This window comes from Panicum virgatum, chromosome 4N (assembly GCF_016808335.1).
Source record: "Panicum virgatum strain AP13 chromosome 4N, P.virgatum_v5, whole genome shotgun sequence".
In the NCBI taxonomy this organism is placed as follows: Eukaryota; Viridiplantae; Streptophyta; class Magnoliopsida; order Poales; family Poaceae; genus Panicum; species Panicum virgatum.
The window spans coordinates 41,332,895-41,404,129 of record NC_053148.1 but is presented as its reverse complement, the minus strand read 5'-3'; the positions used below and the strand labels follow the sequence as shown (position 1 = coordinate 41,404,129).

Genomic DNA, 71,235 nt, shown 5'->3' with positions numbered 1-71,235 from the left:
GCAGAAAAACATAATATATATTCACTTCTGGACCCTTCATGCCAGCACACATGAACGGCCCCCATGTGTCCTACGCCACACGGGTAACGCATATGCAGTTTCCCACATATTCACACATACATTACCACCCACTATAGAGATGGCACCCAAACATTTGACGCTGAATGGGCAGCGCTGCATACGTCATAAAAACGTATTCACTTCCCGTACATTTCGCCTTACGGGACACCCAAGGGTAAACGTGTCCCAAGGTACACAGTCATGGCCAATCGCATGACAGATCTACATCTCGTAACATTGACTTATGAGATGGCCGTGATCACAATCACACGGTAGGAAATCCACACTCCATATCAGGCGGCAGATAGCGACAGGCTCATTTGAATTGAGCTTGGTCACCTCCTCGTATGCTCATCATATGGGATCCGCGCACGTAAGAAACACGTGGGCTATTCTAAAGGACTACCAAGAATGCTTACCTTGCTTACCTGAGCGTAGGTGCGTCGTTACAGATTTTAAATATTGGTGGTGCCAGAAAGTAAGTTTAACAGAAAGTAAAGTGCTGTAAGTGCTGGAATAAAATAGATATACAGATGCCACCATGACTAATAAAACCTAGATAGGGCATATGATCTATCTATCTTATTCCTTAGTGCAGCTAGCGTCAAATTTTCAAAACCAACAATTTTGCAAACTAAAAATTAGTTTCAAACTTAATTAAGCATGAAAGTAATCATCCCCAGTGCATTTCAGCTCTGATACTAGCTGTAGCAGAACTGGCCAAATTAAACCGGCTTAAGTGCGCTAACTATCATCTTAATGGTTAATCAAGTTATCACGCACTTAAAACGGTGTAATCCGAACGTCTGTCGGGTTAAGGATCGAAAAACACTGGAAGTCTCGCACGAAGACGAGCACAGATGATTACAAGCAGACAAAAGTTCTCAAATTTAATTTACAAAGTGAAGTTTTACAAACAAGTTTACGTAAAATATCAGAGTTCAAAATGCAGCGGAGATTAAATAGAAGTTTAGTTTAGAAAAACAACGATGACTATGATGACGTGAGGACGTCACATCGAGCCCACCGATGTGAATCCTGGTTAGCTCTAGCCAGCAGCAGCTACACCTGAAATAGGGTAACAACAAACTGTGGCAGTCCTGCCTAAATTAATACGTCTTAAGTACGCTAACCATCATTAAAACGACAATCAGGGTTAACACGCACTTAAAACGGAGTAATCCGGCAGTGCTGTCGGGTAAAATCCCGATTAAACCACTTGAACAGGATCGACAAAGCAGTCCAGAGAATGCAACATTCCACAAATTTTACAGTATAGAGTATGAAATTGAATTAATATTACAAACCAAGTTTGAATTTATAAAAAGACAACAAAGTTCAAGTGCAGCAGAAAAATACACGATAGTCTAGCGACGATAGAAGACGTCATGATGAAGCCCGTACATGACATCAATCACACCCTCAAATGTACCACCTAAAAAACAAAGCCACAAGCAAGACTGAGTATACTAATACTCAGCAAGGCTTACCCGACTAAGGGTATACTTAGCCCTTTATCTAGACATGCAAGGCTTTTGGCTTGAGGGGTTTGTTTTGCCGAAAAGCAGTAAGAGAGTAGATCCTTAATTGCAGGTTTTAGCTTTCATGTTCTAGTTCAATTAACCATTCTAGGTGAACATCTATCCAATCGCATACATGGTGAAAAACAATTATCTTTTATCATCCAATCAACCATTTTCATCATCATCATCTTTCACTTCTTACTCTATGCAGCAGAAGGGTTAAGCAGTCCCAAACCGTGAGACGCGGACGATTCGAATCGAATTTGTTAACCTGGCCAGGCAGACCTAACACACACGCATGGGGATCGACATCTCGCTTCGCCCACGCGACTTTTCCCTTCAATTCCCGCTGCACGGAACAGGCTCACCGCCCTCGACTACAAGAATCCATGCCACGGTACGACGCCGGGTCGTGAGCCTCCTTGCACCCGCATGTGGCCGCATGAGAACAACGTTCAAAGACAGTGGGGAGTATATTCCGGCCTCGGTGCAATCCAGTACTTAAGCTTACCGATTACCATATTTCTCGGCATGTGGTTAGTACGTTCAAAAGCTTAACCACCACTACCACACACTGCGGCCTTATCCATTTTCACTAAACAGACGGGGTATCACAAATATCACAACCCCGCCCGTGAGCCTTATAGTTGCAGTATGTAGTAGACATTCAACTCCTATAGTTCTCGCGAGTGACAGGAAATCACTCGACTTCTACCGAACCATTAGCCTAGCCATCTAGCGACCTACACATACTAGTGTTCAAGCATAGGTACCTAGGATCATGCAGCTAAGGTTCCAATCAACTACTGTAAACTTAAATGCGCAAGTAGATAGAAACAATAATAAATTGCATAAATTTAAAATAGATAGGACATGCTCCGGGGCTTGCCTGGGAATAACACTAGGTCAGTGTTAGTTAGAGAACAACTTCTTGGCGAGCATCTTCCTTCGGTCATGCACATCGGGATCCATCCATCCATCTTCTAGATGTGTCCACCATTCACCGTCTTCTGGCTCGGCTCCACGTCACATCCTTCACGTGATTCATCTATCGTATCTAAATGAAATGCAACAATACATATGTATGAATGCACAGTTTCCGAGTTGTTCAGCGATTTAGGTGTTATTATTTTTCCTTCACGATAAAGTTGTAGTCCAACATAAAGTGAGTTGGTATGGGAAACTTGTCAATTAATATTTCCTGGGCAGTCATTTATAGAGTAGAAATTTTATCTATACTAACTCATAAAAGAGCTGGGTGTGTTGTTTTTCTTATATATTAGTAAAGAAAAAGCATTTCTGCACAAAAATAATTCTCTGAGCTAGGAAATGTAAATGCTGGTAATGAAATGGTAATGAAATTTTACCAGTAGGTTAGATTCCTTAAGATGAGCTTGTGGTAAAGTTTTCAGGATTAAAAGAGCTACACAGCAAGCATGAGAATTAAAATTCTTTTTCTAGGCATTTATCTAACTACAAATCTACAGAGTAAACTACTTAGTTTCAGTGGCTAAAATTTTACAGACATGATCATGTTCTGAAATCCAAGCTCTAGTAAAAATATGAGATTTTTCTAATGAAGAAAAGTGGGGTTTTTGATTTACAAAATTTATTCATGAATAAATCAAAAGGACTAGTTATACATTACTAAAAATTCCCAAAAATTTTCTATAGTATCTAGAAACTAAAGTAAGGCTGCTGTAAAACCAAGATCTAATGAAACATATAGCTAGAGTTGTCAAAATGTCATTAAATTTTTACAGTAAGCTACTCATCTAGGGTATAGAACACTGTCCAAAAAACTAGCCTTAGTTCATGACTACAACAGGAGATACATTTGTGTGCTATTTAATCTAATCCTTATCCTAGATTAAAATAGAAGCATAATATGAACATGTTACTGTAACAAAAGTTGTAGGTTTTGATGTAAGTATTACAAAACATTTTAGTTTACATTTTTATGATTTTTCTATGATTTTATATGGAATTTACAAGTTTGCTGTTTTTGAAAACAAAAGAAAAAGGAAACGGACTTTTGCTTCTAGGCCCCTGGAAGTTTGTTTCTTCTCAGGGAAGGTCCCTGGCGGACGGGGCAGAACAGAAGAGAGTTTGTGCGGCGTTTTCCGGCGAGGGGAGGCACCGGAGGTGGGGGCTAGGTTGGGGGAAATGAAGAGGAGTTCGAGCCGCACCTATAGATGGTCTCGGTGGGGGTTGGGGTGGCCCGTAGCGGGCTGTCCGCGGGCGCCAGCGGCCGACGGCGGCCCTGTGCCGCGGCTGCGGTACTCCGGCGAGGGGGAGGCGGCTTGGCTGGGCTTGGGAGCTCCGTTGGGGCGAGGTGAAACCGTTCCCGGGGTTGATTGGAGCTGTGGGAGGGCGGAGGTGGGAGCTCGACGTGGAGCGGGCGGCCGGCGGCGGTCTGAACCGCGGCGGCGCTCTCCGGCGGCCCTGGGCGGAGGCGAGCGGGTCGAGGAGCTACGCCATGGCGAGAGGAAGCTCGCTGCGGGGTCTACTCGGGCGAAAGGTGCCGGAGGTGGGTCTCCGCGGTGAGCCCGTGCTCCGCGGCAACAATGGCGGCGGCCATGGCCGTGGTTCTGGGCGAGCTCGGCTCGGTTTGCTTGGGCTAGAGAGGAAAGGGGGAGAGGGAGGGTGGGAACGCATGCAGCGCGAGCTCAAGGGAGAGGAGAGGGCCGAGGGAGCAGGGAGCTAGAGAAGGGGCACACGGCATGGCTCGGCGTGTCGTCGCCGTGGCGCTTCGGTAGCCGTCCTCGGCGTGCTCGCCGGGAGATGGCGCCGCGTGGCGAAGTCGAGAAGCTTTGGGGAGGAACCAGGGGCACAGCGCGTGGCCGACCAGTGGATGGGACGCCGTCTCCGACGTTCGCCGGCGGCGAACGGCGTCGTCACGGCGAGACTCAGGGATGGGAGATGGAGTTGATGGCAAACTCGTAAATAACTCGAAATTCCAAAGTGCAGTTTGTAAATTCTGTTTTTCTCCTTCTACATGGCCCCAAATGAAAAACTTTTGAATACCAAACTTGTTCAAAATTTCGAGATCTACAACTTTCGTTTTAGGCAAAAGTTCATTTGAGGCTTCGTTTGAAAAATAAAATTTAAAACTTGAGTGTATTTGAAAATATCGTATACACTTCGGAAATCAACTTTTTCCTCCCATTTTTGTGTGGCAAATCGAAAAACTTTGAACACGAAAGTTGTTCGCCAATTAAAACTTTATAACTTTGATTCTAGGAAAAAGTTTATTTGAGCTATATTTTAGAAATTATTTTCAAAGCATATTTGTTTAAAATTTGAAAGATTGTTTTTAAATCTTTAAAAACCATGATTCAAAAGACTTGTCATTTCATGTGTAAAATTTCATTTTCTCATTTTAACTTCAACTAGACTTTGGTTTATCATGACGTTAGTGACATGTCAATTCAATTTCATACGTATACCTTTATTGGTTTGTGAGTTATTGATTGCCAAGGTGCATATACATGGGCACATACATACACACATTCACCTGCATGCACACATAAATGTATTCGATTCTTTTTTTTTTTGGTTGATTATGCATGAAAGCATATTTAAATATTCTATTGAAATACACATGTAAATATGAGGCTATTAAATAAATATTGCATGCTCACGATTTATAAATTAATTAGCACCCACAAAACAAGTTTTAATTGAACTTAAACATATGAGAGCAAGATAAAAACAAACGCAACATTTTCTGTAAGCACATGGCCATGTTAACAGTTTAGAAGGCATACGAATACCATCCAAGGGCAGAGGAAACTCATTATATAAACCTATACAATTCTATTATTTATAAACCATTTATTCAGCATTTACAAGTTAAATCAATAACTCGGTCATACTGCACTCAAGAAATTTGGAATTTTTACCACAGCACACACATCACAACAATAGCCTACCACCAAATTTTTACATCATTTGGAGCACTAAAACTTCAGTTACGAAAAAGACAAGCAACACTAGCATTTAAAACCTTAACAAGCATAATCTATTTTAATAGCAAACATTTTCAACTAACACCCATCATATTATGATTCCACTGCGTAGATCTACTTACAAGGATTCCAAAACATTTTCATTTGCTATTTTATGATTTTCTACAATTTGTAACTGAATTTGTAAACTCACTGTTTTTGAAAAGAAAAGGAACAAGAACTTTGCAAACAGGCCCCGGGAAACTTGCACCGGGGACCCTGGAAATATATGGGGCCCTGCAATTGGGCCCTTGGCCGGCCAAAACAGGGGAGGGGCGCAGGGAGGGCAGTGCCGGCCAGTTTCCGGCGAGAGAGCTTGCCGGCGGCGAGGGGGAAGTAGGGGAATAGCTCGAGGAGGTAGAGAGCGACCTCGTGGTGGGTCGAATCGGGGTTGGGGACGGCCGGACGCGACTTGCCCGCGGCGAGCAGGGGTGGGCGGCGCAAGGCGGCGGCGCCAGGTGAGCTTCGGCAAGGCTAGGCGAACGGCGCCGGGCCGTGGAGCTTCACTAGGGCTAAGGGAAGCTCGCTGCAGGGTTGGTTGGGGCGGAGAGAGACCGCAGGAGGGATCTCGACGGCGGCCTAGGGCGGCGGCGGCCATGGTGTGCGGCGGCAGCGCAATGGCTCCGGCCAGCATAGGGCCAACTGGCGGCGATGTGGAGCGGGGCGAGCACCAGCGACGCCGGCCGATGTCAACGCGCGTGGAGGCTCGGCCCAGGACCGCGCAGGGGCAGCCTGTGGCGTGCAACGGCGGCTAGCGCGGCGGCATGGCTGGGAACGCGCGTGGAAACTCGATGAACACACGAAATGAAGGGGAGCATGAGCTTCACTGGATCACATACAGTCGTTTTGAGTGGTCGCTCGAAGAAAATGGAGACCGCAAGTAGGAGATGAAGGCGGGGCAAACCTCGGGCGGAGCGGTAATGGCGGCCGCGGTGGCGCAGGCCAATTCGGCCGGGGTGGGGGCTCGGCCGAGCTCGTGGAGGGGCGGAGGAGGTTCGGGGCGAGGCGGAGCGGCTCTAGGCGCGTGGAAATCGGGGCGGGATGGCGAGGGACGGCCGGAATCGACACCGACGATGAGCTCTGTTCGACAAGCTCGACCCGAGTTGGAGAAGGGAGAAGGCGAGGGTTAAACGGATGAGGCTCGTGCTCGGATAAGGACGCGCAGCGCAGAGGGCGAGGATCGCCGGCGCAGCGACGCGTGGAGTCGCCAGCGACGACGCGGGGTCGCGGCATGGGCACGCGTGTATGGGCACAGGAAAGAACAGGGTAGCACAGTGCCCACGTTTGAAAAGTTTTGACCCGATTTTGACCATCCATAACTCAAAATTCATATGGGAACTTGGAATTTGGCCAAAATAGAAGTTGTTGAGGAAGAGAAGGTCTACAACTTTGATTTTAGTCGAAACTTGATTTGAGGCTCGGTTCAGGGAGAAAAAATGGATCGAACTCAGCTAAACCGAAGTATACTATGCATGCTTAATTAACACTAATGACCAAAATTAGGATCATAACTAGCAAATTAAGCATAAAATTAACACCGGGGTGTTACAGCTGCCACCCCCAAATTCTACAAGCTGGAGTTCTCCACGTACGATGGCGCCGTTGATCCCTTGAACTAGCTGAATCAGTGCGAACGGTTCTTTCGGGGTCAGCGCACACTCGCCTCCGACCGCACCTGACTCGCCTCCTACCACCTTCGGGGAGCGGCCCAGATGTGGTACTATGCGCTCGGGCAGGACGAGGGCATGTCATCGTGGGAGCGCTTCAAGGAGCTCTGCCATCTACAGTTCGGTCCCCAATTCGCGGCAGCTGTAGGATCAAGAACACCGACTAGAGGGAGAGTGAATAGGCGGTTTAAAAACTAAAACACCAAAACTAGAGAAATTTAATTAGTAACAAAAGAAAGCCCTATGTCATGCAACTACTATCTCTAGATTGGGTTTGCAACCTAGAGTGACAAGATACAATTCAAACTCTAGTAAAGTAAATTGCTCAAAGTAAATACAAGAATTGAAATGAGTAAGAGAAATAACCGAGCTTGACAAAAGAGTTTATGCCGTAGTGTCGATGACTTGCCGGTCACCCCTAATCCACGTTGAGGTGGATTCCAAGAATCAACCGCTCCTCTATCAAGAACCCCTTGATCTTGAGCTGGCTTGAATCAAGGGACCGCTCCACACCTCGATTCCACTAGAGTTGCTCTTCACCACTCCGGTGAGGTCAGCACAAGGCCTCTCACAATCGAAATCAGGGCTCCTCAACAATCTCCTTGGAGGTGCTCCACGAAATCCACTTCTCCAAGCCGTCTAGGGAGCGGCAACTTCCAAGAGTAACAAGTCGATGACGCTTGCTTGAAGATTCCTAAGTGCCACAAAGCTCCAACACTTGATGCAAAGCACTAGGATGCTCTCACACTATCAAATATGAAACTACTAAGCAAGAATGTGTGAGAGAGGGATGGCTTAGCTCTAATATGTCAAGAAAGTGATCCAAATGGCCAAGAGTTCCTCCCAATGGCCGGGCATTAGGTATATATAGCCATCCCCTCAAAAACTAGCCGTTACACTCTTTTCTGCGAAATCGCAGACCGTATGCGGTTCAAAAACCAGACTGTTCGCCGTTGTAAACCAGTGAGTCAGAGTGCAATCATTATGTGTCAGAACTAGCCATTACGGCCCTGGCGTACCGTCCGCGCCCTAGAGGCGGACCGTCCGCGGTTCAAAGTTCCACACCACCAGAGACAAACATCGTCTCTGGTACAATTTGAAAATGATCGGCGGACCGTCCGCACCCTAGGGGCGGATCGTCCGCCATTCAAACCTTCAGCCCAACTAGAGATGCAACGTCTCTAGTACAAAACTTTAAATGAGCGGTGGACCGTCCGCGCCCCAGGGGCGGACCGTCCGCCGTTCAACTCTCTTTTACACCAGAGACAAAACATGTCTCTGGTACATTTTTGATTAGTGTGGCGGACCGTCCGCCGTCCCAGGCCAGACTGTCCACCAGCCGATTCTAACTCCCATCAGAGCCAAACATGCTCTCTGGTACAGGGGCAGACCGTCCGCACCCCAGGGGCTGACTGTCTGCACTTAGGCAGTCAGCTCTCAAACTTGATCTTTTTCAACTTTTTTCAAAACGTTGTTAGTCCTCATGTATGAAACTAGACATTTTTAGCAAAATGGCATTAGAGACCCGTCAAGCACGAGTACACGACCCCTCTTGATAGTACGGCTATCTATCCAACAAATCCGGTCACTTTTCATCCACTAATCGCCTTGTGACCGGTAAAATGCAAAAGCCCTATTATATACCTTTGCCTTGAGCCCGAGCTTTGCACATCATCTCCAAAACTCCATACGATCACCATCACAACCCATTCATCCGTTGATTAACCTATGCTCATAATCTGAAATGAAATCGTTAATCCACAAACCATTGTCATTGTGGCAGAACCGCCAGAATTAATCCAGTTAAAGTGCCCTAACCATCATCTACACACACTTCAATGGAGTAATCTGACAATCTGTCGGGTAAAATCCTGATAACACCACTGTATTTCGGATCGAAACAACATACCTCACTCGAAGGTGAGCCCAAAGATTACAATAACCAAAATTTTACAAACTCCTAAAGTAAATGTTATTATAAACTGAGTTTGAGAATTTAGACGGAGTACCTTAGAAATTTGAATGTAGATAAGTTCTTCAAAGTTTATAAATAGCGGAAAAGAAAGCAATACTAACGTTGATATGTGACATCATGATGAAGCCCGTACATGACGTCAATTTCACTAAGCATTCCCAAGATTACCTGAAAACAATATTAAAAGCAAGACTGAGTATACTAATACTCAGCAAGACTGACCTGTCTTAAGGGTATATAACATCCCTTTAACTAGACATGCAAGGCTTGTGAAGGCTCTGGAGTTTATTTGCTGAAAAGCAATAAAGAGTAGGTCCTTAATTTCAAGTTTTAGCTCTCGGATTCTAGTTGGATTAACCATTCTAGGTTTGTACCAATCTATACAAGCATGGTAGAGAAAATAATTGCATCCAACAAGATTGAATATTATCATTGTTCCACTTCTTACTCCGTGTGGCAAAGCGATTAAGCAGTCTCAATATCCGTGAGAGGCGGAACAGTTTGAACCGAATTTCAATCCTTGCAAGGTAAACCTAACACACACGCTTGGAGCACTATTGAGTCACTCCCAAGCAATCGTTTGCTTCTCATTCCGGTTCATGGATCAGGGCCACTCTCCCCAAGTACAGAGAACCGCTCTTCTCTGCACTCTAGTTGTACGACTATAGGGCACCAACCTCGTCCCTCATAGCCGTGATCGATTGCGCAACCTATCTTTCATCATAATTTTAATTCCCTATCTCTAAGAGAGAGTGGGAGGTATGTCCATTTGCCGGGCCGAGGAGTTACTAGGCTTGCCGCTTACCCATAATTCACGGCATGTGGCTAGTACTTTCAAACGTTTAACCACGATCACCAGCACACTACGGCCTTAACAAAATTTTATCAACACAGACGGATTTCCACCATGAAACTAGTTAAAACTAGTAACCCAATCCGTCCATGGTCCTTATAGTGATTGCAGAAAATAAACAATCAACTCCTATAAAGCTCGTGAGTGACAGGCAATCACTCGACTTTTACCGGTCCTATTAGCATAGCATCTATTTGAACTCTGTTTCTAGTATTCAAACAATAGGTACCTAAGATTATGCATCTAAGGTTTTCATTCAACTCCAATAACATAAATGCACAAATTAAAAAAAATTGCATAAATTAAAATAATAGGATTATGCACCGGGGCTTGCCTTTAATAGAGTCTATAAAGTTAGTAAGCTTCAGTTCTTTCGAATCGGAGTTCGGAACTTCAGTTAATTCCACAATGTTGTTTTGGGCTTCATGCAATTCACTCTTGGACCTCAGGTTCACTTTCAAGTCTTCGTTATCTTCCATAATGTTGATTTGGACTTTAGAAGTATCCTCGTCTGGTTCCTAGATGAATTTGTATGTTCCGTCGACTAGCGATATTATTTCTATATGTAATGCAGTACTCGAAATTAGTGAAGTGCTTAAGTATAGCTTTCCTTCACTAAAAAGTTGCTATCCAATAAAGTAAACACTTAAGACTAGCTTAAAAGTATTACTTTACTGGGCAATCGTTTATAGAGTAAAAGCAAACATAAAAGATTTCATAAAATATCCAAAACTAGCTACACTAAGAAACATGGTTTGAAATCAAGAAAAAGCAAGGATAGTTCTAGGAACATGGGGTGGGTAGAATTCAAATCTATAATTTGAATTCAAAAGAAAAATTTGACAACTAGGGTTTATGTTCATCAAAGTCATGGTTCAAGAACAAGCAAAAAACCTTGAACTAAGAACATGTTTCGATCTTTAAATTTATGCTAAACAAAACAACTCTATCTAGCAAATCAAATCCATTCATACAACACATAAATCAGGGATTAAAACTAGAGCCCAAGGTTAAATTAAAACCTTAATCTAGACAGTACAAAATTTATCCCAAAAATTACCATGAACTATTTATGATCAGAAGATCTCATGAAAAAAGGATGAGCCTAAGAAATTAACAAAAACATGCTTTAACAAAATTAAAAGGTGCATATGCTAGAAATAAACAAACACATGAAATAACGAGAAAAAGTCAAGAATTTGAGCCACAATTTTTATGCAAGACTATACATGGCAAAAGGATGCTAGGTTTCAAAAATCAAGCATAACAAAGCTATGGTTAAAAAGATATAAAAACATTACTCATTTGCAAACAATTAAACTAGAGCACACAAAATAAAGTTTCATACAAACTTTAGTAGCCAAAGTTATAGATCTAATCAAGAGGAACACAACAAAACTGGTTTGGCATTTTTTTTATTTTTCTACTAATTACTACAAATTTTGAAAGTTCACAACAAAAGGAAAAGAAAACTTTGCAGAAAAGACCCTGAAAAGAACTTAAGCATTGCAATCAGGTCCCTATGGCCATGGCCGGCCGTGGGGGCTAAGTTCCGGCCAAATCCCGGGGAGGGATGACCCTGGGGGCAAGGGGAGCTTGGGGGGAAAAGGAGAGGGGGCCAGGGCGCACCAGTGGGTGGCTCGGATTGGGCCTGGGACGATCTGTAGCGGCGGCGCGATGTGAGCCTGCGGCCGATGGCGGGTGGGCTCGTCGGAGGCCATGCTCCAGCAGGGGAAAAGCGGATTGGAGGGGCTGGTGAGCTTCATATGAGCAGGGTCAAGCTTGCCAGGGTGTTTTGGGGTCAGAGCGGCGCCGTGGCGGCGGGTCGACGGTGGCAGGGGTCGTTGGAATTGGAGAAGAGGCGCAGTGGTGGAGGATTGCCGGCAATGGGGTTCGTCCGGGCCTTTTATAGGCCAAAGAGGGAGTGGATGAGTGCTAGGAAAGGTTGTGGATCGAGCTTGACAGCAGGGAAGGACGAAACGGCGATGGCACTAGCCTTTCCGCGGCGGCCGGCGGCGTAGCATGTCGCGGCGGCGTGGCGGGTGCGCGGAACGCCAGCGGGGGCAGCTGGGGTGGCGGCGAGGACTTCAGGGCGACGCGTGGAGGCGGCTGGATGGGGACCCGAGGCGGCACGGCGAGTCTGGGGGCGAAACAGCGGCGGCGCAGCGCCCCAGTTTTGGTCAGAGGAGGAAGAAAGGAGGCAAGGTTGATTTTGTAATTTTCCAAAATTCCAGGGGTTAAACGGAAAAGTAAAATTTCCTGTTGATCTAGGGCTCAAATGAAAAAGTGTTCAACATGAAACTTTTGTAACTTTTTAAGATCTACATTTTTTCTGTTGTGCAAATTTTCACTAGATCATAGGATTTTGAAATATTTTCAAATCCATCAAATATTTTAAAATGCAAAGGAACACAACTTATTTTTAAAATTGCAAGGGTAGCCTTAGGCATAAATAAATCTTTTTATGAGGGTAAAAGTGAAAAACAAAATATACATTTTAACCCTTCATAAATTTTGAAATGTTGCCTTTTGCAAAACTTTTTGTAAAAAGGACTTTGTATTTTTGCAAAATAATAAAAATACCATTGCTCTGGAAATCATGGTTTAAATTTTTAAATCAACACAAAAAATTTATTTTTAACCCCTAAAAATTTGGATTGTCACAGTCATTAATTATCAAAACACGAATTAGGGGCCTAGATGCTTTCAATCTCCCCCTTTTTAGTAATTGATGAAAACTCTAATTTTGGAGTGATAAAAAGAGTTCAAGTCAACTTTATACACAAAGCATAAGGTAGACTTAGAGTTGAACTTTGGAAGAACTTACTCATTTTTCTTGAAAATTTCAGAATTGATATGAATAAATTTACCAAGGTTCGAAGAGTAGAGAGAACTCCCCCTTGATATGTGCTTATAAATTTGAATGAAAACCAAGAGCTCATATATATGACTTTTGAAAATTTTGACGGAGTTTCCCCTACAAGTGGAAATCGAGGCATACAACATACAAGATATATATAGAATATGAACTTAACATGATTAGCTCAACCTCATCAAACTACAAGATGAACATAAACCAAAAGAGTATTACAAGCCAACGTAGTTCATCACATATTACAAACCAAATGTTCAAATCCAAACCACAAATCACAAACCGAGTCCATGCAAGACATAAAGCATAAACACGTAATGCAATATAATTCAACACAAATAAACATGAGTAGCAAGCGGAAGCAAATCAAATAAAATCTCAATGTGAAACCCATGAGCTCCCCCTAGATCTGTGCACTCCAAAGTCCATCTCCCCCTTTGGCATCAATTGCCAAGAAGATCATTCCATCGGCGGCGGAGGTGGTGGCGGTGGGTAGAACGGCTGGTGCGGGTAGAACTCCGGAGGCGGCACTGGAGCCGGGAACACCGAGTAGAAGTGGTCAGAAAACCCAGTGAAGGTAGCACTGAAAGTGTCGAATCTCTGCTCTAGCTGCTGCTGCCTCTGCTCAAGCTGCCCAAACTGCTCAGAAGTAGGCATATCCTCAAAGCGTGAGTGCAAGGCTACTATGTCAGAGTGTAGACTCTCCTGGACCCCCTGCATCTGAGCCATCTTGGGCTGGAACATCTGCTGTTGCATGTTCTAAAAGCTAAGGTTCATTTGACTCTGCATCTGGCTGGCCAAACCCTCAATCTGAGAAGACATGCTCTGCTGCATGGATGCAAAATATGGATCAAAGTAACCAGCTGGAGAAGCACACTGCTGCTGCACTGGAGGCTGTGGAGGTGACATGGCATGCTGTGCTGCAGCTGCACCCATATGAGCATCATCATCACTGTCACCATCATCATCTTGCCCATGTGCTTCCTGATCCATATCATCTCCTAGGAAGGGAGTCAAGGGCCTAGAGAGAAAACCTGTGTCATTCTTGAAAGGCCTAAAGGGTATATGCCTGCACTCACAAATGCCTCTGAAGCTGGTCTTGGCCTTGATGATAGACATGATGTAGGGAGCAAAGTAAAGATTCATCTTAAGGTTTAGCATCAAATCTGCTAGCTGATCCATGATAAGTGCAATGACATTGATTCTATTGCCATTCATCACATGAGAGATCACATTCCAGCACGGACCTCTAATCTTGTCCTTGTAACCACTCTTAGGCATAAATGTGACTCAAGCAATTTTATTGATGACTGCTGGATGATGCCTAAGACCCTGGATGCCCCCAAACACGCTAGGAATACCAATATTAGCAGGCTCATAGTACATGAGGTAATCATTCTCATCAAGTGGGTTTTCCAATACAACATTCACACTTTGCTCACTTGTTATAAAATCATAATCCAACTGATTTGCAGCAACAAACTGGGCAAAGGTAGCATAATAAGTTCTCTTGCCAGTTGTCCACCAAATTCTTTCTTCTACCATGTTTATCTCAAGGGTGGCATAGAACTGACGGATGACAGTTTCATTCCAATCACACCTATGCTGCAGAAAGTTTGCTAACCTCATAGCCTCAAATCTATCAACTAATGCAGACATAATTGGTTGTGACCTCATGTACCCTAGGTTTATGATTTGATGTTTGAAGACGGTTTTCTTAACCAAATGACCAAAGTAAGTATCTTTTTGTACCTCAGTTTTGAAGTAGAGAATGTTGATGTCCCGAGGCACATTGAGTTGATTTACTGATCTAGCATTTGCATATGACTCAGTCGTCCACTGTCTGCTAGGAAGATCTAGCCCCATCAGATCAGTGATATCATCCTCTTCTCCCTCAACATCCTCCTCTGAGGAATCATCTCCTACACCACCCACTGAAGATGCTGCAGCCAAGTCACTTGGATTTGGAGCGTAGTCCACATCATCAGAATCATCACTATCCCTGTTCCTTTTGGATGACACGGCCTTCTTGATTTTAGAAGCAATGGCCTTCTGTATCTTCCGAGGTGGCCTGATATCAATGATTAACCATAAGAATAATTATCCATGCATTAGAATCAAACCACAAAGGAACAAGTCAATTCAGCACCAATTCTGAAAAATCAGACACTAGCGGACCGTCCGCACTCTGAACACGGAAAGTCTGTGGTTCACTGAACCATCATGGCGGACTGTCTGCGGTCAGTAGGCGGACCGTCCGCGACTCATCTGTTCTGCGCAGGAACACAAGAATCGCCCCCAACTTTGATTCATCCATAATTCGAGTTCTAGATCAAATCCACCAACCAAACTTTAACCAAAGTATCTCCTCATCACTAGGAACAAGATCCCCCAACTATTTTCATGAATCCATGGCCCAAAAAAAAATCGGAGCACCTAACCCTAACTCTTTCCAATGATGAAATCCAAGAACAAGAGTTAGGGATTTGACAAAATACCAAGAGGACATGATGGAGATTGTTGCGGAGTGTCCAATGATGCTCTCGAACCGTCCGGGAACCACGCCAAAAAGCCTTGACCTTGACGTCTCCTCCACGTGCTTGAGAGAGAAAGAGAGAAGCTTTTTGAGGGTATGGCTGCGGTTTGGTAGGGGAAGTGAGAGAGACAACTCCATATAAGTCAAGTCTGACCGACTCCACCATTCTGCGCAGGCGCGGACCGTCCGCGGTCCTTGGGCAGACCGTCCGCCAGCGCACTCAGAAGCTCCATGAACTGCAATGCACCTGACCAGGAGCGGACTGTCCGCGGTTCACGGGCGGACCGTCCGCAGGTGTCCTGCTGGCACACAGGTGGACCGCCCGCGGACCTTTGGTGGACAGTCCGCAGTTCATTTCTGCGGCTGAAAACCTCTCTGCAGAGCCTCTATTGAACATTTTTTGTGAACGGCGAACCATCCGCCTCTTACCCACAGACCATTAGCGCCACCAAAATTCAGACTGTCCATAATTCTGTCAACTTTCACAAATCCAAATTTGAATTGGGATCATTGCTCATACAAAAATCCTAAAATCTCGAAACTTGCAGAAAAACTTTCCAAAGACTCATATGAGCGAGTTTCAACAAGAAATCAAAAATAAATCTAGTAAAATCATGAAAATACATAAATGGCTCAAAAATGCCCCAAAAATTCAGAAAAATGAAACAAAGAGTGCATAGAAGAACCACATGTCACATATGCAAGTTTTCAAGCCACATTTGAGAAGTTAATGATGTTTAGCTCATTCCTCAACTTACAAAACCGAGATTCATCCAATGGCTTGGTAAATATATCCGCTAATTGATCATCTGTGCCAATTCCATCAATCTTGATATCACCCTTGTTCACATGATCTCTAAGAAAATGATGACGGATATCAATATGCTTGGTTCTTGAATGTTGCACCGGATTAGTTGCAATTTTCACAGCGCTTTCATTATCACACAATAAGAGAATTTCATCAAAAATCACACCAAAATCAAGAAGAGTTTGGTTCATCCATAACAATTGTGCACAACAACTTCCGGCCAAAATATATTCTGCTTCGGCGGTTGAAAGAGCCACAGAATTTTGCTTCTTTGAAGACCAAGAAACAAGAGACCTTCCAAGAAACTGACAACCACCGGAAGCGCTTTTACTATCAAACTTGCACCCGGCATAATCCAAATCCGAAAATCCAACCAAGTCAAAATGAGCACCCTTGGGATACCACAAGCCAATACTAGGAGTATATTTCAAGTATCTCAAGATCCGTTTGACAGCGGTCAAATGACATTCTCTAGGTGCGGATTGAAATCGTGCACACATGCAAACACTAAACATGATGTCGGGCCTAGATGCGGTCAAATAAAGCAAACTACCAATCATAGAACGGTAAAGCTTTTGGTCAACCAGGACCTCCCTCATCTAGGTCGAGATGCCCATTGGTAGCCATAGGAGTCTTGATTGGTTTTGCATCTTCCATACCAAATTTCTTTAAGATATTCTTCACATATTTAGATTGACACACAAAGGTGCTTTCCTTGAGTTGCATGATTTGAAGTCCAAGAAAAAAATCAATTCACCAATCATGGACATCTCAAACTCCCTAGACATCATTTCACCAAATTCCTCACAAAAACTTGGGTTAGTTGAATCAAAGATTATATCATCAACATAAATTTGACAAACAAATAAATCCTTATCAATAGCTTTAGTGAACAAAGTAGTGTCAATCTTACCAATTTTGAAGCCCTTAGAAATAAGAAAATCCCTCAATCTTTCATACCAAGCCCTTGGAGCTTGCTTAAGACCATAAAGAGCTTTTGAGAGCTTGTATACATGATTTGGCTTCTTAGGATCTTCAAAACCGGGAGGTTGCTCAACAAATACAAGTTCACTAATCTTGCTATTCAAGAAGTCACTTTTGACATTTATTTGAAATAATTTTATGTCGTGAGAGCAAGCATAAACTAATAAAATTCTAATAGCTTCTAATCTAGCAATGGGAGCAAAAGTTTCACCGAAATCCAAACCTTCGACTTGAGTGAACCCTTGAGCCACCAATTTTGCCTTATTTCTCACAACCATTCCGTCTTCATTTTTGCTCATTTCTAAAGACCCATTTAGTGCCAATGACATTGTAATTCTTAGGCCTTTCTACTAAATCCCAAACTTTATTCCGGGTGAAATTATTCAATTCTTCATGCATAGCATTCACCCAATCCGGATCTCTCAAAGCTTCATCCACACGGTTAGGTTCAAGAAAAGATACAAAAGAATAGTGTTCACAAAATGGAGCAATGCGAGATTGAGTTTGGACACCCTTACTAATATCACCCATGATTTGATCCACCGGATGATCCTTTGCGAGAACATGATGAATTCTTTGAGGAGCAATGGGCTCTTGAGTTGATGTAGAAGTTGAAGTAGATGAACCCATTTGATCTTGTACTTGAGAGTCATTGTTACTTGAATCTTGTACAATTGGTTGTGCTTGATTATTTAAGATAAAAGTTGAAGGAGTTACTCTAATAGAGATAGAAGGACCATCTTCATCTTCATCTTCTTCTCTTGGTCTAACATCACCAATTAACATAGTTTTCATTGCATTTCTCAAGCCATCATTCCTCACATCATCAAGATTATCTTGTTCATCATGAGACCCATTGGTTTCATGAAACTCCACATCATATGCTTCTTCAACAATGCCATGGGTTTTGTTGTAGACCCGATAAGGCTTGCTACAAGATGAATACCCAAGAAGAAAACCTTTATCACATTTGCTTTGGAACTTTGATAACCGAGTTCCCTTCTTAAGAATATAGCACTTGCAACCAAACACTCTAAAATATGAGATATTTGGCTTTCCTTCTAATAAGCAATTTATATGGGGTCTTGTTATAAAATCTATGGCAATATAATCTATTTGAAGCATGACAAGCCGTGTTGATTGCTTCGGCCCAAAAACTATCCGAAACATTATACTCGGAGAGCATTGATCTTGCCATATCAATCAAAGTTCTATTTTTCCTCTCAACAGGACCATTTTGTTCTGAAGTGTACTTGGTTGAGAATTCATACTTGATTCCTTTCTCATCACACCACTCCTCAACTCTTGTGTTTCTAAATTCACTTCCATTGTCACTTCTCACTTTCTTCACCTTGAGCTCAAATTCATTCTCAACCCTTGTCATGAATTTCTTGAATATGTCATATGTATCGGCCTTGTCATGAAGAAAGAAAACCTATGTATATCTTGAATAATCATCCACAACCACAAGACAATAGCAATTTCCACCAATGTTTCTATATATTGTAGGACCAAATAAATCCATATGCAACAATTCCAATGGTCTCTCGATTGACATAACACTTTTGGTGGGATGAGTATTTGCAACTTGCTTTCCGGCTTGACATGCACTACATAACTTATCTTTTTCAAATTTCACATTCTTCAAGCCAACTACTAAATCATGCTTTATGAGTCAGTTGAGTTGTTTCATGCCAACATGACCAAGTCTTCTATGCCATAACCAACCCAAAGATGATTGAGTGAACAAGCAAGTAGACAAATTTGCCTCTCTAGTAGCAAAATCCACAAGATATACATCCTCATATCTAAACCCCGTGAAGATATGATCATTTTCATCCAACCTAGTCACTACAACATCATCTTTAGTGAAGCTAATCTTATAACCACAATCACAAAGTTGAGTGACCGACAAGAGATTGAACTTGAGAGAATCAACTAGCAAAACTTTTGAGAGAGAATGATCACTTGAGATAGAAATTGTACCAACTCTTTTGACCTTGCCTCGGCTATTGTCACCAAAGATGATGTCACTATAGCCAACTACATTATTATCAAGAGAGAAAAACATCATTTGATCTCCGGTCATGTGTTGAGTGCAACCACTATTAAGCACCCAATGTCTTCCTCTGACCTTGTAATTCACCTACAAAAGAGAAGTAACTCTTTTAGGTACCCTAATTTTCTTGGGTCCTTGGATGTTAGTGACCAAGGTTTTAGGCACCCAAATATCATTCTTTTCAGCACCATATATAGATAACCCAACATATTTTGCACTAACACAACCCTTAGAATCTTTCATGAGAACATAGCTAGAATCAAAGGATACGGCTTTATTGTTGGTGCAATTCTTCTCATTATGGCCCATCTTTTTGCACTTTTCACAATATGGCCATCCATCTTTCTTCACAAATACGGTCTTGGTTTCATAAAAGGCCTTCTTGCCTTTCTTTGGAATATATCCAAGACCTTGCCTGTTCAAGGTGAATTTTTGGCTTGACCAACAATGATTGAATTTTGCTCTACTATCATAACACTTGCTCAAGTCGTTTGTCAAACAAATCACCTCCTTCTTCAATTTCTCATTCTCCAAGACAAGTGACTCATCACAAGAAGATTTATCACTTGTGCTACATGAGGGATTAGTGAAACTAGATATACAACAAGATTTGCAAGTTTCACTACTAGCCCCCATGCTCAACTTAGCCTTGTCCTTGTGATCAAACAAGGTGTTGTGAGCTTCCTTAAGCTTCTCATGAGTTTCCTTAAGATTCTCATGAGAGGTCTTTAACTCCTCATAGAAAGATTGGAGTGAATCATATTTCAACTCCAAGTCCTTCAACTTTTCTTTTTCCTTGATCACAAGTTCACCAGCATCGGTGAGCATGTCTACAAGATCATCATATAAAAATTCTTCAAGTTTATCATCTTGTAATACCTTTGCACCACCCTTTACCATAAGACAATGTGGTGTATAGAAGAGTGATGGAGACTTCTTGATGGCGATCCCGGCAACTCCCTTGGATGGTTTGTCATCATCATCATCATCATCATCATCATCATCATCATCATCATCATCATCATCATCATCATCATCGGAGCTTGCATCGGAATCCCACTCAATAAAATAGGCTTGGCCATTTTTCTTCTTCTTGATGAACTTCTTCTTCTTCTTCTCATCATTTTTCTTGTCCTTCTTGTTCTTGTTATTTTTCTTGTTTGGACAATTGATGATGATATAACCCACTTCACCACATTGGAAACAAGTCTTGTCAACAAAAGGATTTTCCCTTGATGATTGCCCTCTCTTGCCAAAGTTCTTCTTGACAACCACTTTCTTCTTCATTTTTGCTATCTTGAGCCTTGAAAGCCACACTTTTATTTTTCTCATCAATGTCTCCCCAATGAGGTTCATCTTGAGATTTCTTGAATATGTCATGTGTAAGCACTTCTCCCAATATTTGTTTGGGAGTAGCGGTCTTCCCATTTGACCTCACAAGCAAGGTCACAATTGTGTCATATCTTTCTGGAAGACTTCTAAGAAACTTGTGATTGAAATCCGCATCCGGCACCTCAAATCCAAGCCCCTTGAGCTCATTCACAATATCATTTAGCCGATTGAACATCTCAGCTACACTCTCATCCTTCTTCATGGCAAATTCACTAAATTTGCCCTTGAGCACATATAACTTAGCCTCCTTCACACTTGATGTGCCCTCATGAATTTTCATGAGCTTCTTCCATATGTCATTTGCATTCGTGAGGTTCTTGACTCTATTAAATTCACTCACATCAAGAGCACATTAACCCCTTGATCATTTAGCACTTCATTTTCCTCATCTACTGGGGTCAAGTTCTTTGCATCTAGAATGACATATCCATCATTCACAACTCTCCACAACTTTCTACTCATAGCCTTGAGATGAGCCGACATTCTAGTCTTCCAATAATCATAATTATTCTCATCAAAGAAATGTGGCTTCCCAACATGAATATCATTATCACTAGTCATTGTTCTACTCCAAAATGGTTAAATCCGTAATTAAAGGAGTACTTAGCTCTAGTACCACTTGTAGGATCAAGAACACCGACTAGAGGGGGGTGAATAGGCGGTTTAAAAACTAAAACACCAAAACTAGATAAATTTAATTAGTAACAAAAGAAAGCCCTATGTCATGCAACTACTATCTCTAGATTGGGTTTCCAACCTAAGGTGACAAGATACAATTCAAGCTCTAGTAAAGTAAATTGCTCAAAGTAAATACAAGAATTGAAATGAGCAAGAGAAATAATCGAGCTTGACACAAGAGTTTATGACGTGGTGTCAATGACTTGCCGGTCACCCCTAATCCACATTGAGGTGGATTCCAGGAATCAACCGCTCCTCTATCAAGAACCTCTTGATCTTGAGCAGGCTTGAATCAAGGAATCGCTCCACACCTCGATTCCACTAGAGTTGCTCTTTAACACTCCGGTGAGGTGAGCACAAGACCTCTCACAACCGAAATCGGGGCTCCTCAACAATCTCCTTGGAGGTGCTCCACGAAATCCACTTCTCCAAGCCGTCTAGGGAGCGGCAACTCCCAAGAGTAACAAGTCGATGACGCTTGCTTGAACATTCCTAAGTGCCACAAAGCTCAAACACTTGATGCAAAGCACTAGGATGCTCTCACACTCCCAAATATGCAACTACTAAGCAAGAATGTGTGAGAGAGGGATGGCTCAGCTCTAATGTGTCAAGAAAGTGATCCAAATGGCCAAGAGTTCCTCCCAATGGCCGAGCATTGGGTATATATAGACATCCCCTCAAAAACTAGCCGTTACACTCTTTTCTGCGAAATCGCGGACCGTCCGCGGTTCAAAAACCGGACTGTCCGCCGTTGTAAACCAGTGAGTCAGAGTGCAATCATTGTGTGTCCGAACTAGTAGTTACAGCCCTGGCGGACCGTCCGCGGTTCAAAGTTCCACACCACCAGAGACAAACATCATCTCTGGTACAATTTGAAAATGACCGGCGGACCGTCCGCGGTTCAAAGTTCCACACCACCGGAGACAAACATCATCTCTGGTACAATTTGAAAATGACCAGCAGACCGTCCGCACCCCAGGGGCAGACTGTCCGCACTTAGGCAGTCAGCTCTCAAACTTGATCTTTTTCAACCTTTTTCAAAACGTTGTTAGCCCTCATGCATGCAACTAGACATTTTGAGCAAAATGGCACTAAAGACCCGTCAAGCACGAGTACACAATCCCTCTTGATAGTACGGCTATCTATCCAATAAATCCGGTCACTTTTCATCCACTAATCACCTTGTGACCGATAAAATGCAAAAGCCCTATTATATACCTATGCCTTGAGCCCGAGCTTTGCACATCATCTCCAAAGCTCCATACGATCACCATCACAACCCATTCATCCGTGGATTAACCTATGCTCATAATCTCAAATAAAATCGTTAATCCACAAACCATTGTCATTAATTATCAAAACACGAATTAGGGGCCTAGATGCTTTCAGCAGCAGACTGGCCGAGTTGGGCCGCCTACCGTTCGTCTCTACGGTGCAGGTCTTCGCTGACCTGTTTCAGGCGGTGGCATGCCATGACCAGAACTTATCCTCGCGTAAGCGCGCCGAGCTCTCTGTCGGTGGCCTCCCGGATCATATTCGGGTGGATGTCGAGCTGTGCGACCCCCAGGACCTACATACAGCCATGTACTACACCCGGGCGTTCGAGTGTCGAGCGGCCTCCGTGCAGCTGATACCACAGCCCCGAGCCATTCGACCTCCGCAGCGCCCGGCCCCACTGCCGGCGCGCCCGTCCGGCAGAATCCCTGCGGTGCCCATCACGGGTCTGGCGGCGACCCGCCCGTTTCGCCGTCTTACACCGGCCGAGCAGCTGGAGCGTCACCGCCAAGGGTTGTGCTTCAACTGCGATGAGCCCTACGTTCCAGGGGTACGGCCTTATCGCGGCACCCCTGATGCGTCTCCTGCGCCGAGACGTGTTCGCCTGGGACGAGGAGGCCGAGGCGGCCTTCCAAGCCCTTAAAAGCGCCCTCACCACCGAGCCTGTCCTCAAAATGCCAAACTTCGATGAGCTGTTCATGGTGGATTGCAACTCCTTCGGCGTGGGGTTCGGCGCCATCCTCCACCAAGCTGCTGGCCCCATCGCGTTCTTCAGTCGGCCTTTCGCCAGACGCCACCTCAAGCTGGCGGCCTACGAGCGGGAGCTCATCGGTTTGGTGCAAGAGGTGCGCCATTGGCGCCCATATCTTTGGGGGCGCCACTTTCTTATTCGCACTGACCATTACAGCTTGAAGTTCCTGTTAGACCAGTGCTTGTCGACCGTGCCGCAACACCAGTGGATCAGCAAGCTGTTTGGCTTCGATTTCGCTATCGAGTACCGCTCGGGGCGCCTTAACACCATGGCGGACGCCATGTCCCGCCGCAACGCCGAGGGCGCGGCCGAGCAGGACAACAGCCTGGGGTCGGCGATGTGCGTCCGCTCCGGGCCCTCCTTCGCGTTCATCGACAACATCCGCCGTGCCACGGCAACCTCGAAGGACGCCCAGCTACTACTCCTGCGCCTAGAGGCCGGCGATCTACATGGGCCGTGGCGCTTCAACGACGGCCTTCTCCTGCACGGCAGCCGCCTGTTCGTCCCCGACCATGCTGACCTGCGCCACCAGGCGCTCCTGCTCGCGCACTCCGTGGGGGCATGAGGCCGTGTAGAAGATGCTGCATCGACTACGCTCCGACTTCGACATCCCCGGCGATGGTACCCTGTTCTAGGACTGGGTGCGCTCCTGCAGTACATGCCAACGCAACAAGACGGAGACCCTGCAGCCGGCAGGTCTGCTGCAGCCGTTGGACATCAAGCTTTCTTCACGGATTTCTGACCTCCATCGTCAGTGACAGAGATCCCGTGTTCACTGGCCACGTCTAGCGTGACCTCTTCAAGATGGTCGGCATCAAGCTGCGCATGAGCACGGCTTTCCACCCGCAGACTAACGGCCAGTCTGAGGTGGTCAATAAAGTGATTGCCATGTACTTGCGCTGTGTTACAGGTGATCGACAGCGAGCTTGGGTGGACTGGCTCGCCTAGGCGGAGTACTGCTACAACACATCCTTCCACACCGCCCAACGAGCTACTCCGTTCGAGGTGGTCTATGGCCGCCTCCCGCCGCCTATCCTGCCGTATAAGCCGGGGACGGCCAGGACCGAGGCTGCGGACGCCCTCCTCCGCAGCAGAGACGAGATCCTCGCCGAGGTGTGCCAGCGCCTCCTGCAGGCGCAGCAGCTGTCCAAAAAGTACTACGACGCCAATCATCGGGACGTGGAGTTCGCAATCGGTGATTGGGTCTAGCTGCGGCTGTTACACAGAACAGTGCAGTCCCTAGACCCCAGCCCCCAGCACAAGTTGGGGCCTCATTACGCCGGCCTGTTCCAGCTGTTGGAGCACATCGGCAGCATCGCCTACCGTCTACAGCTTCCGCAGGGTGCACGCATTCACGACGTCCTTGATGTGGGGTTGCTGAAGTGACACCGCTCCATCCACCATGCCACCGGTCCTCGACGGCTGCATCCTTCCTGCGCCGGAGCGTGCTCTGCGGGCGCAACTACGTCGGGGTGCTTGGCGAGTGCTGATCAAGTGGCGCGGCCTGCCTGATGAGGATGCGACATGGAAGCCTCTTGATGAGCTCTGAGGCCATTTTCTCGACTTCCAGCTCGAAGACGAGCTGTTTGAGCAAGCGGGGAGAGATGTTATGACCGGCGTTCAGTACTCCAGGAGGAGGCCCAGTAGTGGCTAGGCGCAGCAGGATTAGATGGGCTTGGCCCAATTATTTGCTTTATTTCTATATAAACAGTTGTAACGTACATGGTTTGGATTAAGCAAGAGCAAACATATTGCTCGGCTTCCCTTAGGGAGCCAGAAGTCTCCAAACCCTAACCGCCCACCTCTCTTCCCCACGCGTGACCACGGCGCCCAAGAGCTGTCAGGCGCGCCTCCAAATTCGGCCACCTCCCTCTCATGCTTACAACCTACGTCCTCGCCACGGTAGGGATCCGATTCCTATCAGAGAGAGGATAACTTGCTCTCATGCAAGCAGCAAGCTGAGCATGAGCTCCTAGGCAGAGGTGGGTCCAAGTAGGAGTAGATGTGATGGTGAAATGGTGAATAGAAAAGAGAGCGTAAAGTATAAATCAAATAATATCTTATAGATTATTATTGTATAACTTAGCTCTTGTATCTTGGCTTATAGTCAAGCAGTTGTCTCTATTATTAACCATACTCTAATTATAAAATAGTACAGCAAAGCGAATATCAGCATATTAGGGATCCACTCCTAAATCTTCAAGCACAATTACTAGATAATCTTGAGGCTCCATGTATACTAGAAAAGTACACTTACTCTGCTGCCTTTTTTGAGGTGTGCCAGTTCTAACACATGTATTTATGGGTGTGCTCCTAGCATATATACATGCTATCTTGACACCCATTCTAATAAGTCAACCATTCTTCTAAAAAAGAGAGAGGATCTAGTTTTTTTCCTGCATGCCCAAAGCACAGCATCATCTGCATCTGCGTCTCCACAGACCTTACAAAAAAAGAGTTGTTAAAAAGAAAATAATAAATTCAAAAGGGAAAATATGAATAAAATGAATAGAACCAGAAAATAATAGAAATAAAAGAACAAACTGAATATAAATAAAAAATAAAATAAAAGAGAGAAAATGAAAAAAAAATGTGGGATCTCATTCATCAATTCAAGCAGTGTGCTCCTCAAACAGTGAACCAACAGCTCTCGTGGCCTAAATATGTTTTCCTCCCATGGGCCAACAGAGTGATAGCAACTGGATTTGTAGCACAGATGATGTATAGCCTCCTCACTCTGGGACTGCCTCGTTTCTTCTACAGTGCAAGCTGCGCGGCTAGCATATATATAAGTCATCATATTCAGTATTCGTGGCCAATGCCCAATTTCCGCGTGAACTATCTTCAAGTAAAATTCGGCTCAGCTTACTCCCTCGAACTATCTCCGAATCACTCTATCCATTTGACCCCGAAACCATTCCCTTTGTAAGTGCCGATCTATCGAGGCAAGGCGAGTGTGGAAGGTAGGCATGTGGGGACTAGATACTGGAGCAAACGAGCGACGACGTTAAATGCGAGGTGGTTCAGTGGTTGGTAGGACTGGCCGGCCGACGGCGAGCGTGACGCGAGCCGCTCAGGCCGGGCGCCGCCGTCCTCAACCGGCCATTTGTTTTCCGGCCGCTCCGCGCGCACGGGCCGCGCGCGCGGAAACCATCCTCCGAAAAATCAGCGGAATGTGCCCCAAGCCCGAGCATTCCCCGCCGCCGCGAACCAACAAAAACCCGGGGTTGAGTCGCCGCTCGCCGGAGGTCGCTGCCTTGCGCCGTTGCGCGGCTGGCTTGCTGCTGGTGGACACGGACAGGTCCAGGCTCGCGCTCCTGACTTGGATCGGAAAACTATCTATCCCCTCGCTCGCCACCAGCGTTTTCGCGCGGGCCGACCTCGCGAGAGCTACGCGCCTGCTGGTACTGCTATTCTGGCCTGCCTGTGCCTGGTGCGGTGGTGAGTACTTGCTGAATGTTCAATTTGCAACTGTAGTTATGCTAAGTGAAACAAGGAAAGATCATAGATCATGCGGGCTAGGAGATATATACGCAAATGATGCTAAGCATATATGCATATATGTAAATATATATTATATATACTAGCATGTGTACAAGTCAAATCAGCTACCTAAATCCACATGATGGGAATCAAGCGCTAGTTATCTCGGCTAATTAGTGCATCATGCTACACAACAACAAACCTGATATTGAAAAATGCACCCACACCCTGCTGCTGCCCTTTCTGGACGTGTGCATATTCTAACACACGGCAGTGCCAGCACAAACCCCTGACCCCTAACTAAACAACACGCCGATGTTGCCATGGCGTCGACCTTCCCCTAAAAGTCTCTGAAAGGGCATCTGCTTTTTGTATGCATCCCCTCCTCTCTCTCTCTCTCTCTCTCTCTCTCTCTCTCTCTCTCTCTCTCTCCATAGCTCCACACCGGCATCAATGGGGCAGAACAACCATGGCGTGAGCACGTCGACGACCGCGCCGACGGCGCGCGGAGCCTCGCAAGCGGCGGCGCCGACCACGACGCGGCCCAAGATAAGGATCATCCACATCATCGCGCCGGAGATCATCAAGACCGACGTCGCCAACTTCCGGGACCTCGTGCAGCGGCTCACCGGCAAGCCCGCGTGTGCCAGCACGGCGGCGCACATGGCGACGACAGCACCGCCGGTACGGAAGGAGGAGGAGGAGAAGAAGGAGGAGGAGGCGACCAAGAAGAGGCCAGCGCCGGCTGCTTTGGTGACGACGGAGAGGAGTGATTTCGCGGCGCAGCAGGAGCCCGCCAAGAAGAGGAAGATCAAGTGCGAGGTGAAGGTGGAAGAAGGTGGCTTCGGCGACTACTACGACCTTGATCGCAGCGACCTGTGGATGGATCTCAACCCGGGAGGCTTCCTGAGCTTCCTGGAGGAGGAGGCCGACGTCTTCCAAGGCCTGGCTGCCGCTGATGACTTCCTTCTCCCCCTCCCCCTCCCCCTCGGCTCGTCGAGGCCGCTGGATTTGGTTGGTGAAATGTACGCGTTTTGATCCATATAGGTCTGGAGAGCTTTGAATTCTTGCGTATTTGTTCCTTTTTTGTGCCGTGAGGATTTTGCACTTTGGTCGAGAATTCGGCCGGTTTCGGTTGAATTTTTTTGTATTTCTTTTTGTTTAGATGAACACGTTAGTGTTGGAAGTTCTTGCACCCCGGTGACGTGAATGTAAGGGGATCGTACAGAGAAGGATTGGTCATTTGCGTGCTCACATTTCTGATGGTGAAGAAAAGCAAATGTAAGCACCCCAAATGACCAATGTAAGTGGATGAACTGATGAAGTCAGAACAGAAGAGTGATGCCAGTAATGATGTGTATGTAAGAGTCACTGATAAATGGGTGAAAACATACAAGGATTGATCAGATTGGGGGGGTCTTCAATTTCTTTCGCAATCTGGATGTGCGTACTAAGTTATGAATGTGACCCGGAAAAATAAGAACAGCGACCCTTGCAACTGGATCATATCAAGATAACTCCTTTTCAAAAAAAAAAAATCAATATAACTGACCTACTAATTGCACATTGTTGTACTCTTGCTTGATCGTCAATCTACCCTGGAGGGGGACTGAAAAGCTGGTCTGTCCTGAATAAGATCGACCGCCATATGGTTCCACAAATTGGATCATCGATCTCGCACCACGGAACACGTAGATGTGTTATCTTCCATGGGCACCGATTTAGTCAAGTGCCCCTTTTCAGTGGACCTGCATCCAAACAATACTATGATTTAACTTATTTAAGTTCGCCTACGGCAAGGGATGTGAACAAACTGGTGGTTATGAATGTAGATGATAATTTCCTTGATGGGGATTTTTATTTTGCACTCTTCTATCCAAAGTCTTTGTTAGTCTGGATGGGTGTTGCAATTAACAATGTGCAGAGATGTGTAAGCTGGCTGGCAGAAAACGACTCTTCCATAAGCTAATGTGCCCCTACGCTCTTAGGTTGCTTATTTTACAAGTACATATGTTCTGCTTTCTTAAACAAGACCTAGTGGTGTTCTTTTATTGAGTATTTGAGTCTGAATTAGGAAATACTCTAGGGGTCTTGAAGGGCACTATATAAATTTATTAAGAAAAAACAAAGTTATGGATCTATTTCGTTCCATTTCGCACCATCTCAGACAGTATAAAGAAACCTTGGTTCTTTTATTATGCATATTATCACTAGAAAAAGAGCCTAGGTAGGGATGTTATGCGCAACGGCTTTCTTAATTTCATTGAAAATTTGCTTTCAGCATTAACTAAAGGAGTGCACAACTTACCTCTCTGAAAGTCATATTCATCGCCTTTGTCTGCAAATATCTTACTTTTTGTCTAGCTGACATATTCATGGTTTATTCAGTGAAGCGTTAGGTTCATGCATCTGATGGAATTTGGGCCAGGCGCATGAACAATTTCAGAAATTCCAAATAAATCTCAAAGGCCCATGGTGCACGAAGGATGTGAGCTAAGGTGCAAACCTTTAATCCCACATTGCTAGGGGAAGTTGAGGAGGTCCTATGGATCTCCTATATATCTAACCCATAGGCTACCATCAGAGTACACATCAACTCAAGCTAAAGTTACAAAACTGAGCTAGGGTTACAAACCTAGAGTTTTGCCCCTTTCTCGCTGCTGCGCCGCCATCATAGTCTAACCCATCCCGAACGACGGCGTGCACCGGCGAACGGGAGAGCAGGTCTCCGGAACCGCTCTCTCTTGTGATCCTGCACCGGGAGAGGGCGAATAAGGTTTTTGGGAAGCGCTAAGCGCGACTGCTCATCTTCTTCGTCACGGCTCGTCCTCCGTCCAAGTCAGGAGCTGCGGCGTACCGTCGTCTGCAACGCCGGTTGCTGCGCTCCGTTCGAAGGACCGTCTTCGTCTCGTCTGCGCCTTTCATCTTCCCGGCGGCTCCTGCATAGTACGTATTTTGTGATCAGATATGTTTCATAATCATGTTTTCTGAGATCATGTTTATGATATACGTATTGTCTAGTATGTTAGAGTCATACATGCTAGGTTTAATTCTCGTCATGATAAATCTAGTTCGGAATTTAAACTTACAGTTGTTTATTTCTCCAACAATCCAAACACCTTATTATAGGCAATCTGTTGACTTAACAATGGCTGGTTTCGCTGAGTCACTGAGGCCAGAAAAGTTTACTGGAGTGAACTTTAAGATCTGGAAGTCCAAGGTTCGCCTCTGGTTTACTGCTATGCACATCTGGGACATGAGACTTGTCAAGGCTGAGGGCATACTTACTGCTGAAGAGCAGAAGAAGTACGATGAGGCCAATAATCTCTTTGTCGGATGTATCATTAGCAATCTGTCAGACGGATTAGTCCGTGTGTACATTGATGAGACAGAGGCGAAGACGCTGTGGGATGCTTTGGTTGCAAAGTATGATGCAATAGATGCGGGCAATGAACTGTACCTCATGGAGAGTTTCCATGACTACAGGATGGTGAATAACCATTCTGTGGTGGAACAGGCGCATGAGGTGCTGTGCATTGTCAAGGATCTTGATCTGCTTAAGTGTCATATTCCTGACAAGTTTGTGGCTGGATGCATTATTGCAAAGTTGCCTTCCCAGTGGAGGAACTTCGCCACAACTCTAAAACACAAGAGACAGGGGATATCAGTTGAAAATCTGATAGCGACTCTTGATGTTGAGGAGAAGGCTCGGAAGAAGGACGTGCCTGAGAAAGAAGATCAAGTTCAGTCCAGCGCCAACTTGGTCCAAAAGTTCCCACGTGGCAAGAACAAAGGGAACAACAAGCCTAACAAGACCACTACCTTAAGAAGAAGAAGAACAAGACTTTGGAAAAGTGCTATGCATGTGGTAAACTTGGACACTTCTCCAAGGAGTGCCCAGATCGGGCAGACCGCAGAGCCAAGAAAGCAAATGAGTCCAAGAATGTCAACATAGTGACCATGAGCAACACTGGAGATGGGTACGGTAATTTACCTACAGTTTTTTCAGTTTTTCAATCCACGAGTTGGTGGCTTGATATGGGTGCTAATGTTCATGTGTGTGCTGACATCTCTATGTTTTCTTCTTACCAGACCGTCCGGGACTTCTCCGTGTTGATGGGGAACGGCTCACATGCTTCTGTTCATGGTGTTGGCACGGTAGATCTGAAGTTTACTTCGGGGAAGATCGTGCAGCTAAGGAACGTGCAGCATGTGCCCACTATCAACAAGAATCCGGTCAGTGGATCAGTCCTATGCAAGGACGGATTTAAGATAGTGTTAGAGTCCAATAAATTTGTCGTGTCGAAACATGGACAATTCGTTGGTAAAGGCTATGATTGCGGAGGCTTGTTCCGCTTTTCTCTTGCTGATTTTTGTAATAAGTCGGTGAACCATATTTGTGGCAATGTTAGCGATGATGCGAGTGTTTGGCATTCACGTTTGTGTCATGTTAATTTTGGTTTGATGTCTCGGCTTTCTAGCATGTGTTTAATTCCGAAATTCTCCATTGCCAAAGGTTCTAAGTGCCATAGTTGTGTGCAATCAAAGCAACCTCGGAAGCCTCACAAGGCTACTGAGGAGAGACACTTGGCACCTCTAGAACTCATACATTCTGATCTATGTGAGATGAATGGTGTGTTGACAAAAGGTGGGAAAAGATATTTCATGACGTTAATTGACGATGCGACTAGATTTTGCTATGTTTATTTGTTGCAAACTAAGGATGAAGCGTTAGACTACTTTAAAATCTATAAAGCTGAAGTTGAGAATCAACTAGAGAGAAAGATCAAGCGTCTAAAGTCAGATCGTGGTGGCGAGTATTTTCCCAAAATATTTGATGAATTCTGTGAGGAGCATGGAATTATTTATGAGAGGACGCCTCCCTATTCTCCCGAATCAAACGGGGTTGCCGAGAGGAAAAACCGCACGGTGACTGACTTGGTTAACTCCATATTAGACACAGCTGGTCTTTCTAAGGCATAGTGGGGGGAGGCTGTATTGACTTAGTGTCATGTCTTGAATAAAGTTCCAAACAAGAATCAAGATCAAACTCCATATGAGATGTGAAATGGGAGAAAACCATCACTTTCTTATCTGCGCACGCGGGGGTGCTTAGCGAAAGTTAATGTGCCTATTCCAAAGAAGCGCAAGTTGGGACCTAAGACAGTGGATTGTGTCTTTCTAGGATATGCTCAGAGGAGCATTGCTTATAGATTCTTAGTGGTTAAATCTGAGATACCAGATGTGCATGTTGATACTATTATGGAATCTCGTAATGCAATATTTTTTGAGAATATTTTTCCTATGAAAGATATGCATAGCAATTCTAGATTTTCGACAGAGATAACTCCTCAACATGCAGCACCTGTCGAGTCTTCTAAACAATCCGATGAACATGAGCATGTCCTAGAGAAGGATGACAGTGAAGCTCCTAGAAGGAGCAAGAGACAAAGGATTGTAAAATCTTTTGGTGACGATTTCACTGTGTACCTTGTGGACAATACTCCCACGTCCATTGCAGAGGCATATGCATCTTCAGATGCAGATGATTGAAAAGAAGCAGTCCAAAGTGAGATGGACTCAATTCTTTCTAATGGGACATGGGAGCTCACTGAACGACCATATGGTTACAAGCCAGTAGGATGTAAGTGGATATTCAAGAAGAAGCTTAAGCCTGACGGTACTATTGACAAGTACAAGGCTCGGCTTGTTGCTAAAGGGTACACACAAAAGGAAGGCGAAGACTTCTTTGATACTTATTCACCTGTCGCTAGATTGACCACTATTCGAGCATTAATTTTCTTGGCTGCCTCATATGGTCTTATCATTCATCAGATGGATGTTAAGACAGCTTTCCTAAATGGAGAGTTGGATGAGAAGATCTACATGGATCAGCCTGATGGATTTGTAGTGAAAGGTCAAGAAAACAAGGTGTGTAAGCTCTTGAAGTCTTTGTATGGGTTGAAATAAGCACCTAAGCAATGGCATGAGAAGTTCGATAGAACTTTAACTTCTGCGGGCTTTGTCATTAATGAGGCTGATAGATGTGTGTACTATCGCTATGGTGGGGGTGGAGGAGTGATATTATGCTTGTATGTGGACGACATACTGATCTTTGGCACAAACATTGATGTGATCAATGAGGTCAAGTCCTTTCTATCAAAGAGCTTTGATATGAACGATTTGGGAGAAGCTGATGTTATCCTTAACATCAAGCTTATTAAGGTTGAGAATGGGATTACTCTTTCACAATCCCATTATGTGGAAAAGGTATTGAGCCGTTTTGACTATATCGACAGCAAGCCTTCTCCAACACCTTATAATCCCAGTGTGATGTTGAGAAAGAACAGGAAAATTGCCAAAGATCAACTGAGATATTCGCAGATTATTGGTTCACTCATGTACTTAGCTAGCGCAACGAGACCCGACATATCTTTTGCTGTGAGCAAATTGAGCAGGTTCATGTCAAACCCGGGTACTGATCATTGGCATGCACTTGAAAGGGTTATGCGCTATCTAGCAGGTACTATGAGTTATGGAATTCACTATTCTGGGCACCAGGGGCGGCTTTGGGATTCTGAGTGCCCCCGAGCGAGCCACGCTTTAGGGGCCCCTTAGGCTAACTAATTTTTTTAACATGATAAAATAGATAATAATACTAATGACATATATATTTTTTGAAGAACAATGTCTATAATACAAACTAAAGAGTTGCAATTAAAACAAGTATGATTACCTCAAATAATAGATAAACCCCATGACTCCATCAAAAATAATATTTTAGTCCTTCACAATAAAGCTCCTTCGGGCATTTCTTGATGCAAAATCATTAATAATCGTATCTAGATCAATATTGTCCAAGATATCTTTCTCAATGCTGCACATAGCCAAGCCATTCAATCTTTCTTGTAACATAGTTGTTCTCAAACAATTTCTCAGCAGTTTCAATTTTGAGAAACTTCTTTCAGCTGATGCTACAGTCACAGGTACAGTTAAAAGGATCTGATATGCAATAGAGACATTTGGATAGCAATCTACAGTTGTAACAAACTGAAGAATATCTGGGGCTGACATAAAACCATCTGGCAGAGTTACTTGCAGTACTTTTAATTCAGAGAAAAAATCATCTAGATCAACATCCGATGAATTATCATGAGAAAAAACTTCTGCAAAAGTAGTGCAGTGCTTACGTAGATCATTATCATCCAAGGACTTCAAATTATCTGAGTTGGATAAAAAACCAAACACCTTTTCAAATGTCTTTAGCTGCTCAAATCTACTAGTCAATGAAGCAATTGTTGTGGCAACGATAACAATAAAGTAATTGACTCTAAATGATTCCATAGCTGATAGTTGTATTTCTTCATCACTTGTTTCATCAAATTGCTTCTTCCTTTTACTTTGGCGTTTTGTAGGAAATTTTGGCTCTATATCCATATCAGCTGCAATGGCTTTTGCAACCTCAATACTAGAGTCGAAGCCTTCAACTCTGTACTTTCGAAAATATGAGATGACCCCTTCAATTTGTTTGAGAGTAGCATCCATGCACACAATCTTAGATTGCAACTTTTTGCTCACCATGTTTATAGTGAACAAAACATCGTGCCAAATAACCATACCAACTATAAATTCAAAATTCTCAAGTGTACCAACCAAAGCTTGAGCATCACTTACTGCTGATGGGTCATCAGTACAAACCTCCTCCACTTTCTACAAGGCTGATCTTATTTGGGGAGTTTGGTACCGGATAGGTTGCACACTTTTTATTCGACTCTCCTAGCGAGTATTAGATAAAGGTTTAACAGTCAATTTCGGAACATTGTCAAGCAAAACCTTCCATCTTTTAGTAGAGCGTGTAAATAATGCATATATCCGTTGTATAACACCAAAGAATGAAATAGCTTGTCTGCAAGACTTTGCCATATCACAAAGAGTGAGATTTAGACTGTGACATGCACATGGCATGTATAATGCTTTGGGATTAATTTGAAGCAAACGATTATGTACACCTTTCGTATGTCCCTTCATATTGGAATCATTGTCATAACCTTGACCTCTCACATCAGCAACATTCAAATCCAGTTTCTGTAATGTATCTATCAACACCTCAAAAAGACCCAACCCTGATGTGTCATCAACCTTTAAGAACCCTAGAAAAAACTCCTCCACTCTTGGAATGCCACTTGACATATTGACACAACGCACAATTAGGGTCATCTATTCTTCATGGCTTGCATCTGGGGTACAATCCAAGATAACAGAGAAATACTTAGCATCCTTGACAATCTTCAAGATATAATTCTTCACGGCACCAGCAAGAAGAGAAATTAACTCATTCTGAATATTATGGCCAAGATAATGATTATGAATTTCCTTGCTTTTAATGCGCCTAATATGTTCTTGCATCACGGGATCAAACTCAGCAATCATTTCAACTGTGCCTAGAAAATTGCCATTATTATCTTGATAAAGCTTCTCATTTGATCCTCGAAAGGCCAAATTATGTTTAGCAAGAAACTTCACAGCAGAAACTATTCTTACCAGAACTTGTCTCCAACGCTCTTTTTCATTTGAGATTTCCCGTTGCATATCATCATCGATTGTTCGATTTTTGCTTAACCTCAATCTAACTTCATTCCATGTAATCATGTTTGTCAGATGCTCAACACTGCTCTCATGTTCTCTGAGTTTCCTACTAAGACGCTGCCAGTCTCTTACTCCATCAGATGCTAAAAAGACTTGCTTTTGTTTGACTTGAACAATTTGCAGCAAAAACAATATACTTTGTCCCCATGTTTATAGTAAACCAACCACTTTCTATCTACAGACTCACCATTAGTTAAATCTCTAGAGTAGTAAGCATATGAAAAATGTCTTCCAATGGCATCCTTAGGGAAAACAAGATTCAATTCTCTCACAGGCCCCTTTTCAATTAAGATATCCCTTTTGCTATTGTCAAGATTATCCCATGTTCTAGGATCATAAATTGGTAAACCAGAACCATCTAGTTCAGCACCATTTGAATTTTCATGATCAGACGAGGGATGCAAATTTTCCTGCCTCACTCTATCATCCATTTGACCATCTTCATTGACTTCATCTTCTACATTTAAATTATGGTCATGTTCCTGCTGCCCATGATCAGATTCCTGCCCTTGAACTTCGTTGACATCAACAGTACTTGAACTGACAAAAAACTTATGTAAAGCACCCTTTTGCGATTCAGCCAATTGACCATCATGTTTTCTCTTTTTTCTTTTCTGAGCACCTGACAATTGTTTCTTGGGCAACATCTAAGACCTAATTAGAAAAGCAAGTCATGGTCACTAATTCGCTGATCGCTACCTCGCTGGAATCGGAAAGAACTAAATATCTAAGACACTAGATAAAGTATTAAATAGGAATTACCAATCACAATCAAGAAGGGGTAGGGCGGAGGACCCTGCAGGGCAGCTGGGCAGGGCGACGGCGACAGGAGCACAGCAGGGGAGAACACAGGGCGGGGTAGGGGCGCAGAACCTGCAACGCAGCAGGGCGGCAGCGATCAGGGCCGGCAGGGGCTAGGGGAGGAGGCAAAGTCGCCTGGTGCCTCGTCTCGCTGTCGTCGACAGCAGGCCAACCTGTGTAATGTATATTTGTTGTTGGGCCCCCTTCCTCCGTGGGCCCCTGGCGGTCGCCTCCGCCGCATGGCCCAATAGCCGGCCCTGCTGGGCACCCTGCTGCGCTTGAGGGATATAGTGATTCGAACTGGATATCTGACGCTGATGAGCTATATGCCACGAGTGGGTATGTGTTTACCCTTGGAGGTGGTGCGATGTCATGGAGGTCTTGCAAACAGACCATTTTGATGCGGTCAACCATGGAAGCAGAACTTACTGCTTTGGACATAGACACTGTTGAGGCAGAGTGGCTATGTGAGCTCTTGATGGACTTGCCTGTGGTTGAGAAACCAGTGTCGGCCATCCTTATGAACTGTGACAATCAAAAGGTGATGGTCAAAGTGAACAGTGCTAAGGATAATGCAAAGTCATCAAGACATGTTAAAAGACGACTGAAGTCTGTCAGGAAGTTGAGAAACTCCGGAGTGATAAGTGTGACTTATATTCAAACAGACAATGGCAGATCCCTTTACAAAAGGATTATCACGGAATGTGATAGATAGTGCATCAGGGGAGATGGGTATGAGACCGTATAAGTTGCCACAGTGGTAATCCAACCTATGTGATCGGAGATCCCGTGAATTAGGACTTGGGGAGAACAAGCTGATGGTGAATTGAGGAGAGTAATGGTCAAACCCTCTCTAAAAAAAGATGCAATACTCTCAGTTGCTGTAAGGCAGGTTGGCTATTTGCCTTAATGTGTTTCTATTGGCTCTAATGAGCAAATGTGCTGTCCTACAGAGCATTCTTGAAAGAACACACCTATATGAGTCTGACTGTCTAACATCGCAGTCTGTGAGATTTGGGTGATCTCTAGTAAACTCATGAAGAGACCAGGGAGTACGACGTATATGCTCCAATCGCGTAGCAGGCTACTGGCTGCCATGTACTGGTTCGGGCTTTGAGTGAATCTTGTTCGCACAAAACTTGCAATTCAAGGCTCAGTCCATTGTTCAAGTTGTGAATGAGTGTAGCTTGAAGCTCTAAGCGAGAGTTCAACTTAACAGTCCTTGCTGAAAGACTGGTATATAAACAGTAGTGAGAGACAGGCAAAATCTCTGATGGGTATTTGAGATCTGGTAGGGGATTGATGGAATTTGGGCTAGGCCCATGAACAATTTCAGAAATTCTAAATAAATTTCAAAGGCCCATGGTGCATGAAGGAAGTGAGCTAAGGTGCAAACCTTTAATCCCACATTGCTAGGGAAAGTTGAGGAGGTCCTATGGATCTCCTATATATCTAACTCATAGGCTACCATCAGAGTACACATCAACTCAAGCTAAAGTTACAAAACTGAGCTAGGGTTACAAACCTAGAGTTTTGCCCCTTTCTCGCTGCTGCGCCGCCATCATAGTCTAATCCATCCCGAACGACGGCGTGCACCGGCGAACGGGAGAGCAGGTCTCCGGAACCGCTCGCTCTTGCGATCCTGCACCGGGAGAGGGCGTATAAGGTTTTTGGGAAGCACTAAGCGCGACTGCTCATCTTCTTCGCCACGGCTCGTCCTCCGTCCAAGTCAGGAGCTGCGGAGTACCATCGTCTGCAATGCCGGTTGCTGCGCTCCATTCGAAGGACCGTCTTCGTCTCGTCTACGCCTTTCATCTTCCCAGCGTCTCCCGCACAGTACGTATTTTGTGATCAGATCTGTTTCATAATCATGTTTTCTGAGATCATATTTATGATATACATATTGTCTAGTATGTAAGAGTCATACATGCTAGGTTTAATTCTCGTCATGATAAATCTAGTTCGGAATTTAAACTTACAGTTGTCTATTTCTCCAACAGCATCTCTTGTCTTTTCTGTGGATCTTGAAGACTTTTTAACAGTTAAGGCTCTTTTGCACCATCCCCATTATCCATAAACATCCCAACCAAAGAGTCCAAGATGTTCAATATCCATTACAGTTCCACCTTTAGGAAACTCCAAATATCAAATGCAGATATCAGCTATGTGTCCAAAAGGGATCTTTTGGGCTGTTGTTTCTTTGTTTTGTAGTAAACAGTTGTCTCCACCCAACCACTAGGCAGAAGGGTTAGCTTTAAAAAATTATACAAGTGGATTCTTTTTAGTCAATTTCAGAAGTCAGAAGAACAGAATGCTAAATAAATCAGTTGTCAGTCGTCTCCCTCGCGAGGCGACTCGGAGGCGACCACCGCTCCCCTCCCCGCCGCTAGCGATGAAAACGGACGGAAACGGACGGAAAAACCTCATTTCTACTTCCATTTCTATATTTTTTGGTGGAAACGGGATCGGGTTCGGAAAATACGGGTACGGAAACGGGATCGGGTTACGCGGAAGTACGGAAACGAACCAATACGGACATTGAGCCGGAAAGAATAACGCGATCAAATATTCTCGAGTATACATTAACAAAGTCACAAAATAATATACACGTACGAAGTTATTAGTCCAATATTCACTAGTATGCCATGTGTTAACATGTTAACATGCATACTTAATGATTGGTATGTTTTTTAACATATCAATTTTTAGGCATATTTTATGTAGATTAAAAACGGGATGAAAAACAGAATAAATATGGGTCAATTCCATGTAAAAACGGGATTTCTCGAAAACGGACGGAGAAACCTCATTTCTACTTCCGTAAATACGGAAACGGGATCCCACAAATACAGAAACGGGCGGACAAAAATAGAAAACGGAACGGGTCGGAACGGGAATATTTCCGTCCATTTTCAACCCTACCCGCCGCCCCCTCCTGCCTCCCCTTCGGCCGCCACCGCTGCCGCTCTCCGGCGGGCGGCGGCGCTCAAGTGAGCTACGTCCGCAGTCCCCACAACCCCCCTCTTCCCCGCATCTCCACCCGTCACCTCCTCTCCACTTCTCCCTCAACTCCGGTGGCCGGCGGGCAGATCCGGGCCCTCGTTGGCCGGATCTCGCGCCTCCTGCCCCGGATCTGGCGGTTGCCTCCCCGCTGCGACGGCCGCAGGTGTCTGGGCTCCCCCGCTGCGGCAGAGCAGCTGCGAGCGTGCGGCCTGAACCGGCGGCGGCGGACGCAACCTCTGGGCGGCGGCCCCATGCTTCGCGCCCGGATCCGGGTCCCCATTGGGTGCTGCGGCGCGGCGACGGCCCGCGCGTCGGGCGACGGGTGGCTACGGAGGTGGTCCGTGACTGCAGCATCCTCCCGCGCGGCAGCTTGCACGGCCTAGCCTGCGTCCGCGGCGGCCAAACGGCCCCATGTGGCGGGCCAAGCAGGCCTCCCCAATCCCCGGTGCTGGTGAGGTAGATGGTTCTGAAGCCCCTGTTCCATTGCTCTCGCATCTCGGCGTGAAGGAGTTCTTGGCGAAAGCCTTGCTCGCTCTTGGGCTGACGGCGGCGACGCCTTTGGCGCCGCAATCCTCCCTGGAGGCGCCGTCTTGCTCCTTCTCGCTTGATCTTCGGGTGAAAACCCTTGCTCCGGTTCTACCGGACGGGCGGTGGCGGCATCCCTGATATCGTGTCCTAGCTGTGGGCACCGTCTTTGAAGATCTTGCAGCGGGTTGGCAGTTTTCAGGGGTCTTCGTACTCGCTACTCCTCTTGGTTTGCTTGCTCTAGCTACAGGCGGTTGCTGTGGCTCGACTAGTATCCTCTCCCGGTGCCTCTGCTTCGTCAGCGCTCTTCCTAGTGGTTCCATCAAATCTAATGCCGAGTGGCGTTTCCACCTCTTCCGCCATTCCCCTTCAAGGCTTCCTCCCCTTGGACGGCGTCGGATGGTAGTACGTGGAGCTGGGATGTGCCGCAGGTGTCACCATCATTCCCAAGGAAGGTCATCGTTCTCCGGCGAGTTGTGGCTTGCGCGGTCTGCACCTCCTTTAATCCCCACTCCGCAGGGTGGTCCCTCAGATGGAGGGTGAGAGTGGAGTGGCGTAGATACGAGAGGTGGTGTGGATGCAATGGTCCCAATTACTCCGGCAAGCATGCTGTTTCGGTGGTGGTGCTAGTAGATGATCGGTGGCTTGTCGTCAGCTTCGGTCTTAGCTAGCCTTTGATTTGCTAGTGAGTTGTGTTCTTCTCCTTCTTTGTGTATCTCTGTTGTTCATTTTGTCTCTAGTCTCTCCAAAATTTCTTGTAACTCGGCCGAGGGGCCTTAAACCTTGTTGGTGCCTTACACCCTTCCATCACCGGCTTGCCGGGATCTGTGGAATGAAAATTCAGGTGGCGACTCGCCCCCCCCCCCCCGGTGTTTCCCTCAAAAAAAAATCTATTGCCCTTCTTCATAAAAAAAGGAGAATTTGTAGGTGATTTCCGAACATTTTTCGGGCAGTTGTTTCCTGTGTGAACTACGTGATGCGGTACTTACTAACTTAACAATTTACATTGCTATCGGCTTCAAAGAAGTCGGACACAGAAGATGCAGTAGTTAATTTAGCAATCTACTCCATTGTACAATTCTTTGTCTGCTTTTGGGTATGAGTTACGAGGTTGAAAAAAAGTTTCGAGGCAACTAGGTAACAACTACATGGATCATTAAGGCAAAACAAGTACTAAAAAAAGAAAAAGCAGTCAACTAACCGGTTGATATTTTAGAGCCATCTAATTTGCTATTAAAAAACACCAGTTGGAGAACCCCCAAAGTTGTCCTTGAGGCTGTACCAACGGGCGGCTAACCACTGACGAATACTTTCCTTATCAAATTTATTGCCAAAAGAGATGTGCTAATAAACTACCATGTTGCTATTGGTTGGATCCAAGCCCATGAATGAGAAATTTTAAAAAGAACCGCAATTATTCAACCAGTGCCCTCAAGCTGTGATGTCATGGAGTGAACATCAGCGAGGCTAAATACTCGACATTTAAACATCAAGTGGATTATTTCTTTCTTTGTCATGTAATAATGATATGCACTTAATAAATTGTTGAAGGAATGCTATAGAAAAAAAATGTCAAGTGGGTTTGTAGGTTGTTTTCTCAAGATAATACGTTATAACCAAAAACAGGAATAAGTATATAAAAAAGGAGGTTGGTAACAAAGTGCAGGTACCTTGTGTTTGCTTCACCGCGTTGCCATGCTTATAATTCTTCTCCATAAATAAAGAAGCGTTCCTTGTGGAAAGAAAACCACTGAAGAAACCTTTTTCTCTGTAGAATGAAACGAAGTGCCTTGTTTGCTCAACTGGGATGATGCATATGTGCTTGACCCAATTGTCAACTCATAATTAAAGGTGACATCCAAATATGAGAGTACTAAATGGCAAGTTGGCAGCACCAGACAATGATAGATGCAACCCTTCTGAATCCTGATGCTTCCTCCTGGTTTCCTCCCAATCCACACAGGCAGGTACAGGCCACCCCTCCTAAACCACTTTCCACCAGGGTCCTGGTGGTGACTTGCAGCGCCGACGAGGGCCGCAGCGGCACCTGTTTCGGTTTCTTCGGTCCCCATCAAGGAAGTAGAATAACTTGTCCCCAAAAAATCTGATCAGCAGTTGATGAGTGTCCTAAAAGATCAGTGCAGTGTGGCAAGGTGACAGGGCAACAAACATACCTAGCTGTGCTAGATGCAGGCAATAGACGTTGCAAGAGCACGTGGCTTATTGTCAAGTCAAGAAAACCACCATACGCAGATCAAGAAAACCACCAGCGGTTTGGATATCGGCAGCCAGGGCTTTCCTGGGATATGGGTTTCACTGCAGTGGATGACAAGTTGACAACTGACTACTGCAGCTGAAAAAAAAAGTGTACTGGTACCTGGTTAGGTCCTGTTTCGTTTTAAAAAAAAATTACACATTACCCGTCATATCGAATCTTCGGACATATGCATTGAGTATTAAATGCAGTTGAAAAAAATAATTAATTACACAGTCTAACTGATTAGCACGAGCTGAATCTTTTAAGACTAATTAGTCCATAATTATGTATTATTTATCAAATAACAACGAAATATGCTACAGTAACAAAACTCAAACTTTTTCACCAACTTAATAGTGAATGATGATGCAGGGCTGTTTGGTGGTACATGTTGAGATGTGCGAACGCTGATTGCTCACATGATTGCAGAGAGCAAGGGTAATCAACACAATATGCTGTCAGAAAACACTCCAGTTCATTGTTTTGCTATCGGAGATGTGTTCACTTTCAAAATTTCTCTCTCCAAATTTCACTATTCACCTATCACATTAAATTTTTTACCTCATGCATAGAGCATTAAATGTAGATAGATAAAAAAAACTAATTGCATAGTTTTGATGTACACGACGAAACGAATCTTTTGAGCATAGTTAGGTCATGGTAGAACAACAATTACCACAAACAAACGAAAAGTGCTACAGTGTACTACAGTGTCCGATGTGACTCTTTTTACCGCTATTTTACGGATCTAACCACAGCCCCGGTTGTCAATGTGAAACCACGCTTTTTCCACCGGGAGTGACGGAGCAAGACAGATTGAAAATGACTAGAGATCCTGACATGGCTGAATTCGACGTCTTCCACACTTTTCTCGATCAATGTCAGGGAGCCCGTGGAGGGCCAAAGGAAATGACTAAATTTACATAGCAATGAAAGAAACAAAATTACAGGACCAAAGCTATTGCTTATGATACATTTGGGTCCTGTTTAGTTCAAGCGCAAAAAGAATTTCGTTGGAATCTTACTAATTTGAAGTACTAAATAAAGTCTATTTACAAAAAATTTTGCACAGATGGGTTGTACATCGCGAGACGAGTCTAATGATGCTAATTAATCCATAATTAATCAATAATTAGCTGATGGTTACTGAAACATCACTGTTGCAAATCATGAATTAAGTAGGCTCATTAGATTCGTCTCGCGATTTACAGCTCATCTATACAAAAAGTTTTGTAAATAGACTTCATTTAGTATTCCATGCATGTGTCGAAACATTCGATGTAACAGTTTTTTTTGTGTTTACGGGGTGGAAACTAAACAGAGCCTTGATGAAGATTCCTTGTTACTGCTCCACATTTGTTTCATGAAATATTTTGCTTTTACAGCCACTTGCTACTTCAGATGGTGACATACAAAGAGGAACTAAAAAAATCTGGCCTGAGACTTTTTTTATAAAAAAAAAAAGAAGTGCAGCCTGCAGGGAACTGCAGGCAGGATAAAAGGATCATGCGAAAATGGTGGGTACCACAAACAATCAATTGTTCGATCCTTCATTGCACAGATATTGTTGATAAGATCACAATTTTTATATAGCAGTAGGTACAGATAGACATCAAAGCATTAACTTCCGCACCCATATCTCACACTCCAACAGTGTGGTCTGGTTTTTTTCTAAATAGAAAAGATCACAACAAGCCAAAAGTACATGTCGATCTTATGTCTCTACCTCTGAAGAAAGAGAGTTGACTCCTGTGCCACAGTGCACTAAGTTATTCTGCAAAAGGGCATGCATAAAAGTTGGTTTAATTCCACCTGAAAAAGTTAAACTGGTGTGCATTCAGGATGGAATGAGAAAGGCTATCAGGGATGATTATGGATGAAGCATAATATGATGAAGAACTATCATCAGGATTCAGGACTGCAGGAAGAACTACTCCAATGGAAAGAAGTGTACTATGTAGAGGAAACATCAAATGCAAATGATTATATTTGTGAACATGTTACATGCGCACAAACTCAATCTAGTCCATTCACTCCCTGGGATCTAATCTGAATGGCTCAAATGAGAGGTGGGAATCCATCGTCCTACGCCAGACCAATTGGAACGAGGTAATTCCACCCTTCATTTTGTCCATTTAGATTACATCCAATGAGTTAAGTTGAGCTTGTAAATATGTTCACCTATATAGTTTTGTGCACATAGTACTTTTTGTGGGAAACTTTTTTGGGTATTGTAGTCTTCTATATATTCCTAATGAATTCTAGTACTCATAAACCGTTGTATTAGGATCCTGATACAATCAGAAAGTAGCCAATTTAGGGAGCCATGACAAGAGGAATTGCGCAAATAGAAAGAGGCCCTTTTCAGAACCTCAACAGTCGAAAACCATAGTAGTCTTAAATTGACAAATCAATTGGAGATGTGTTGCTGCTCTTGTCAATGCATAGCTTAGGTCCCTATCACTAGCTTTTGGCAGATACCTACATCTTTATCTTACCGCAAGGTGCGAGCATGCATAGGATTAATCAGTTGGGAACTTGACTAACTGTCGTTTTTACAACATTAGTCAATTCCCACAGGTCGGGGGAAAAATGCATGTAGCCGGAGAGTAATAGCACTCCCGATCTCAATTGTCTACAAACTAGTAGTGAGCATTTAAAGTGCAAAAGTTTGAGAGCTGAATTCTCTTTAATAATTTCAGCCTTCCATTTAGCAATCAAGCACCGCAAAAGAAAAGATATATATCCTCTCAGGCTTTAAGTACCTACTTATTACAGGTTTGTTCCTTGGGAAGAGGAAGACCTTCAGTAATTTTACTCTATTCAATTTGTGCAATGTCTTCTCAGCAGAATGAAGCCTCAAAACTTTATTAACCTTTTCTGTTATTACGACACCCCAATCCTTGCAAGAGGTGTGATATTCTTGAATGACCCAGGAAGGACAAAAGTTTTCTGTTGCTGTTGAGTGGCCCAATGAATCAAAATACCAAGAATCCAAAATGTTAACCTAATTTTAGCTCTTCCATGTGATGACTTTAGCACTTCCATGGGAATGGGATTATACAAAAAGAGGAATTTAACAATTGAATAATATCGCCATTGGCATTACCAGGCTTAATCATTTGTTGATGTTTTGCTCCATGCACTATCTCCAATAGGATATTTTTGCCGCATCAGATGACTAGTATGTGCGCCTGAACAGAATGTACAGACTAAAGCCCGCGAACCAGATCACAATCCAATGACCTTAAACTGAACAATGCTAGCTAAATGGAGAGCAAAATGGCCAGCATTTCCGCCCATCAAATTCAACTTCACCTCACACAACACCCTCAGAAAAGCAAGCTAGTAGTAGTGGTAGCACCTCGTACCTAACAATTCAGCGAAGCGAGCACGCGCAGGAGCAGAAGGATGCCCGTCACGAGTCGGGCAGGAGCCGGGCCTTGTCCTCCCGCTGCGCCTCGTCCTGCAGCTGCTGCGCCTCCCTGGCCTTGGCGAGCATGTGCGCCTCGTACCGCCGCAGCCTCTCCTCCATCCGCGCCTGCAAGATAAGCGCGGGGTGAGCCCGCCCTCGAGGAAGCGGGGGGCGGCGCGAGACGCAGGGCAGGGCGGCGAGATCAGGCGTGCCTTGTAGGAGGTCTCGATGCGGTGCATGACGTAGAACCCGAGCGTGCCGCCGAGGATGGTGCCGGACATCACGCGCACGTACGCCCACCGCCGCGACCCCGGCGGCGCCATCGCTCGCCCGCCACCGACCTGCCGCCGCGCCGCCTCTTCCGCCGCCGCCGTGACTAGAAAGGGTGCGAGAGGAGCGGAGACCGGGGGAGAGACGAAGCAGGCGCGTCGGGCCGAGAGCCCGAGACGAGGCCAAGGTGGGCTGAGGAGTTTCCAACGCACTGGGCTGGCTGCCCTGGCGATTTTCCACTTATCCGGGCCAGCCCAGCAACAAAGCCAGCCCATCAGCCAAGCAACAAAGCCAGCCCAACAGGAAAGGCGGCCCGTTTATTGCGCGCATGCAGAGACGAATGCAGGATGGGCCGCTTCTTCCTTCCACTCACGGGCCGCAAGTGGGTCGCATTTTGTACCAGTCGGTGTGTTTAGATTTTTTTCTTAAATTTTTGAAAGAAAATCTTACTATTGAGCACTAAATAAAATCTATTTATAAATTTTTTTACACAAAAAGGTTGTAAATCGCGAGACAAATCTAATGAGCCTAATTAATTCATAATTAATTTATAATTAGTGCATAGTTACTGTAGTATCACTGTTGCAAATCATAGATTAAGTAGGTTCATTAGATTCATTTCGCGATTTACAAACCATCCGTATAAAAAAATTTATAAATATATTTTATTTAGTACTCTATGTATGTGTCCAAATATTCGATGTGATATTTTTTTTTTAATATTGAGATCAAGACCTAAGTGGTGGGGGGCGGCGGGGGGGCATGATGGAAAAGCACTTTTGTCGGTGATTCAGTAAGCTCTCTGACCGTCATAAACTGTTGCATTCACCAGAAGTTTCCTCGAAGTTTCCTGGCATGTTCGGAAAGCAAACCTGCCCCCACACGGGAGAAGCAAGCAGCGAGAGCTTGGTAGGCCGGCCGGCCGGCCTCGGCTGCTATGGTTATCATCACAGGACGCCGGCCCCAGTGGTTAGCGTCAACAACCAGCCCTCTCTCCTGAGTCCTAATCCTATCAGAACAGGACTTGCAAGACAGCAAGAGGCATCATCTTTCTTATCCCGTTGGGAATGGGAGGGATACGGTCGCCCTTCTTCCATCCATCCGCGGCGCAGCGCAGTCCGTCCAAACGGAACGTTCAGGCGCTGCACCGAAGGCCCCGTTTACTTTCTAAAAATGTTCATACCGTCACGTCAAATCTTCGAATACTTGCATGAAACATTAAATGTAGTTGGAAAAAATAATTAATTATAAAATCTAACTGATTATCACGAGATGAATCTTTTAAACCTAATTAGTCTATGATTAGACATTATTTGTCAAGCAACGACAAAATATACTACAGTGCTAAAACCCAAACTTTTTCATCAACTAAACCCACCCCTCCGATTGTTTGTGCTTGGACTGACGTGCAGGATTCACCAAACCGGTAGGAACCGGTCCGGTTTGTCCGGTTACCGGTCAAACCGGTCCGGCCCGGTTCCGGTTTGGGCCGGTATCAAATCGGCCCAAATTCCAAATTCAAATTTAAATTCAAAAAATGAAAAATTTCTTAAAAAAATTCAATGTGCGACGAATCTAATGGTGTCAAATTATCTCAAAAATTAGTTCATTTAGTATAATTTGCGGGATTTTGAAGTTAAACAAAAAAAAGCGTGCATATAAAAGTATACAAATACAATGTAAAAGTAGTACAAAAGAGGGTTGGAGGGTTCATTTAGGCTAAAATATGTTATACAAATATTTATTTAGTATACTTTGCGGGCATTTGAATTTAAACCAAAAAAGAAAAAAATTTGAATTTGGCCGGTTACCAGTCAAACCGACCGGTAAACCGATCAAACCGGCCGGTAAACCGGTCAAACCGACCGGTAAGCCGGTCGAAACCGATTGAATATGCGATTTTGAATTTGATTTTGAATGTGACTGGTTTCCACCGGTTTTTGGTCAAACCGGTCCGGTAAACCGCTACCGGACCACGCCGGTTTGACCGGACCAGTCGTTTTATTTAACCCTGCGTCATATAACCCTGCTGACGTGCCGATGCGATCAGGTCGAATCGGAGAGTGCGTCCATTTCACGATGAAAAGCAACCCCCAAAAGAAGACTCCGACTTGAACAAAACGTGGAACTGTGGAAGCTTTTGCTCCATACTGCACTGATAATCGCGCATCTGCAAAACGCGTGCCAGAGAAAGGCGCAAGCTGGTCACAGGAGTTACGCTACCCTTAGAGCAGGTACAATAAGCCATATCAGCTTGGCTTATAGCCAAGACAGCTCGGCAAAATCTTACGTGGATGAAAGAGAAAAAAAGAGAGAGAATGAGCTTGGCGTCGCATCCTGCGCCGAGCTCCAGCGCGAGAAACAATACGGCAGAGCCGATTAAGCGCCGAACTTGGGAGGCGGTTTGTGGGCCCCTTTCCTTCTTTCTCGATCCCGTGCGCCTCGCCTGTTTTCTTCCTCTCGCCGCGATTTCCCCCAACGCGCTCTCTCCCGAGGCGATCTCCCCTTCGCGCCAAATCCTCTCCACAGGCGCCAAATCCTCTCCACCAGGCGCCAAATCGTCTTCTTTCAGTGACGATTTAAGTTCTCCCCAAACTTTGTTCTATGATTTTCATAACCCTAGCCTTGGAATCAGATGTCTCATCTCTCGAGGAGAGAGATGGCGCCGCCGCCTCAGCCCTTTCCAAGTTCCTCTCCGTCCGTCCCCATGCCGCCCGCGGCACCACCAGGGTCCTCCGGACCTGGGTGTTTCCCTGCGCCACCAGCTTCCATGAACACCCCGATGGGGTCTGCAGCTCCCGGCCCTTGGTGGTGCGGGCCGGCGGTGCCCCAGCAAGTTATGCCGTGGTGGCCTGCGCCTAGCTGTGGTGGTGGCGCCGTCAGGTCATCTTCCCAACCAGTCCAGAAAAGATGGCATTGACTCTGATCCAAAGGAATGGCAAGTACCTCCTGCGCACATCTTTGCATCTTTATTTTTTTATGTCAGATGGATTAGTGAAAAGTTAGGAGATACTCTCGTTACTAGTACGCCTGTCTGAACTGCATATCCTGCTGCACTTGTTCATTCATTCTAGTATGCTGCAGTATTCTTGGGTTGTTATGCTATAATTTTTTTATGAAAATGCAATGCCATTGTCCTAATATCGTATATGCTAATGAACTAGTCTTTAGATTCCAGTCTTTAGATTCCAGAGCTTGTTAGTATCTAGCAATATTTATCCTAAATTCCTGAATACATATGAAAGGAATCATGTTTTCACTGTACCAGTATTCCAGTTTTAGTTGACTTCATCCCTTTTTAAGCTGTTATAGTCATATGGATTTATTTATCTGGCTGCAGGGGTGTGGATAATCGCCCATGCAGTGACTTCTTTCTATCTCAAACAACTCTCCCAACTATGTCTGATTCATCTTCTTCCTATTCTTATGATTCTGAGGAACTAGATCCAGCCAACATTATGGAAGAGTATATTGCCCAACAAAATGTCCTAGGCTCCATTGCTACACAGCTGATAGACACCTTCAACTCAGGACCTTCTAATCGCCAAAGTGGTCCAAGGAAGTGTATCCAAAGGGACCATGAAGGTGCTCACCAACGTCTTGTAGCAGACTACTTTGCTGAAAATTCCCTCTACCCTGAAAGAATGTTCCGTACTAGATTTAGGATGCAAAAGCATCTCTTCCTGCGCATCGTCAATGCCCTGAGCGAATGGTCTCCCTATTTCACTCTAAGAGCAGATTGTGCAAGTCGCCAAGGGCTCTCGCCTCTGCAGAAGTGCACGTCGGCAATTCGCATGCTTGCATATGGCACACCTGCTGATGCCCTTGATGAGTACCTGAAGATTGGGAAGAGCACTGCATTGGAGTGCTTAGACAAGTTTGCACAAGGTGTGATCGAGGTGTTCTCAGGGGAGTATATGCGTGCTCCCACAGTTGAAGATGTGCAGCGTCTACTTCAGGTCAATGAGTCTCGTGGCTTTCCAGGCATGTTGGGAAGCATCGATTGCATGCATTGGAGGTGGGAAAATTGTCCTACGGCTTGGAAGGGGCAATTTACCCGTGGCGACTATGGAGTCCCAACGATCATCCTGGAAGCAGTTGCTTCGCAGGATCTTAGAATATGGCATGCTTTCTTTGGTGTGCCTGGTTCTAATAATGACATTAACGTGCTGAATCAGTCCCCATTATTCATTGAAGCATTGAAAGGTCAAGCACCTCAAGTTCAGTTTTCTGTTAATGGGAGGCAATATAACACAGGCTACTACCTTGCTGATGGAATATACCCAGAATGGGCAGTCTTTGTGAAGTCAATAAAAGCACCTTAGATGGAGAAACACAAGCTGTATGCATTGAACCAAGAAGGGTGCAGGAAAGATATTGAGCGTGCTTTTGGAGTTTTGCAGTCACGTTTTAATATCGTGCGTCGTCCATCACGGCTGTGGAAAAGGAAGAGTATTGGGAGAATAATGAAAGCTTGTGTCATACTCCACAATATGATAGTTGAAGATGAGAAAGAGATGGTGAAATTTCCTATTGACTTGAATGAGGAAGGTGGATCATCAATTGCTCTACCTCCAGAAGTACAAAAGGGTGGAGGCCCAATTTTCTCTGAAATTTTACGTAGAAGAGCAGATATCCATCATCAACCAACACATAAACAATTGAAACAAGACTTAATTGAGCATATTTGGCAAAAGTTTCCCAATAGGAGAAATAATTAGTTGTGCGTGCAGTATCCTCTTTCTTTTACATGTAAGATATAACAGTTCATTAGGTTTATTATTGTTTGTTGTACCGTCCATTAATATACTTGTCAATTTCTTACAGGATCCTGTTTGGAGGGGGGGGGGGGGGGGGCTCTTTCTGAAGATCAGAGTATCAAGTATCATCGATGGCTACTGGTCATCAAGAGACATGGCTAAATAAATTGATAAACTGTGGATGCTAGATTTATTTCCAAGTCATTAGTGTAATAGCTGCTCATGGTAGTAAGCCTTCTTTTGTTGATCAAGTTTCAGTTGCACTGCAGACCATGTTTTATTCTTTAAACTTTTAAATTTGTGTGTCGTCCTTGGTCTATATGATGCTGTGAACTTGGTTGTAAGAGCCATTATATTTTACCAGTGAACAATATTATTGCTCATTGCTTCAGTTGACAACCTGTTTCTTTTACTTGTGAGTGGACCTGTGAATGTCGCCAGCAACACAAGTGGCTACATAGATGTGTTTAGTGTTGATCACCAGATCCAGATGCACTGCAGTGATTTAAATACATGAGTATTAATTGTACAGCCAAACTAACAGCCAAGCTGCTGTATCGCTTGTTTCTTGTGTTGTCTCAAGATGACATGGACTTGGCTTATAGCCAAGCTTATTGGCCCTGCTCTTACTACACTTTTCTTTTTTGAGAGAGATCAAATCCTAGCCGTTGACTGCAAAAGAAATGTGTACGACTGCTTTTTCAACTGGAGTATAATGAAAAAAAAAACAGAGAAACTACAAATCTTCCGCGTGGTCAATCACGTAACGGGAATCAAGTGAAACACCTATATAAACAATCGCACATGTAACAAAAAAAAAAAATCGGACACCAGCGCGTCATTCATTCTTTTTTAATGTACGAAACTATTTTTTCTAAATATATTATAAACATAGATGTTTAGAGTCTATATAAGGAGCTAAAATTGAGTGCTAAACTTTATTACCTATTAGAACGTCCACAATGTTAGACAAGAGCAGTCCATAGCCAATAAATAATTGCTAGAACCAATCTTACTATTTAGCAATTAGAGGGTCTAATTTAAAAACTGCTTTTGAAAATGCTTTTAGCACTTTATATATTTGCTAAAAATTTTAATCTTACCTAAATTTAGCAAATCCCATTAGCACTTCTTTTTAAATACAGTAGTGTTAAAATTTAGCACTTTCACACATTACCATTTTTATCCAAACAGGATACGTCAATTTATTCCTAGCCTTATACTAGTTTGTTGTGGGTATGGAAAAGAAAATACTGTCGACAAAAATATAAGTACGACCGTGTCAGAAAAAAAAACAGCATTGTGAATTTGTAATTCGACTAACTAAACAGTTAGGGGGGGAATTGGATTGGTAGCACGGAAAGATTTGTAGCTTTCTTTTAATTGACTACATACCACTGCGAGTAAGCGACTGAATGCTTATCCTTCGATCCTCACTAAGCTAAAAACCTTAAAAAAAAGGCAAAATAGGCAATGTCGTCCTTAAACTTTTGCTCTTGGATCAATTTCGTCCTTGAACTCTTGCAAAGACCAATTTAGTCCTTAAACTCTTGCACTCTGGTTCAATTTCGTCCTCTATCCTAGCTGGACGTCCACGTTGGCGTGCCAAATAAGCACCCAGTCAGCTTAGGGTTCGGACTCCACTTGAAATGACCAGTTTAACCCCTGTACGCCCGGCCTCTCCTGTGCGCCAGCCGCCAGGCCGCCGCTGCTCCCACCCCTGCGCCATCCTTTGCATCTACGCCAGGATTTACGAATCCGACCAGTCCGGTCAAACCGGCGGGCTCCGGTTCCAGTATACCGGACCGGTTTGACCAGAAACCGGTCCAAATCGATTGGATTCAAATTTGAATTCAAAAGCCCCAGTGCTACCGGCTTGGACCGGTATACCGGCCGGTTTGACCAGTTTACCAAGTGGGTAATGGGCCGTCTCATTTTTTCTTTTCTTTATTGGTTTAACTTCAAATGCCCGAAAAGTATGTTAAATGAACGAATTTTTGAGAAAATTTAACACCATTATATTCGTCGCATCTTGAAGTATTTTCAGGAATTTTTTGAATTTTTTTTTCATTTTTTAAATTCAATTTTGAATTTTAAATTTAGCCGTAACCGGCCCGGACCGGTTTGACCGGTAACGGACCGGTACCCACCGTTTCGTTAACCTGATCTACGCTCGCCACCCCATCGCCATCTGCCCGCGCGCCGCCCCCTCCTAGAGAGCGAGCCTGCGCAGCCAGGCCGCTCGCCGTCCGCAGCCAGCTCGCCGCGCCTACCACACCCTCGCACCAGCTCGCCGCCCCCTCCCAGCAAGCTATCCGGTCGCCGCCCCCTCGCCATCTGCCCGCGCGCCGCCCCCTCCTAGCCAGCGAGCCAGCCGCAGCCAGGCCGCTCGCCATCCGCAGCTAACTCGCCGCGCCTACCACCCTCGCAACAACTCGCCGCCCCCTCCCAGGAAGCTATCCGGTTGCCGGCCCCATGGCTGAGGCAACCGGAGGGGATTCAGCAGCAACACGACTACAATTTTGAGGCAAGCAACCTGGAGCTGGACAGGGACCCGTGGTCTCTTTGGACGGAGAAGCAGAGAACCAACCATCAGTATGAGGTAAGCTGATTGTTTTTGCAGTTTACTTCATGGATCTGAGAAGCATGTTGGCTTTTTCTTAAATCTGATGGTAGAATGCATCCTTTAGGGCTAGGAGAAGATGGGAGATTCAGAGGTATTGGTTGTTAGGTTTTATTTCAATGGAGTATTTATTCTTGATGGATCATCAGTACAATATTGTAATGGAGATGAGGGAGTTTTACATATAGATAAGGATAAATTGTCCATCCCAGAGCTTGAAGGCCATCTGATGGATCACACAACTTTTAAGAGGTCTGTTAGGATGTATTGGTTGCCATTTGGCGCAGCAGTGAATACTGGAATGAGGATGTTAGTAGATGATAAGTCATGCCTTGAAATGGTAGATGCAATAGGATCTGATGGCGCAGTGGATATATACACAGAATTAATTGATGTGGACATGGCTGGATTTAGTGAAACGGAATTACAAGATGGAGCTGGAGATGAAGCTGTGTTTGACCTGTTTAGAGATGAAAATGTCTTAAATTTAGATCCTCCCGCAGCCACATTTGCAAATGCACATCATGGTGGCCAAATTGCAGAAGATGAAAACATCTTGGACTTTGGTGCAGCAGCTACAGTTGAGGATGCACAGATTGGTGAAGCAAGTACTGATGATGAACAAGAAGAGGCTTTAGATAGTGAATGTGAAGCCACAGGGTTCACATCTGATGAGGACGATGAAGCGAAGGACATAAGAAACAATTACAAAGCATATATGTCAAGAAGGAAGAAGAGAGGAGGCATTCCTGAGGACACCCCCACTACAATGGATCTTCCAACAGGGAATGATCCTAACAATATGAGTATGGTTCAGGTGGATGAATTTGGAGATGGCATTGCATATTTTGATTCAGATGAAGATGTATCATATGATGATGATAGTGACACTGATGCAAAGAGAAGGAAGTGCAGATTCCCAATATTTGATAGCCATGCCGACACACCTCAGTTTGCCTTAGACATGTGTTTTAGAGGCAAGAAGGAATTAAAAGATGAAATAGAAAGGTATGCACTGAAGATGAAGGTAAATATTAGGTTTCCTAAGAATGACAAGCAGAGGTTAAGGGCTGTTTGCTCATGGAAAGGTTGTCCTTGGCTTTTGTATGCTTCATACAACTCCAAAACTGACTGGTTTCAGATTGTAACATATAATCCCAACCATCATTGTTGCCCAATCTTGAAAAACAAAAGATTATCTATAAGTAGAATCTGTGATAGTTATGAGAGTACTATTAAGGCTAACCCAGCATGGAAGGCTAGAGCAATGAAGGAGACGATACAAGAAGATATGGGTGTCGAGGTTTCATTGACAATGGTGAAAAGAGCAAAAGCCAAGGTTATTAGGAAGGTCATGGATGCTCGGAGTGGTGAGTACGCAAAGTTATTTGACTATGCCCTTGAGCTGAAGCGCAGTAATCCTGGTAGCAGTGTGCATATTGCCCTTGATCCCGAGGAAGAGGACCATGTGTTTCAAAGAATGTATATTTGCTTGGATGCTTGTCGAAAAGGTTTCTTAGATGGATGCAGGAGGGTGATAGGGCTTGATGGTTGCTTTCTAAAGGGTTCTATGAAAGGGGAGTGCTGTCAGCTATTGGGAGAGATGGAAATAATCAGATTTACCCTATAGCTTGGGCTGTTGTGGAATATGAGAATTTAAGTTCATGGAAATGGTTTCTTGGGCACCTTCAAAAAGATTTGAAAATTCCTCATGGTGCTGAAGGATGGGTGTTGCTTACAGACAAACAAAAGGGTTTGCTGAAGGCAATTGACTTGTTCTTTCCAATGGCTGAGCATCGAATGTGTGCACGACACATTTATGCAAACTGGAGAAAAAAACATAGGCTACAGGAGTACCAAAAGAGATTTTGGAAGATTGCAAAGTCATGTAATGAGATGCAGTTTAATCATTACAAGAGCAAGTTAGCTGCCAAGACACCTAAAGGATGGGCTGATTTGCAAAAAACAGAACCAGTACATTGGTGCCGGGCTTGGTTCAAAACTGGATCCAATTGCGAGTCAGTTGATAACAATGTGAGTGAATCATTCAATAGCTGGATTATAGATGCAAGATTTAAACCTATCCTTGCCATGTTGGAGGAAATACGTATCATGGTGACAAGAAGGATTCAAGAGAACAGGAGCAATAGTGAGAGATGGGCAATGACAATATGCCCCAACGTTCTCAGGAAGGTAAATAAAATTAGGCATGCAACCCAATACTGTCATGTCCTATGGAATGGTGCAAATGGATTTGAAGTGAGGGACAAGAAATGGAGGTTCACGGTTGATCTGGGACAAAAGACATGTTCCTGTAGATATTGGCAAATCTCAGGTATCCCATGTCGACATGCTTGTGCAGCCCTGTTCACAATCTCAGATGAGCCGAACAATTATGTAAATACATGCTTCTCTATTGACCAATACAAGATAACTTATCAGCACGTCCTCCAACCAGTGGAGCATGAGTCTGCTTGGCCTGTGTCCCCAAATCCTAAACCGTTGCCTCCTAGAGTGAAGAAGATGCCAGGTCGCCCACAAACAAAAAGGAGGATGGATCCTTCAGAACGAATGAACTTGAGCACTAAATCCTCTAGAGTTGGCACTAAAATCAGATGCAGACGTTGCAGCGGCCTTGGACACAACACTAAGACATGCTCTGTTCAACCGGTGTTTATACATTTCACCTTTTTATCTTTCTGTTTTCTTCCTGGAGATAATAACAATGAGATGGCTCTAACTTTTCCCTTTTGTTATGCAGCAGCAGGACTCGACATCGCATAATCCTTCTCACAATAGTAATGCACCATTGGCCATTGAACCAGCACCATCTAAAGGAAAGGGTCAAGCTGCATCTTCGAGCACAAAGTCAACTAAAAGAAAGGCAATTGAGGGCTACAGATTTTATTATAGTGAAAGAACTGGTTCATCATTTATTCAGGTTAGTAAATGGTTAATGTACACTCAATCTCTATGCATTATTCCAATACATCAATCAAATTTGAATTGTTTTGCAGACTGGTCAAAAGAGAAGAGTGGTGTCGTTTGGGAAGTCGAAGTCTGAAGCTAAAGCCACTGCTGATGGGAATGCATCTGTTGTCATTGAGACAAGTGCAGGTGGTGCCACCTCGTCTGCAAGAGCAACCATCAACTGCAAAGATTAAATCTAGTTCAACAAGCAGAGGAAGGCCAAATAAATCGTGATAGTAGTCTGTATCATCTAAGAAGAATTTGTTGTTATTGGCCTTTCATTTTTTTAATGGTTCTTGTGTCTGCATCTTGTAATCGGAGCCTGAAATATTTGTGTTAGCATCTTCTACTTTGCACATGAAACATCGTGTCAATTTCATGCCTGTGTAGCTATACTATTTCAACTCGAATGCCTGTGTATTATGAACCTGGAACGATGTTAGCTGTGGGGAGCCGGCGGCGACCTGGCACAGGACAGGGTTCAGGCGGCTCCTCTGTCCAAACGAGTGGAGGGGTAGACTGGTCATTTCAACAGGAGTTAGATCACCAAGCTGACAGGGTGCTGATTTGGCATGCTAGCGTGGACGTCCAGCTGTGATGGAGGACGAAATTGAACCGGAGTGCAAGAGTTTGAGGACTAAATTGGTCTTTGCAAAAGTTTAGGGACGAATATGACCCAAGAGCAAAAGTTTAAGGACGATTTTGCCTATTTTACCTTAAAAAAAGAGTTAATTGGATCCATACCATTACAATTTTTCAAGTTCTCTGATGTACCATTACTATTCACTTATTCCGAACGATGCCATTATAATTCGTTTGAACTCTGAAATATGCCATTTTCTACGTCTCTAACGACCTGAGGCCCACATGCAAGTGTCTGTATTACTGTATAGACCAAAATACCCCCGATATGATTCTCTCACTCCACTCGCTCACATCCGGCCCCACATGTCATCCCTTTCCTCCATCCTTTCTTCTCTTCTCTCCTCTGCTCGCCGTCATGCACAGAGGAGGCCGTGTTCATGAGGATGCTGCAGGGCTCCTCGCCTACCTCTGCGTGCCGGCCAATACTACCTCTGCCTCGTGGTTGACCGACGACCGGATCACACGTGTTGGCGTGGCCTCAACGGATCCGGCGCAGTCGAGCTCGGTCTCGGCGCCGCCGCGGCCGCCCGCACGGGCCGGAGCTCGGCCATCACCACAGGCATCCGGAGCTCTGACGTCGCTGCGTGCGGGTCAGAGCTCAGCCGTCGGCGGCGGCCAACCCCGTGGGGCGGAGCACGCCGCTTGGAGGTCTCGCTCGCCCCTGATTTTGCTCCCACTCCCCTTTGCGGCCTCTGATTGAGCTCGCGTCCATGTACCCCTCCCCTCCATCTTCCCCAACGCAGGGGGGCCGAGGCGGCGCCGCCCCGACTGCTCGGCCTCGCCTCCGCCCCCGCCGACGACCTGGATAGCTCCAACCTCCTCCCGCCGTCCCCCGAGATCCCCGACGCCGCGGCGGCGTACGAGCCCTGGGAGCTCGACTTGGATGATGATGATGGCTTTGACGCCGCCGCGGGCGCCTCGTGGTGCTCCGATTTAGCTTCATGATGCTTCAGACAGCTTGGTGTGGAGCTCAGCCGCCGCTGCGGGGCAGGCCGCTTGAGCGAGCAGGTGGCCATGGATGGGTTGGGAAGAAAGGAAGAGGAAGGAGATGACAGGTCGGGCCCACACATTAGTCATGTTGTAGCAGGGGCATTTGAGGCGATACAAAAATACATTGGTCTGTAGATGGGTCTAAGAGTATAAAATACGTACAAAATAGCATGGCTTAGAGAAGAAACGAATTGTAATGACATCGTTCGGAATAGGTGAATAATAGTGGTAGATCACAGAATTTAGAAAATTATAATGATATGGATCAAATTAAAAAAAAAGACCCCTGAAAACTACGTGCACGACCAAGCTTGGAACTTCGTTCGCTAGCACGACCTTTTCGAGTCCGAGGCACCCTTTCCCGCAATCCAGCTCTCCTCCGGCTCGGTGGGTCGCCGGCGCCATGCTCCTCGTCGACGGCGAGCCCGTCCTCTGCTCCTCCGCCGGCGCCGCCTCCCGCACGGTGCGTACGCCGCCCGCTTTGACGAGCCGAGCTCGTCTGCGTGCGATTCCGTCTCTCTGATCCCACGGCGCCCGGCCTGTCTCTTGCAGGGGGCCGTCGGGATGGAGCTCGTGGCGGCGCTCGCGGCGCACCCCGGGCTCCGCGACGCGGCCGACCGGCTCAAGGCCGCGCCGGAGACGCGGATCTCCGCGGGGCGGGAGGGGGCGCCGAGGCACGTCTACGTCTTCCAGCGGGAGTACGCCACGGTGGATCCGGCTCGCGTCGAGGTGCGTGTAGAGAGAGGGTCGCCGCTTTGTTATCGCCTCAGGCCTTCGCGGCTCGATCGGGTAGAGCAGGGGAGGGGGGAACTCGTGGCTAGTGGCTCGTGAGAAAATGGGGATCTTCGGGCGGTTATGGAGGGAGTTTCTTGTGTACCTGATGATGCGTGGTTCAGTATCCAGCTGTGCCGTAAAGGTGGATTTTGTTTTCCTGGGCGAAATCATGTGTGTTGCTGTAGAGAGAATCAGAGAAAGGTGCGAGATTCTGAAGCGGTGCAGGGGGAGTTCTTGGTAAGTTTCAGTTCACACAATTTGGGGGAATTGCTTTGGGGCAAAGCTGAGGCCTTTTAGGGGGGAAGGATAAAGTGGGGATTCTTGTACTGGCAGCTTTTGGGGCATTGTCAGTGCTTCCTGCTGCTTTCTGGTAAAATTGGGGTTTGGCAGTCATCTTAGGTACCCTTTTTACTTTCTATTATTCGATTTTGTAGGTTTCTATTGTGAATAATTTCCTGAGTTGTGATGTTCAACTATTTGAACCGGACCTTTTGGAGAACTTGGAGCAGTCTGTTTGATGTCCTGTTCTTTTCATCTGCCAGATTCGGTCTAACATGATCCGTTCTGCAAGTGATTATACTGTAGTATGCATGCTGTCTTTAGCTGTAAATGTTTGGTGAGTAAGGATATAAGCTGCATTAGATTAGAATGCCAATATGTGGATTCCAATCTTACTTTGCACACAGTTGCATTTAGAGTAGAGCTTGTTCGTGAACAGTTGCTACTGCCTATTTTGTTTAATCTGTGTTGCAGTAAAGTTGACATCGTCGCAGAACTTGTGCTGGTTATTGGGTCTTACTTCTAAAGTGATTTGAAGTTTCTATGGTATGCATGCCATTCAAATTCCAATAATACATGAGTTAATATGTTCTTTGCATCTATAGTTAGTGGGCACAGATGAGGCTACTACATGCATCGGTGTTGTAATTCGCAACAACAGGACTGAAATGTAAGTGAAAAAGAAGTGAGCATTTATTTGATCCCGTAAGACTTCAGTGTCCATTGAAATTCATATCTCTTCTATTTCTGAATGCACTGAAACTTCATTTGATGATGCCTTTGATCTTCCATTGTCTGATCCAGGACCTCCGTTAGCCATATGGATTTCCCAAAAATTGTGGAGGGAGGGCTCAAACAGATGTTAGAATTACTTGGTGATGACAGTGCACCATTTGATGTTTGTATCTTTAACTACAATTTATCCATAGCATATTTAGTACACACCTTGTTTAGCCATTCTCACTAGTACTTAACTGCAGGTTCACCTTATTGGTGGCTTTTCTGATGCTTCGACAAAGGTTGGTGTTGGTGTATATGTGAGCCCATGTATAGAGGCCTATTAAGATGCCCATGTATAGGAACTATATATCCCACACTTCTAGGGTTTGGAGGAATACACACAATCACTTCCTCCTACATGGTATCAGTTGCCTAGGGTTCTCTCTCCTCCCCTCCCACCACCAGCCAGCGCCGCCGCCGCCGCCGGCATCATGGCCGGCCGGCCGCCGGCGCTGCCTTCCCTTCCCTCCTCTTCTTCTACGCTGCCTCCTCTGCTCCAGCCCGGCGGCACTGCTGCGGTACCGTGCGTGCGGCCCCACCCCGCGGCCGCCCTCGCCTCTGCTGCGGGCGGACCGGATCTGCTCGCCGCTGCTCCTCCCACGGCCCCTGCTCCGGGCGGCTCCTTCTTACCCCTCCTTTCCTCTGCTCCAGGCGCTTGGATCCAGGGCGTCCAGGGCGCCGCCGGCCCTCCTCGGCCTCCCTACGCCGCGGCTCTCGCGGGCGGGGCTGCCGCCGCCGCCGGCCCCCACGCCGCGGGCGCGGCTGCTGGGAGCGCGGCGGGCGGGCCCGAGCTGGCCCCCCTACCCTGCGCGGATGCGGTTGTTGCTGGGTATCCGGCGGATGGTCCACCTTTCGGGCCGCAGACCACCGAGCTGCCGCCCCGTGGGCCGCCGCTGCCGCCTCCTCCTGTGACAGGCGCGCGTGGCGCGGCCTATGCCGACGCGGCCGGCATACTACACGCGGCCAGCGCGGCCGCCGCCTCTACTCCCCCTCCCGCCGCGCAAGCTGCCGCCGTGGGCGCGGGCGCGGCTCCAACCGCGGGCACCACGACCGCCGCCGCCGCCCGCCTCACGGCCGCCGCCGCTGCCGCCCACGGTGCCGCTCCCGCGCCGCCTGTGGCCGCTCCCGCGGTGCCTCTACCCGCGATGGCCACCAATGCTGCTACGGCCAACGCGGCTCTCGCCGCGGCCCTCCTCGCCGCCAAGTCCGAGGCAGCGGCGGCTCAGGAGCGGGCCCTGGTGGCTGCCCTTGCTTGGGAGCGCGAGCGCTCCACGGCCGATGCTCACTCGTCGGGTCGCCGCGGAGACGCCCTACTTGTCCCGCCCGTCGTCCCCTTCACTGAGCACGGCGCTTCGTCCTCCCACCAGGCTCTGCCCTCTGGATCTGGACCCCGGATCGACCCGCCCGACCCCCTCCTTGATGCTCCTCTCACCGGCCAGACCGGGGGTGGGGGCAGCCGAGGGCGTCGTCGGTGGAGGGGACGTGGTGGTGGTCCTCGGGGCACTCCGGACCCGAATCCGGCTCCCACTCCTACTCCTGGCCCTGGAGGTACGCCCTGGCCATCCTTCAGCGCCCCATGGCCAGGGCGCATCCCGATGTGGCCGTTTCAGGGTCGGGGGGCTCTCGTCCTCAGCCCCAGCCGGCGGCCATGCTCGTCGCTGCTGCTCCTCTTTCGCGCCGTTCTGGACCCCGCCCGCTCCACCCAGCCAGCAGCCGACCAGGCCTGGGGGTGGGACCAGGCCGCACTCAAATGGTTCACAACCTTCTTTCCATTCGTCAGTTTACAGCTGACAACTCTTGTTCCATCGAGTTTGACTCTTCTGGCCTCACTGTAAAGGATTCGGCCTCCCAGCGTCCGCTACTCCGGTGTGACAGCACGGGGCCCCTTTACACCCTTCGCCTTCCGTCTTCCGCTGCACCACTCTCGCCTTCTTCGTCTGCCGTTTTTGCCGCGACGCCGTCTTCCACCACCTGACACTGCTGTCTTGGTCACCCTGGCCGCGACGTTCTAGCTCAGCTCAGTCGTAGTACCGATGTTCCTGGTACTCGGGCTCCTGCTGAGCACCTCTGCCATGCGTGCCAGTTTGGATGTCATGTTCGGCTTCCTTTTTCCTCTTCTTCGCATGCGACGCATGCCTTCGATCTTGTTCACTGTGACCTGTGGACCTCTCCTGTCATGCCGTGCGCGGCCCCGGGGTCTCCTGCTGTGCCACGCGCGGCCTCGGTGCACCCTCCTGCACCTGCGCAGTACGCTCAGCCGGTGCAGGTGTACTGGCATCGTTCGGCGCCGACACCGGCGCCGCCGCGGTACGCTCAGCCGGTGCAGGTGTACCGGCGTCGTTCGACACCAACACCGGCGCCGCCTCCGGCTCCGGAGGCTCTTGCGACGCCTACACTGGAGCCGTCGCCGCCGACGCCTCCGCCGACTCACTCTCGAGTCGAGCCGGAGGTGTACCACCCGCCAGTCGTCCATCGGGATCCTCGGCATATCCATTCCATGGTGACTCGGCGGATGGCGTCTCAGGCTGCGACTCTCTCCGCCACCGAGGGGGAGCCGCGGGTCTCTCCGGTACCCTCCTCTGTCCGCGACGCCTTGGCGGACCCTCACTGGCATCACGCGATGGAAGAGGAGTACGCGGCTCTTCTCGCCAACCAGACGTGGGACCTCGTGCCGCGTCCGTCTGGTGGCAATGTGGTCACAGGCAAGTGGATCTGGACGCATAAGCGTCGGGCTGACGGCACAGTGGAGCGCTACAAGGCTCGCTGGGTTCTCCGGGGTTTCACCCAGCGGCCTGGTGTGGACTATGATGAGACCTTTAGTCCGGTGGTGAAGCCTGCTACGGTGTGCACGGTCCTCTCGCTTGCGCTCTCTCGCTTTTGGCATGTGCACCAGCTGGATGTGAAGAATGTGTTTCTTCATGGCACTGTCAGAGACTGTCTACTGCTCTCAGCCAGCGGGATTTGTGGACTTGAGTCGTCCGGATATGGTCTGCCGGCTCAACAAGTCCCTCTATGATCTGAAGCAGGCTCGGGCTTGGTACTCTCGGTTCGCCACGTTCTTGCTGACTTTAGGGTTCACCGAGGCCAAGGCTGACACTTCTCTGTTCATCTACCGTTGTGGGGATGAGACTGCCTACCTGCTGCTCTATGTTGATGATATTGTGCTCACCGCCTCCCGTCAGCAGTTGTTTGAACGCGTCATCTCCTCACTGCAGCGGGAGTTTGCTATGAAGGATCCTTGTCAGCTCCACCACTTCTTGGGCGTTACCGTTGAGACTCGCCCGTCTGGCTTGTTCCTTCACCAGCGGCAATATGCACTCGACATTCTGGAACGGGCTGGGATAACTGATTGCAAGCCATGATCCACTCTTGTCGATACTCAGGCGAAGCTGTCTGCTGATCTAGGTGATCCCGTGGTGGATCCTACTATCTACCGGAGGCTCGCCGGTGCCTTGTAGTACCTCACCTTCACCCGGCCGGATCTCACTTATTCCGTTCAGCAGGTCTGTCTTCACATGCATGATCCCCGGGAGTCTCACCTTACTGCCCTGAAGCATCACCTCCGCTACGTCCGTGGCACTGCTGGCTTCGGTTTGGTTCTTCACCGCTCTCCTACCTCTGAGCTGGTGGTCTACACCGACGCTGACTGGGCTGGCTGCCCGGACACTCGCCGCTCCACTTCCGGCTATGCCGTCTTTCTGGGCGGCAACCTTGTCTCCTGGTCGTCCAAGCGGCAGCCGGTTGTCTCCCGCTCCAGTGCTGAGGTGGAGTATCGGGCTGTCACTAACAGCGTGGCGGAGGCGTCCTGGCTCCGACAGCTCTTGGCGGAGCTCCACAGTCCGCTCGCCAAGAGCAGCTCATCTACTGCGACAACGTCAGCGCCGTGTACCTCTCCACCAACCCCGTTCAGCATCAGCGAACGAAGCACGTGGAGATCGACTTGCACTTCGTGCGCGACAGGGTCGCCGTCGGCGATGTTCGGGTACTCCATGTCCCGACCACCTCCCAGTTTGCCGACATCTTCACCAAGAGCCTACCCTCCTCGACCTTCTCGGAGTTTCGCTCCAATCTCAACGTAGCAGGTGGCTAGTTGTGGCTTCGGGGGGTATTTGCCATTTGTATTTTCTTCTTGTCCAGTCTTGAACACCGCTGTGACGGCAGTTCAGACTGCGGGGGGGTGTTGGCTTTCTTGTTGTCCAGTCTTGACACCGCTGCGCCGGTAGTTCAGACTGCGGGGGGTGTTGGTGTATATGTGAGCCCATGTATAGAGGCCCATCTAGAGGCTCATGTATAGGAACTGTATATCCCACCCTTCTAGAGTTTGGAGGAATACACACAATCACTTCCTCCTACAGTTGGATTCATAATGTATTGACTGTTCACCATTTTTTTAGTATCTATTTCTTTTCTTTTGCATAATACAAGAAATTGTGGAACCAATTACCATGATTCGCTCTGCAGGTAGTCCGTTCCTCTGGAAAGAAGCACATCAAACAGGAAGGGTATTCCTATCCACTGTGTTGCAAAATAGTTGAAGTCCTGCATAAGTCTCAGCAACAATTCCATCTCCGGTCCTTCTGTGTCCTTGAGAATAACACGACAGCTGATTCACTTGGGAATGCACTACCAGTAATTGGTGGATTTGTGGTTAGTGATTTCCTATCCTCAACATCCATTACAGTGTCGGTTGATAATTGCTGGTGCCAATTGACACCACACAAGTTAAAAGTAGAACATAATAGTCTTCATGTTTTTTACATAACGGTCTTTGAAGGTTTATTCAGAGTGATGGAATTCTGCATTCTCCACCATCTGTTTCCAACCCTCCACCCCCATTTTTGTATTTGTTTTGTACCCAAAGTATTCATAAATATAATACGGCTTAAGAACCATGAATTTGGAAATAATCTTCTTGGGATTAATTGTTCTCATAAGGTCACCTACCGCCTTCAGGTTCAAACCTCTTCTGGAGTTGTCACACCAGCAAGCTTTGACATGAATTCAAGATGTCCAGATGAAGTTGTCAGGAGAATTCGCGTTAGTGTTTGTTCTTATGATCCAACTTGGCTAGGAAGGTTACTGGAGACTTATGATACTCAGTGCGATGTTTTTCGAATCGCACCTGCCTGCTGGTATCTTAAATTCTCCAACCCATTACATTATCTACTTAAGAAATCTTTGAAGTCTTTATTTACATGTTTCAAACTCTTTGTATTTAAAACCAAGTGCCTCCTGAACTTTAACCAATTGTTTAGTAGTTTTTTTGAACCTGAATTGTTTAGTAGTTACATAAGCAGATGTTTTTTCCCTAGTTAAATCTTCCTAAATTCCACAGGATAAATAGTATGGGTACATGACTACTGTTTGGGAAAAAAGAGGGGGGGGGGGGTGTTGCAAAAGCTTCTCTTAGTGCCATAGGGCAATGCTGAATGGATGTTCGAACAATGGCAGTCCCCCTTTGTTTAGTGCCTCTTCACATGAAAAGTTCAGTTGTAGCTTTGTCCACGTTCTTGTTGATCATTCAGTCACACATTTTAATCGCATTTGGAACTGCAAAATTACATTTTTGTTTTGCTGTATCAGGTGTTCGTGTTATGAAGTATAGAATTGTTGTGGGAAATAGCCTTTGAACACATGTACCACTACTAAAAATACTTAGTTTTGGCACCTCATTTGTTTACAATTTTTCCTCATCATAAATCTGTCTCTCCTTGTTGCCATGTAGGATGCCGGATTGGGCCGATATAGCATCCTCACTTAACCAGCTTTCAGACTCTGAAGTCCTGATGCAATGCTCCACCTCTCCAGCTGCAGAACCACCTCATTTTGTGGAAAATGAAAGAAGGTTTGTATATCTACAAAATGGATTCCCCTCTACTTTTCCGGATCATAAATAGGACATTTCTAAGCTGTTGCCTTCTATTTATCATTTAACTAGTTCGTGACTTGCAATTAGCTAATCATCTTCATGAATTAAGCCATGTGATATTTCGCAGGAAAAGAATCTCACTGTGTGGTTTATGCTTTCCTTGAGTGTCTTCAATCTGTGAAGATAGTGTAATTTTTCTTGATGCAGGATCTGGAAATACTTGATCAATAACCCAGACTGGGGAGAGACATTCCCCAATCACAAGCCCCGGATTTTCCATAGGACCAGCGACGGAAGCTGGTCAAGGTACTCCTAGTGCAAGCCAAGGTGTTGCGTCGCTCTGTTATCATTGGTGCTCCCAGACATGGAACCGGAAGAGTCTCTCCTCCCCTTCCCTTGATTGGAACAGCAAAGATCTGGAGACAATGTTCACCTTTGAAGTTTTCTTCACACTGGGACCTGCACCTCCGTGGAACATTTCTTCACAGCACCATTTTTCTTCAGCTAGTTACCCCCATGGTAGGAGATTGACTGAAGGATTTGTGTGAATTCTCCAAAATATGTGTGGAATACGGTGAACTTCATGCGTACAAATGACGGTTGTTTTATGAAGTCTGAACATATATGTCCGGGATCATGTTTGTAAGTTTGTTGTCTTCTTTTGGATTCGAAAATTATGTCGCGGTGAACAGCTCTGCATTAGCTGAGCTGGAGATCTGCTCGGACGCCTTCGTTGGCAGAGAACCAGGGTGAGAGAAGGCTGCTTGCGGCGGCGTCACTATCACCTGCACTGAGGTGAGCACTCTGCGCATTTCCGACCTTGCGTCGCTAACTCTACCGGCGCCTGGGGGTGTACACGCCAACCTTCGATTGTGATTTGGAACTGAACGAGGAAAACAACAAGCCTTTGGGCTTTTATTCCATCGTGGCTTGTGGCTCCGGGGTGCTCATTGTAAATCGGGCACCTTTTAATATGGATCATTATAATTTTTCAATTTGGATCGTACCATTTCAAATCGGGAGAAAGAATATGAAAACGCACAGTGATTGTGCTATGGAGGAAGAATTTCGTGTATGTAGTCGAAAAATATTCAAAAGAGTTATCCTCATAGGCATAGTCCTAGGTTTTTTTTATTGAAAGGAACATTCTCCCTTGTACGGTTGTACCGCTGCGATTTGGTTGTGATACGTGGCATAGAGGGATGATCCCTTGCAATAAAAGAATTCAAAGTCACAGTGCTTAGAAAAAAATGCGTGTCATACGATGGGAATACAAAGAGCGTGATTGGATGCTCAGATTCGTTCCGACTAGTTCTGTGTCACACCCGATTCTATGAACAAAACTGAATGCATAGCTATATACATGTATGTTAGGATAAGTTTCATACATATAGAAACATTATAAGTGAGTAATCAGCAACAGTATCACATAAAAGAGAAATACAACGATTAAAAGACTATCAGAGTTATACAGCTTATTCTGGAAACAGTGACTTCACACTTCACAGGTAATCGACTGGGGGTTGCGTACACCTAGAACTCAGCATCATCTTCAAAGGATTGACACAGTATGACTACCGTGTGCAGAAAGAAAGAGGAGATTGATAGGTGGGATCGGTAACTTCGAAGAGAGGGAAAAGAGTGACAGGCTGGCTACGATGTCGAAGAAGAGAACAAGAAACAATGGACGCTTGGATTGATTGAGATTGATCTGTACCGATGGATAGAATTTGAGTCGCGAAGGGAAAAGGGGCTCGTCGATAGAGGCAGATCGAGTTAGGTCTCATGTTTGAGCAACGGTGCCGATCGATGAGCTAGCGCTGATGGAACATCGTCGGAACAATACTGAAAACGAGTCACACGGCACTGTCTCAGGTATAACTTGATCAGGAAGAAAGATTAGACCATGGAGAACTCAAATGGTCAAGATGAGTTGGATCCAATCCAGGAAGAAACGAAACTCAATTCATTTTCTAGAATATATTTTCATCTCACGCTTAAAACAAATCTAGAAAAGTCTAGATAAATATTTTAAGCCACGGAAAATATATCCCGAGTATTCAAAAATTCCAAAAAAAAAATTCTTGAAGATAGTTTGGACACGAGAGTCCAAATAAAATATTTGAACATCGTGAAAAAGATTTTAGAGCCATTCAAATAAATTGATTTAGCTCACAAGAAAATGAGAATAATTGCCAGAAAAACCTGGACAATTCTTGCGAAACCCTAAGATGGATTAATGAATTTTAAAAGATATTCACATCCTAAAATTAAATATTTTAGGGTGTGACAAGACTATCTCTCTTAAACAGAATCTCGTCCCGAGATTCACAAGGGCTGGGAACAAAAAGGAGAGATAGGGTAAACAGATTTCATCGGGGAAACATCAAGATAACATTGTGGGTGTAACAGAAAGAAATAATTATAAGTCGAATCTTATTCACTTCCTTTCGATTTGATTTTAGTAGAAGATGTTGATGAGAGATCCACAAAGTCTGGGATAGAAAGGAGAGATAAGGCAAAGAGCTTCTGACAAGGAGTAGGGAGAGATGACAAGATAGGTATCTCAAAAAGGCGAGAATTTAGACATGAGATCTTGTGCGCTGACTTCTCCTTTGGAACGAGGTGGGGTTGATGAGAAAACTAAGGAATGAATGATGTCATTGCAGACACAAGTCCCGCAACACACCAACAAAGAAGACAAGGCGTCTAACAAACAAGGACATAACAACTAACATTTACAAACACACCAAAAACAAACACTCAAACATAGCGGTTCTATTGTTTTACAACTGATAGGGAAATCTCCTAAGGGTCCTATCCTTAAAGCTTCAGCATTCTTGAGTAGACATCTCTCAGCATGTACTTCTTGGTTGTAACGACTTGGAGTCTGATGTGGTCTTCAGTTGATTTGGCTTGATTACTTGAAGTAGACCATTACGTAGACTATTACTTCCATTCTTTGTGTGGGGCACAAGGTTGGACAATCTAATTTCTGTAACCCGAGAAGAGAAGAAAATCACTTTGGAATAGAAGATAGAAGGATTTCCAAAATGACCATATTTGAAGTTAAGGAGGAGGTAAATAGGAACCAATGGGTGTAAGGTAATCAATCATGAGAGTACAAGTGGAGAAGTAAATTGGAAGATGCGAAATCAATCAAAAGGAGGGGATAAATAGGTGAAGATAAAGGGATTAGAGAAAAGCAGCTTCTAGGATTCTGTAAATGAATAAGGAATAAGAATAAACATCAAGGAAGTCAAGGACATGGTAAAGAATGTTTTTTTATGTCAAAGCAGATCTTAGATAAATCAAGGTAGATAGGAAATGACACGGGTAACGAAAGGAAATAGAGTTTCAGCTTCTTTCATGTGTCGACAACTGTAGAGGTTTGTAGGTTGCTATTATTGATGGTGGTATTGCCTTCGACATCTTTCTTGGTTATTGAGGTTGTCATCGGAGTAAGGTAGACTGAAGAATAGGAAGATCCAATGTGGCAAAGAAACCCAAGTAGGGTCTTTCTTTCTTTGACTTGCTTCTACCTAGACGATGGTGGTGATAGCTTCTGCTTGTTGATGTTGGACCTTCAGTTTTCCCTTCTGACGTCCTCTAGTGGATTGGGTAGAAAGATAGAGGGTCACGAGTTGGGAGGTACAAAAGTGGAACCCATCTAGGCAACTGATGTCACTGTAGGTAGAAGACCCACAATACACCGACAATCATCACAAGGAAGCGAATTTGACAAGATCATAAAGACAAACATCATCACGCAAACACAGAATATCACCAGTCAACGTAGTGAAGAAACGATGCTAAGTGTTGCTGTAAGGATCGATGGACCAAGAGGGGGGTGAATTGGGCCTTTTTCAAATTCTAAAGCAAGGTAAAGCAACCTTAACCTATGCAATACTAGTAGGGCACCAATTCACCAACCGGATAACTAAGCTACCTACACAAGCTAAGAGAGATAAAAACAAAGTAAAGCCTAGCAAGGTAGAGCTAAGTTATGATCTCTAAGTCAAGCTCATGAGTAAATTGCATGAAGGAAAATGCTTGAATAAAGAGAGTGGACAAGAGACGACCGGATTTTTTCCCGTGGTGTCGATGTGTTGGCACACACCCCTAGTCCACGTTGTGACACTCACTAAGAGTCTTGTCACCTCCCATGTCACCGAGACTTGGGCGCTCACTAAGAGTCTCCGTTCACCATCCCGGCGTGGTGGAGCTCAAGCCACGTACAATCTTCTTCTCCGGGCTCCCACAATCCTTGGCAAGCTCCGCGAGAAACACCTCGATCACCAAGATCGCCTAGGTGATGCCAATCACCAAGAGTAACAAGCTAAGGCCTTCACTTGAGCAAGAACCGATCACCAAGAACGGATGCACACTAGCTTCTCTCTACTCAAGTCCTTAATCTTGCTTCTTGATTGATTGAATGCACAAGTATGTGAATAATGAAGCTCAAGGTGGCTCTTGACTATGGTATGAGTGTTTTGATGTTGCCTGGTGTCAAGAGTGGGCGAAATGACCCATTGGAGGGGTATATATATGCAGCTCACACAAATAGAGCCGTTGGAGAAAAGCTGCCAGAAAACTGCGTAGCGCCGGTTAATCCGACGTCCCTCCAATAGTCATCGTCGGTTTAACCGGTGAATGTAAACTGCCTCTTCTGAAAACTAGCCGTTACAACTGGGGCAGATTAACCGACGTATCATCGGTTTAACCGGTGAGTGTAGTTGTCCACTGATCAACTGAAAAACCAAGTCTCTGGACAACTGCACCGACGTTAACTCAAACCTATCGTCGGTTTAACCGGTGAGGACAACTTTTAAATTCCCCTGAAAAATCATCTCACTGGTCAATTGCACCGACGTCTTGATTCAAACAGCGTCGGTTAATCCGGTGAATAGAACTTGAATTTCCCTGGAAAAACCAACTCTGGACTAATGCACCGACGTTAAATTCAAACACGTCGGTTTAACCGGTGTATTGAATTTGTCCAGACTCTGCTGACTTCGTTTAACCGACGTATGGAAAATTGAGAGCGTCGGTTAAACCGGTGTATAGACTTTTTCTGATTTTGTCTTTTCTGATTTGAGTCTTGAATGAAATCCAAATATTCTTGAGATATAGTTTGAGAACCACTTATTTGAACTTCTAGAAACCTGAGTGACCATAGTGTGCATCCATTTTCAAATGACCATGTCCATGCTCAAGTTACTAAGCTTTAACCCCTCTTAATAGTGCGATCACTACAAAACTATAAAACCTATACTATCCTAAGTGTCCTTCTCAACCTTGTGACACTTAGGACTAGAAAGATCCTTAGCCTTGACATAAAATTGAGTTGAATACCGAGATCGCCTTTTTGAATAATGAAATTTAGGGGTCTCTTTTGACATATGACCAAATGAGCGATAACGATCTATTAAGCTGCACAAACTCATTAGTCACAATAATGGTTGTCATTAATCACCGAAACATACCTTGAGGGCCTAGATGCTTACAGTTGCTAATAGGACTATAAGGGGATACTCCTAAGCATGGTTATATCTTCCAGCTTCAACATTGATGGCGAGTGTCTTCTTCAACTTGTCCAACGTTGTCCCCACCTTCATGTTTGTAGTGGTAGTTAGTGTCATAGTCTCACTCAGGCCTGAGTCTTTGGTGATGAACGAAATTCTTCATCCATCTTGAGTAGG

At 45.6% G+C, this 71,235-nt stretch overlaps 4 protein-coding genes and 1 pseudogene across 9 annotated transcripts; 4 read left to right on the top strand and 1 right to left on the bottom strand.

Moving 5' to 3' along the window:
* Window positions 1-27,191: 27,191 nt before the first annotated feature.
* LOC120671344 lies at window positions 27,192-28,350 on the top strand. Its single transcript, XM_039951642.1, has one exon. It carries the CDS (start codon window positions 27,380-27,382, stop codon window positions 27,962-27,964), a length of 585 nt encoding a protein of 194 aa, XP_039807576.1. The 5' UTR covers window positions 27,192-27,379; the 3' UTR covers window positions 27,965-28,350.
* Window positions 28,351-43,678: 15,328 nt separating this feature from the next.
* On the bottom strand, window positions 43,679-46,010 carry LOC120671136. The gene is made up of 3 exons (XM_039951392.1): window positions 45,786-46,010; window positions 45,530-45,699; window positions 43,679-43,932 (listed from the first exon to the last, which is right to left on the bottom strand). Exons 1-2 carry the CDS (start codon window positions 45,894-45,896, stop codon window positions 45,577-45,579), a joined length of 234 nt encoding a protein of 77 aa, XP_039807326.1. The 5' UTR covers window positions 45,897-46,010; the 3' UTR covers window positions 43,679-43,932; window positions 45,530-45,576.
* Window positions 46,011-48,850: 2,840 nt separating this feature from the next.
* LOC120671075 lies at window positions 48,851-50,628 on the top strand (annotated as a pseudogene).
* Window positions 50,629-52,795: 2,167 nt separating this feature from the next.
* On the top strand, window positions 52,796-56,579 carry LOC120671134. Of its 5 annotated transcripts, none has more exons than XM_039951390.1 (4): window positions 52,796-53,205; window positions 53,294-53,320; window positions 55,991-56,167; window positions 56,244-56,579. In XM_039951390.1, exons 2-4 carry the CDS (start codon window positions 53,306-53,308, stop codon window positions 56,388-56,390), a joined length of 339 nt encoding a protein of 112 aa, XP_039807324.1. In that variant the 5' UTR covers window positions 52,796-53,205; window positions 53,294-53,305; the 3' UTR covers window positions 56,391-56,579. The 5 variants fall into 5 exon arrangements, 3 of the variants coding, with proteins under 3 accessions (XP_039807324.1, XP_039807322.1, XP_039807323.1); XM_039951389.1 differs by having other exon boundaries at window positions 52,798-53,205; window positions 55,988-56,167; XM_039951388.1 differs by lacking the exon at window positions 53,294-53,320 and having other exon boundaries at window positions 52,797-53,205; window positions 55,988-56,167.
* Window positions 56,580-58,147: 1,568 nt separating this feature from the next.
* LOC120671133 (protein N-terminal asparagine amidohydrolase-like) lies at window positions 58,148-66,201 on the top strand. Of its 2 annotated transcripts, XM_039951386.1 has the most exons (9): window positions 58,148-58,294; window positions 58,384-58,560; window positions 59,490-59,554; window positions 59,689-59,782; window positions 59,865-59,903; window positions 64,126-64,311; window positions 64,618-64,796; window positions 65,390-65,509; window positions 65,741-66,201. In XM_039951386.1, the coding sequence occupies exons 1-9, from the start codon at window positions 58,235-58,237 to the stop codon at window positions 65,847-65,849; spliced, it is 1,029 nt and encodes a 342-aa protein (XP_039807320.1). In that variant the 5' UTR covers window positions 58,148-58,234; the 3' UTR covers window positions 65,850-66,201. The 2 variants fall into 2 exon arrangements, with proteins under 2 accessions (XP_039807320.1, XP_039807321.1); XM_039951387.1 differs by lacking the exons at window positions 58,148-58,294; window positions 58,384-58,560 and adding an exon at window positions 58,583-58,842.
* The last annotated feature ends 5,034 nt before the right edge of the window (window positions 66,202-71,235 follow it).

Excerpts from the sequence above, each read along its gene's own strand:
- LOC120671344 (XM_039951642.1), top strand. The coding sequence starts at position 27,380 with ATGGGGCAGAACAACCATGGCGTGAGCACGTCGACGACCGCGCCGACG.
- LOC120671136 (XM_039951392.1), bottom strand. The coding sequence starts at position 45,896 with ATGGCGCCGCCGGGGTCGCGGCGGTGGGCGTACGTGCGCGTGATGTCC. Across the intron at positions 45,700-45,785 it reads GCATCGAGACCTCCTACAAG|GCGCGGATGGAGGAGAGGCT; the intron begins GCACGCCTGATC and ends CTTATCTTGCAG.
- LOC120671134 (XM_039951388.1), top strand. Across the intron at positions 56,168-56,243 it reads CTGGTTCATCATTTATTCAG|ACTGGTCAAAAGAGAAGAGT; the intron begins GTTAGTAAATGG and ends ATTGTTTTGCAG.
- LOC120671133 (XM_039951386.1), top strand. The coding sequence starts at position 58,235 with ATGCTCCTCGTCGACGGCGAGCCCGTCCTCTGCTCCTCCGCCGGCGCC. Across the intron at positions 59,555-59,688 it reads CGCAACAACAGGACTGAAAT|GACCTCCGTTAGCCATATGG; the intron begins GTAAGTGAAAAA and ends TGTCTGATCCAG. Across the intron at positions 65,510-65,740 it reads TTTGTGGAAAATGAAAGAAG|GATCTGGAAATACTTGATCA; the intron begins GTTTGTATATCT and ends TTCTTGATGCAG.